Genomic DNA, 72,089 nt, shown 5'->3' on the forward strand with positions numbered 1-72,089 from the left:
GAATTTTGATTACTATTAATTTCTCATTGTATTTTTCTTTTTTACTGTTTTTAATGGTTAATTACAAAAAAAAAGTATAACTCATTTATCTTTGGTCTATAGTGGGAAGAATATATTTATACTGGTTTATTTTTTTTAAATAGTAAAACAATAATTTTAGTTTCTTTTCCAATTGACTGTTGATGCTTCCTTTTGTTGTCAGTAAATTCTTATATGTACTAGGTCTAATTTATTGTTTCATTTTTCTAGAGTACCATAGTAAGTAAAATATTTCTAGATTTATAAGAGATTTAACAGACTAGATCTTTTTTCCACTTAAGAGTTTACATTAAAAATTTGAAAGCTTTTGCCAATGCTTAGACTGCCAGGATCATCTTAAATTCTTTTGTCAATTTCAAAAAAAAAAAAAAAAAATCAAGATCTTATGAAATATGAAAATTAATTTATAAAAACTAACATCTTGAAAATATTTTTCTTTATTTATCAGTTAGATGCATCTCTTCCATTACTTAAATTTTCTTTTACATCTGTCTCTGAAGGGTGTTATTTATATGTCTCAACATTTTACACTTTTTATACTATATTTGAAATTTTGCGTGGCATTTTTTTTCCTGGAGTATAGTTTCTAATTAACTGTTTCTAGTACGTAGGAAACCAGCTGATTTCTGTTATTTTGCTTTGGATTCACTTTACTATTTTATTGTTAGTTATAATAATTTTTCAGTTCATTTTTCCCTTCTGAGTTAGAGTTCTCTTTCCCAAATATTATACCTCTTATTTATGCTTTTATGTTTTATGAACAATAGTGATAGTAACCAACCTTTTTTTCCCTTGGATGATTTAATAAAAGTCTATTAAATTTTACATGGAGAATAATGTTGGCTTTTGTGTTTTACAAATAAAACAAATTAACAATGTATTTTATATGCTATACGAGTTCCAAATTATGAAAGAATTGAGCCTCATGATTCATAAAATCCTTATACTTTGGGAATCTATGCTTTATAATTTATTATTTAAGAATCACTTAGTTGGATCATTTACTCACCAATAATTTATTATTTAAGAATCTCTTAGTTGGATCATTTACTCACCGTGAGCCTCCTTTGTGGCTGACACTGTGAGAACCAAGAGACTTTCTTTGCATACTCCTCTGGATGGAGAACCCTACCTTCTCTAACACGGCCATATCAGAGCTCAGCCTCAACTCTTTGGCCTCGTTCCCAGATACTGCTCTTAACCCCTGCATAGGTGAAGAGCCTGATGGAAGGTGAAAAAAGGCAAGTTGAGAAATTCAAGGAGATAGCAAGCCAGATTCATGGACCTGGATAGAGAGTCCCAGGGCGCCAGACTGCCTCCCTTAATTCTCCTGAGTGTCCATGACATTGGCTAGTTTATTTACTACTGCAGGAGGGGCCACGAGGATGGCCTCAGACTTGTGCTTCTTTCTGCGCTGCTTCCCCTTTCCTGACCGTTGCCTGTGCTTCACCTTTGGTTGCTCAGAAAAGATCTATTCCTCTCCCTACGTCTCCTGGGGTTTTGGTTATAAATCACAGGCATGAAATGACCTGGTTAAAGTTTTACTCTCCCTGGGCCCATCCCATGGCACTCCTTGTCTCATCCAATTACTTCTGGAGAAGGTTGTTGCCTCATTCCAGGAAAGGCCCCCAGTGACATTGGAAGGTTGTCTTGGCCACTTCTTGGAACAGTCCTATTCAAACATAGTACCAGGGGGCAGGCCCACCAGGTGGACAGCTTTGGCAGGTTGAAATGTTTGAAGAAGGTGTGTTTTCACTTCTCTCTGGGCTTGGTTTCCTCCCCACTCACTCTAGCAAGTACAGTCAGTTCTGCTATAACATGACACATGAGTTTTAAAAAATCACTGTGCTACACAAAATCTCATATGAAAAACCTCAAAATTTATGGAAAAATGGAGTTAGGAGCACAGCATTCAAGAACTTTGTCAGGAACACATTAAAAAGACAGAAAATTAATATTACAGTAGCAGAGTTTTACAATGTTAAATGGTTAAGAAAAGCATAAGTACTACAATTAATATAACACTTTATTTTGAAGAAGATATGAACTTTGCTCGAGGAAACAGAAAGGTTGCAGCTTGTGAAGTGGTAGAAGCTTTACTGAAATCAGGAGAAAGTTGTGAAGTGAATGAAGGTAATTAATAGATATTTGAAGTGTGCGTGTGCATGTGTGTGTGTGTGTGTGTGTGTGAGAGAGACAGAGACAGAGAGACAGAGAGAGAGAAAATAGAGACAGAAATGTGTGTGTGTGTGTTTTGTGTATTCCTATGCTGCTTGTTTTGAGCTGATGCAGTTTTCTGCATTCAATCAGTATTTCTACTGGACAAAATTGCATAATGGCAAATGTGAAATTCGGTTGTGCTCAAACTGTTTCATAATATATCATTGGAACATTTGTATGTTCAAACCAAGTGATATAGCAGAACTGACTATATCCCCTTTTTCCTATGTCAATAGTCTTCCTCTCTTGTGTTGTGCACCTCAATATGTGAAGATTCCAAGGACTGCTGACTTTAAAAATATCTGTACTCTACACACTTCTGCTGAGGTCTTTCCATGGCACTCTCCTGTCTCACTCCTGTATCCTCAGGATCTGCCTTTCACTGACCTATCCTCCTGTAAGCGTTGTTTTTCAATATTACCTTTCCTTCCTCACCTTTTAAATCTATGGCCATCTGAACTCTATCCTATCATGACATTGAAACTGCTCCTGCTAATGACTTCCATACTGCTTAATTGAATGAGCATGGTAGTAGATAGAGCACCAATAGGGAACAGATGGCCCACTCAAATTAGAATAATTAAAAAATTATTTTATTGAGGTATAATTGACATGAAACATTAAATTAGTTTCAGGCATACAACATAATGATTTGATATTTGTACATATTGCAAAATGATCACTACTATAAGTCTAGTTAACATCCATCACCATACAGAGTCATAAAACATTTTTTTTTTTCCTTAGGATGACAACTTTAAGAGTTTCTCTCTCAGCAACTTTCAAATATGCAATACAGTATATCTGACCCTTGAACAATGTGGCGGGTAGGGACACTAATCCCTGTGAAGTTGAAAATCTGCATATAACTTTAAAAAAATTTTATTTTATTATTGTTTTCAAGAATACAGTACATTGGTTTGACATTTATATAGTTCATAAAAGGATCCCCCTACTTGCTCTTTCTCTCCTCAGGCTCTCCACCTAGCCATTACGTTAATGCTGACTGCATTCCCTATGCCGTGCTCCCCATCTCTGTGACCATCTATCAACTACTAATTTGTATTTCTTTAACTCTCACCCCTTTCTCCCATCCCCTTAAACCGCCTCCCATCTGGCTATCACCAGATTGTCCTCTATATTTGTGAGTCAGTTTTTGATTAGTTTGTTCTTTTTGTTGCTTGGATTCTGCCTATAAGTGAAATCATATGGTATTTATCCTTCTCTGTCTGACTTATTTCACTCAGCAGAATAACCTCTAGGTCCATCCATATCATTGCAAACGGTAGGATTTCGTTCCTTTTAATGGCTGAGTAATATTCCATTATATATATGAACCATAACTTCTTTATCTAATCATCCATTGATGGGCATTTAGGTTGCTTCCATATTTTGGCTATTGTAAATTGTGCTGCCATGAACATAGGGTGCATAGATCTTTATGAATCATTGTTTTGGTTTTCTTTGGATAAATACCCAGAAATGCAATTGCTGGGTCAAAAGGTATATTCATTTTTAATTTTCTAAGAAATCTCCAGACTGTTTTTCATAGTGGCTGTACCGATTTGCAATCCCACCAACAGTGTATGAGAGTTCTCTTTTCTCCACATCCTCGCCAACACTTGTTCTTTGATTTATCGATGACAGCCATTCTGACAGGTGTGAGGTGATATCTCATTGTGGTTTTAATTTGTATTTTTCTGATGATTAGTGACCTTGAGCATCTTTTCATATGTCTATTAGCCATCTGTATTTCCTCTTTGGAGAAATATCTGTTCAGGTCTTCTGCCCATTTTGAAATTAGTCTTTTTTGTTGTTGTTGTTGAGTTGTATGCGCATAACTTTTGACTCCCCTGAAACTTAACTACAGTTATCCCTCAGTATCTGTGGGGTATTGATTTCAGGACACCCTCCATTATAAAATCTGTGGATGCTCAAATCCCTTATATAAAATGAAATAAAACAATGCATACAGTCAGCCCTCTGCATTCATGGATTCCCAACTACAGATCAAAAATACTGTTTTTAATCTGCAGTTGGTTGAATATTGTGGATGGGAAACCCAAGGATATGGAGGGCAGACTGTATATTTATTGAAAAAAATTCATATATAAGTGGACCCACATAGTTTAAACCCTATGTTGTTCAAAGGTCAACTGTATTGTTAACTATATTCACTGTGCTATACATTTCATCCTAGGACTTTCTTTTATAGCTGGAAGTTTGTATTTTTTGACTACCTTCACTTATTCCCACCCCTGTCCCTGCCTCTGGCAACCACCAATCTCTTCTCTGTATCTATAGACTTTTTTACAAAAAAAAATTCCACATATAGCAGCATTATTCACAGTGGCCAATATGTGAAACAACCACAGTGTCCATCAATAGATGATTGGATAAAGAAGAGATGGTACATATATACAACAGACTATTAGTCAGCCATATGAAAAGATGAAATACTGCATTTGCAACAACATGAATGAATCTTGAGATTATCACGCTAAACAAAATAAGTCAGAGAAAAAAGTTGAGAACCACATGATTTCACTTATACGTGGGCTTTAAACCTCAAAGCAACAAACAAACAAGGCAAAAAGAGACTCATGGACACAGATGACAGTTTAATGGTTACCAGACTGAAGGGGGAGTTGAGGAGGTTGGTAAGGGTAAAAGGGATCAAATATATGGTGATAGAAGGAAATTCATCTTTGGGTGTGAACACGCAATGCAATATGATGTATTATAGAATTGTACACTTGAAACTTTTATAATTTTATTAACCAATGTCTCCCCAATAAATTTAATAAAAAAAAGTATAGAAATCTGAACAATTAAAAATATATATCTGTGTGTGATATCTTCTTTATCTATCCCTCTATCATTGGACACTTCGGTTTTTTTTTCCATACCTTGACCATAGTAAATACTTCAATGAACATAAGGCTGCATATATCTTTTTGAATTAGAGTTTTCGTTCCTTTGCATAAATACCCAGAAGTGGAATTGCTGGGCCAAATGGTAGTTCTATTTTTAATTTTTGCACCAATTTACTTTCTCATCAACAGTGCACAAGAGTTCCCTTTCCTTTGCCAACATTTGTTATTTCTCACATTAGAATAGAGAAGGGATTACTTATAAAAAGTAAGAATGTGATCAGTAAGAAATTCTAAGCGATAGTGCAGTTACCTAGGGCTAATAATAGCTTTTGTCACCACCTCTAGACCTGAAAGTATAAGTAGCTGGAATCTTGAAACAGATTGCTAGCATAGAGGTTATCTTGAGAGGACCTTTGTTTTTGGTTGATGTTGAATTTATTCCATCTCTTCAGGTGTGAGTTATGTTTGTTAACTTTAATGCCAATCTTCATGTTGGTTTTGCTTAAATAGATGGTTGTATTTGATGTTAAAGAAAAAAACTGTTCTAGACAGGATGAGCAAAAGGAAGTTGATTTTTTTTCTGATACTATTGCCAGCAATGGGGAAGAGAGCACAGACCAAGTCTGGATATCTAGTTCTGCTAAAATAAAAGGCAATTTTGGGCTAAAACAAGGTGTCTGGTGGAATGGGTTTAAACCCTAGGGTGAGCTAGTGGGAAAGTACTGAAGGATTTTAGTGGGAGGTTGATCAATGGGATGTGTCAAGCACATTGAGTTATTCCTGAGATTGCAAATGTTTTTGTCTGTGTTTAGGCCATCTGTGTTTGTTAATTGGTGCCCTTGGAAGTTAGGCTCCTATTCTCCTCAGTGATTGAGAGATGGGTTGCTATCTCCTTCAATGTTTACATTTCAAGAGATAGTTCCCAGGTTCTTGAGAAAGACATTTCCTGGGTTCTATAATTGACAAGAGCTTAGGAGATGATTTATATACACTGCAAAGGGACAGAGAAAGAATTATACAATTACAAGTTTTCTGAAACAAATGCTATAAGACAAGAGGGCCTATAGTCAGAAAGAAACCTGTCTAAAATTTACACCAAGCCACGTTGGTCATTGGTTGGTTGTATTTGCTGTTGCATTTGTTTGATGTAACCTGTTGTAGGAGAGATGGGAAGCTTGATTTATGATTGAGCTTGTTCACCATACCTCATGGGGCATGGTTGTTTATAGCCATGTAGGTCACTGCCCTGTTTTCTGACCCAAACTCCAATATTCTGGGAATACTTACCACTACTACTTGACTTTTAACCCACTCCTTGGTCCGAGAGTGTATGGGCAGAAGAACAGACATACTTGGGTACCCCTAGTGCCCTACCCATTAATCATCAGTTTGGTGATTTTCTCCTGATCCTCTGATTCTCTCAGTATCAGGCATTTCTTAGTCTGAATCTACAGTATTTTTATAGCAGTCCTTTTCCCTGAACCTTTAGGATTCTATTTTTCCATACTTCCATCACAATTGCCTTTTATCTTTGGTGTTTCGCCATGTTTTTTTTGTTCTATCAATGCTTCCCCATTTGTTTTGCATCATGTTATTGATTGATTTATTAGTGAATTTGTTGTTAGTGATTGCTAGATTTTGCAATGAGACGAGGAAGCTGCAGTGAGTGCTGAGTTTGTCATGTTGATTCAGAGATCTTTGGAACTTATTTACTCTTTGGAATATCCTCTCCCATTCAGTTGATTGCCTTTTTGTTTTTTTGATGGTTTCTTTTTCTATGCAGAATTTTTTTTAGTTTGATATAGTCCTATTTATTTATTTTTGCTTTTAATTTCCTGACCTTTGGAGTCAACTTCAAAAAAATTTCTTTGCGATCAAGGTCTAGTTTCATTCTTTTCCATGGGGATTTCCAATTTTCCCAGCACCATTTATTGAAGAGTTTTCTTTTCTCCATTGTATGTTTATAGCTTCTCTGTCAAAAATTATTTGCCCATATATGTGTGTTATTTCTGGGTTCTCAATTCAGAAATAGAGTATCTTAATTTCAGCGGTTAATGTTTTAAAAAATAAAGGCAGTTCCTTTCTCTTTTCTCGACTCTGGAGTGTGTGTCTCTAAGGCTCTCGGCCACGTGGTAACTCCAGTTGTAAAATCCTGTGTCTTCAGGGGAATCTGCAGTTTGGAAAGTCAGCTGGATTTAAGAAATTGTTAACATTTGAATAATTGACAGGGCATATTGAGAGAGATGGTCTAAAAATCTAATCTGGGCATTCAAAACACATGTTTTGATGGCTTTCCCTGCCCGCCCCCACTTCCTTTTCCTACTTGTAGCCAAGGCAGGCTTTTAGAAAGAAGTCACTATGCACTTAAGAAGTGAGGAATTATGCTTCACCTACTTGAAGATGGTTTATCTACACAAATTGTTAAGAATTTTTCTGCATGGGTGGTTTGGCTATTCCCCCCTATGTATTTATTTATTGGATCATTTATTTATGTCGGTATGGATTCATGGATATTTGTTCAACATTTTAGTTATGATCCAAGACTAGAACTTTTGACACATAAAGAACTTTAAGTTATCATTCCTTTTTTAAAAATTTTATTTTATTATTAGTTTCAAGTATACAGTACATTGGTTAGACATTTATATAGTTTACAAAATGATCCCCTTGATTGCTCTTTCATTCCTTTGGCTCTACACCTAAACATTACATTAATGCTAACTGCATTCCATATGCCGTGCTCCCCATCCCTGTGACCATCTATCAACTAGTAATTTGTATTTCTTTAACCCTTCACCCCTTTCTCATTGTTCCTGTTCTTAAAACAAAAAGTTGAACAAAAGAAAATTCAATGACTTTTCTTGGACTCCCCAGAAAATTGACATTGCAGAACAACTACAACCACACATTTGGAAAGACTGGTGATTACAGAGAATCTGGCTAATAGGAGCAGAAGCTGCTGGAGCCACAAACTGGTAGGAAGACTTCAAACATAAATTTGACAAATCCTGGAGGATGGGTGTGGACTAGAATGAGAATACTTTAAGCTGCAGTCTCAGGGAGGCCCCACACTTTATATTCAGAAATCTCAGAGGATTCTCAGAGTAAAGATCCAAGAATGGTCTGCTGGCTCTGGCCAAGAGTTGGAAGAGTTAACACTGTGTAACAAGTCCAGAGCCTTCGCATAATAGAGACCCCTTCTCCAGGAGGAAAGGCATTATTAGAGCCATATCCCACCTAAGGGAAGGGCATTTCTCTGACTCCAGGATGTCAATTAGTCCTGTGACCTCAGTTCTTTGATGGATTGAAAACAAGCAGTTGATTTTCAGTCTTTCCAACTTTTTCTAGATGTAAGTGATAACTTCTAAGCTCTCTTTACATCTTGGAGCTGAAAGAAAGTCTCTCTGAGTTTTCTTTTACACTCAGATTTTAGCCACATGATTTTTTTTTAAACTAATTTGTTACTTTTTCAATCTCTCTGTACCCAATTAAAGATGCTTTATCCATCACTTCTCACTGGCAGGCTTTGTCTGAGTTACCCTATCAGCCCCAAGTAGAAGTGAAAATCCAATTGCTTCCCTGGCCAGATTAGAAGAAATTGCAGTATCTTTCTTTTGAGACTTATTTTTTCTCCTTGAAATGTCAAAGAATCTCAGGGACTTAGTTAAAACACACCATGTGGAAAGAGAAACAAGCCATTTGAACTATCTGTTAGTGCGCTACTGCTTACCGGTTGTCAATATTTCTGTTCTTGTTATATGGGATTACTGTTAAAACAGGTGAAAGCATATGGTCCAATTCTGCTTTATTGATAGATATAATAAAGCCCTTGCTATCTAATGTACTCTGTCAGAGGAAAGATAATTCAATTTCTTGAATTTTAATAGCCTAATGTTCTCACTGTTGGGCTTCCAAGTTTATTGGCACGGTTAGGCTTTTCTTCTCAAAGTTTGCCATAATGTCATGTGATTGGGTCAGGAGAGTCTTCTAAACTTATACACATGTCTTCCTGGGGCCATCATTTCACCCTTGATGATCTATATTCTAGCACCGAAATAAATAAAAAAACGTTACCAACTTTTCTTCTTTCTTTCCACAAACTTATATCATTTCTCTTATAGGTTAAGTTCCACTTTAGATAATTTTGGTGTCTTTTATACTGCTAATGAACCATAGGACCTCACTGGAATTAAGTCATTAGAGAAGTTTAAGTAATGTTGAATGTTAAAAAAGTGGTTGAAATAGTCCTCTTAGTGTTTAATGCAAATTGACTCATAAGTTGGCAAAGAGTTTGTAAACCGACAAAATAATTTATGCCCCATTCTTGAATTATATAATTAAGAGGGTCCTCTAGAGTGACTCCTTCTAGAGGATTTCAAATCTGCTGTATTTAGCATTGGTCAGGAAAATTGCTGCCAATTTTAAATGGATTTTTTTTATTAATAGAGAAGTGATATATAATTTCACTTAGTTAAATATCATTCTTTTTTATTGCTATCTTAATTTACATTTTTAAAAATTAGTAGTGAGTTTGAGTAGAGAGAAAGAGCAGACACTCTGAAACCTGACTGCTGGCTTCTAATCTCGCTCTGCAACTTCTTTCTCATTTGGCTTTGGGCAAGTTTCTCAACTTTATTGCCTCATGTGCAAAATGTATAAATAACAATTATACTTGCTTCATAGGGCTGTTATGGCAATTAAATGAGTTAATATTTGTTAAATGTTTAGAACAGTGCCTTGCACATAGTATGTGCTATACAACATAGATGAATTAACTTGATTTGATGTTCCTAGTAATTGAGAGACATGCAATTTTAACCCAGAACAGTTGTGCTCCAAATCCTGTATAATTGGCTTTTTCTGTAATGCCAATTATAAAATTCTGTCATTTAAAGCTGGTCACTTTCTGCATACATTCTCACCCAAACCAAGCACCCTCTGGAAGCCCACTCTCAGCTCCTGGGTTCTAAGGGCATACACTACAGGGTTAAGGGCTGGAGAGATGACACTGTGCAGCACGTTGAAGAGAGCAGAGGTAAAGGGAAATCTTCTTCCAGCCAGATGGGTGACAGATACTGCAACAATATCTGTGTGGAAAAAGAGAATGAGGATGAGATGGGAGCTGTGGGTATTTAAGGCCTTCGTTGTTGCTTCAGCAGAATTTAGCCTCAGCACTGAGCTAATTTAAATCAAAGCATAGGAAGCAAAGACCAAATCCATTTCACTCCCAATCATAAGTCAGGCCAAGGCCAACTTGTAAAACCTATTAGTAAAGATTACTAGTAAAGATTTTCACAGAATAAAAACGAAAGTTTACTTGCTTTCTTTTTTGATATTCTGGGTAGATTTTTTTTTATAAATGTAGGGAATAGGAACACAAAGCAGAAAACATGTACCTTATAAAGAATCCAAATTTTCGGGAGGTAAATTAGAAGGCAAAGAAGTTTTCTTCATTCTTGGGAATCTTTTGGAAGAAAATAAGTAGCTACAATGAAAGCCCTGAGTATATTTTGCTTTTAAACAGTGCCTGTGATTGGCAAATTGTTTCTGACAAAACCTAACTCATTTAATTTTCACCAAACAGGTATTATTATTCACATATGAAGATACAGAGGTCGAATGGTTTGTCTAGATAAGAATAATATATCGAAAACACTGACAAATGAGAAAGCGTCAGAAAAATTTTAATCTTTTGCATTTGATTCCAGCACTCTTTTCGTCAAATAGCCAAAAGGTCCGTTCCCTTTAGAAATATCATTTGTTTCCTCTTCTGATTATGAAAATAATGATAAAGACATACTTAATGCTAAAATTTTAAATTATAAGTTTTATTAATTAAAGGTATAAAGAGAGAAAACTACTAACAAACTTTCAACCACTTCCAGGTAACAAACTTTCAACCACTTTTTGTGTGGTAAAGGTTGGAAATATAGCAGGCATTTGTCATGCACATTTAAATCTTTTAATTTAAGTAATTTCATGGCTCATTCTTAGCCCTGTAATACTTGGTCCTTCTCATTCTTACATTTTTGATTTTGTTCATTCTTGAATTTTAGAACGTTTTCAAATATTTTTCTCAAAAATTGTATATGAGCATTTTACTTTTGGAATCCTTCAATATCTGAGAGTTCTTTTTGTTACCTTTATTTGTGAATAATACCTTACTCTGTCAAATATTTAGGAATCAGTATTTCCTTTCCCAAAACTCTGCCTTTGTTTTTTTTTGATGGCATTAAGTGTAAGATTGAAGTTCCGAACCCTCACTGCCTCTGTGAAGAATGAATAACCATGGCATTTATAGATTATAATAAACATATATTACCCATGAAATTGGTGAAGAAAAATAAGGAAAATAAAACAACTGCACTTTTAGAGACCAAAAAATATATTAGGAAAAATAATATAAATCAAAATTTCAGTATCTGAAAGTAATGATTTTAACATTATAGAATATTTAATTTTCAGCATTTTTTTGCAGCCTTTTTATACAGTTGAAGTTTCATGTACGTAGAATTCTTCATTCTCTGCTTTTGCTAACACAGTTCAATTTATTGGGAAACTCTTTATAAACATTTAAATTTTTTATAAACTTGATTTTCAATGGCCACTAATGCTATCATATGGTTTTATAACATTTTCCCCAAGTTTTTTTTGGTTTTACATGCTACTTATATATAATTTTGGATATATGTATATTTTACTTTTAAAATTCATACTATTTTCCTTTTATGTATTTTCTATGTTCTTTTAAGCTTGAATAGAACTCTAATCAAGAATTTATAGGTGGTCTTTGTGGGACTCTGTAAACTTTCTCAATATGGAAAATTTTTGTCTATATTTGCATTATTCTGGGGAGATGATCTGTTTAGCTATTATCAAATTCTTAAAATATTCATTATTGAGACAAGAGATAATACAGAAAATCATTCTTCATTCAAAATTTTGACCAATATTCACTTTTTTATGACTTTTAATTTTTAATGGTTGACATTTTGATTTTGTGACACAATTTATTTATGTCAATTTTGCTGTTAATGAGAGGTATGTACATAAATTTATTTTAAATAATTAAACAATGGCTTCCACATCTTTCACCAAGTGATTATTATGCCAACCTTGTCACACAGTCAATTTATATATATATATGTGTGTGTGTGTGTGTGTATATGTAATTATACTTTATATATTTGTAATGGTAACCACACACCAAAGATTCAGAACGGAAGTATATAACATAAAACTAGAAGAAGCAGAGGTAAAACCCACAAAAGTCATCCAAATTAAAGAAAAGATTTTATCAAACTGCATTAAAAGTTTTAGTTTTATAAGAAATTTAATACATAACAGGACTATATTCCTCATATTACTTATTATTTTTAATTTTAAAGTTCCTTTTATGTGTTTATTTTCCAGATTAACCTTAGAATTTCTATGCTGAGTTCTAAAATAACATTTTGATTGGGATTTTGTTAAACCTATAGATTTATTTTGAAAAAAAGTTGACATCTTTATGCTATTAAGTCTTCTTATTTATAAATATAGATCCTCTATGCCTTTGTTTAAATCTTAAATAAAAGTTCATTAAAATTTTGTTCCTCTGAACTGTTCCTATAATGATTATTAGTATTTTGGGATGTTTTGAGTGAATTTGATTTTTTCTTGCATTATATATTGCAATGTATATTTATGACATATGGAAATCCATTGAATTTATCTTTTTAAAATATTGCTATTTTGGTTTTGTTATTTCCTTTTACAATCATCCACTAAATTTGTGCCACTTTTAAATATTTTGTGAGTTTTTTCTGTTACATCAACCAATTAATGGTTGATGGTAAAATAAATATTTTGCATTTATTATTTTATATATTTCAATTGTATTTGCTTTATTCTGTTTGTGTTTTATTTGTTTTGCTAAACTATTGTCAGTTCTTAAAATTTTCCCATTGATATTTTTAATTTTTGAGGTAGACCAAAAATTTGCTTGCAAACATTATATTTTCTCTCTTTACAAATATTAATATGTCCTAGTTTTATTTCACATATCAATGAAATGGTTGGAAATTCATGACAAATATAAAATGGTTATGATTGCAAACTTCTTCAATTTTAGGGGTTGAATTTAATGAGAATTCAGGTACAATTTACATTAAATGTAGTCTTTTTTTTTTTAGTTATATCTTAAAAAAATGTAACAAAATGTTTTTTATTTGTAGTTTTTTTTTTGTTCTGGGAATCTTGGATATAGAACTTATTATTCTAGGCCTGTTGGCTTATCATTTATTTACTGACAATCTTAGAACTCAGCCTCATTTCTTTCCTTTTTCTTAATCACAGATTTTAGTCTCTAAAAAAGTGAAGAGTTCAAGAGAAGAGACGTACTACTAAAGGTCAAACAAGGAATGTGAACTACCAAAGCCAAAGATAAGGCATATAATAAAATTCAGAGATCAGGACAGAATTATGTGAACACAGGACACATTCATCCGCTCACCTCTCAGGATGTAGATTATAGGCTGGTTTACTTACTACTTCAGGAGGGGTTTTGAAGGGGCTCTCCTGGCTTCAGCTGCCTGTGTTCAGCTTTTTGCTGTTCAGAACAGATTTCTGTCCTTGTTTGCCACCCCTGAAGCCTGGGGTTTTGTATAAATGAGACCCTTGAGATGCCTGAGGTGCTGCTCTTTAGGTTTTCCTTACTCTGTCCCAAGCATCCTCCAGGTTCTTCTTCACATTGCAATGAGAATAAGACCCAAAGTGCTCTTAGGGGTTGGTGAGGTAATTTCTGGGACTAGATCCATTTAACTCTAGTCCCAGGGAAGCCCCTCAGATGGACAGCTTTTCACTCCAAGATCCTCAGGGATGAATTAATTCTTGTCTGATGAATAATGTCCCTCCTTACAGGAAGGTTTTGAAATCTCTCTCTCTCTCAAAATGTATCTGTACTTCATATCCTTTCCAGAGATTGCTCCTATCTATTTTCTGCTTCACAAAGGTTGTTAGCAACCCGTATATGTTGCTTCCTCATCCTCATCTTCTACATACTTATCTCACCAAATTTAATTTTTGTCTCAACATCACATCGAAATTGCTCTTTCTAATGACCTCAAATTGACAAAAATAATGGATATTTTTTAGAACTTAATCTTACCTGAGCCCTCTTCGATATTTATACGTTTTTTTGTTCCTTCTAGGACTACTTGCCTTTCTTGCCTTCTATTACATTGTATTTTTAGTGTTAATTTAACTGAAATAAAAAAGTAATATTGAATTTGTATTCAGATCAAATGCTCCTTAATGAGAGATGCATTCTTTGATCATTCAATCTAAAACAGCAATCCCTGACTCTGTCATTCTTTGCTTTATCTCCATGGCATATATCATGCCATGCCATATTATAAAGTCATTTTCTTTTCTTTTCTTTCTCTCACACTAAAATGTAAGCTCCCTGAGATCATGCTTTTTGTTATACTTGTTCACTGCTGTATCCCCAGAACCTAGACTAATTCCTGGCGTACAGCAGGTGTTTAATGAATATTTGTCAAATAGATGAATGAATATTGAGGAGAGTGAGTTGGGGAGCAGCCTAGAGGAATTTCAATGTTATTGTGTTTCTAGTAATTTTTGACTTAGAATTTCTGGCAGCATTCTTTAAGCAACAAAAAAAGTAAATGAAATATTTTTAAAAACTTATTTCAGAAAATTAAAATAAAAATCAAAGTCCTGTTAATAGTTTATGGAGATAGAATACATTATAAATTTTAGTCAATATATGGAATTCACTTTTTGTCACACCAAATAAACACAACGTGTAAAAGAACATGGTCAGGAAAGCAGTTCTAGTTGAATAGTAATGATTTATATTCTTAAGTTTGTTAATAAATTTACATATTGATAAAAATGTAAAGTCACAACAAAGAAGGATTTGGAAATAACGATGTGTTGTTTAGGAGACTAAAACATTCTGTGGAGAGAAATGATTTAGATTTCCAAAGGAAGAACATTGGCAAGCATGTCTCAGGTAGGCTTATTCTCTACAGCTGAAATCACAAGGTATCTAAGGAAGTTTATAAATGTCTAAAATTGCCTTCCCTGACAGAATGTCAGTCTGCTCTAGGAAAAATTGTTCTCTCTGATAGTTTTCACCAATCAACTTGCCCAAAGGAAAGGTAAAATCTGCTCAATAGGTTTCTTCATGGCATCAGAGGAACCAAATGAAATGATAATGACAGTATAATGGGATGGAATTAACCCCATTTTTTGACCACAGATGATGAATTGGTGATATGTCCTAAACTGTACCTTAGATGACTGAATAATAAAAAGAAGCTCAATATGGCAAGATTATGGAATACTATGAACTTGGAAAAGGAGAATTTAAAGAGGAGCATATGGATGATCATCAGAAAAGTCCTCTTCTGAATTCAGAAGTGGACTAGAATCAACAAGTGGATGCTCTAGATAAGTGGTCATGAGGTTATTTTAGTTATGCTATAATGGGCAATCAATCAATAAATCAGTTTAATCCACTGACTCCCTCTGAAGCTCAAAATTATTCTGTTTGTCAACAGTGACAACCAGAGACTTAAGATCATTATAGGCCACTATCCAGAATTACATGTAGTCACCGAATGGATTTCACTGGCTCCAGGAGGATATTGATGATTCCTGACAGGGATAGGCACATATTCTGGATTTCGATTTGCATTTCTGGTAATGGAAACAAATGTTTCAAATATCATCATAAGATTAGAACAAAAAACATTTTAATTTGGACTCTCCAGTTACATATCCTCATATGAAGGGACCCATTTACTGCCTTATATCATAGAACCAAAGGAAAAAGAGAAAAATTAACCTGTTATCTGGAGTGATTAATCACAATTATTGAGAGAAAATTAGTTTGCTTCTATACAATGGCAACAAGTAGACTATGCTGGGAACTCAGGGCATTCTCCGAAGTATCTTTTAGTATTTCTATGTCCAAGAGTAAAGATTAATGGAAAAATATACCAACGAAAAAAAGTGCTAAATCCTTAGCAGGATGCTAAATCTTTAGCAAAATGATGGAGAATTCAGACCCTTTATGAATGACGGTTTTTCTGTAGTTTTTTATAGTTTTGATGTGGTTGTGAGAGGAGGTGAGCACAGTGTCTACCTACTACACCATCTTGAATGGAAGTCAAAACCCCTACAATTTAGTCTTTAGGTAACAGAATATTCATTGGGACTCTGATTGAATTTGAGAAATAGATTATATATCCAGCAATGCATACAATGACTCTTGGGACTGTGCATCTTGTTATTTTGGGGAAAGGGTGAGAATTCTTTCCTTTATACGAGAATAACTGTATCTTTTAAAATAGATGTATCGAGTTGTTTTATTGTTGTATGGGAGTTCAAATGTGCATAAAAGGGTGCATATGGAAGCTGAGCAGTCAAGAGTGTGAACTATGCTTGTAATCAACTTACCGTGACTAAGTTACAAACATATATTTTGGCCTGCTCTGCGAAAGTGGATCTGGGCTCTTTAAATAATAAACCTTGTCAGCTGGAATGATGATGAATTTTGTCAGCAGAGGCAGTGGAGAGACATCGTAAGGAGAAAGTTTTATTAAAAAATGTTTTTTAATTGAGATGAAATTCACAACATATTAACCATTTTAAGGTATTTAATTCAGCGGCTTCCATTACATTCACAATGTTGTGCAACTATCAGTTCTAATTATAGAAATTTTTATCACTCTCAAAAGAAATCCTATATCCATTAAACAGTTACCCATTTTTCCTTTCCCTTAACCAATGGCAGTCACTTGTCTGCTTTCTATGCTTACAGAGGTGCCTATTTTGAACAATTCATATAAATGGAATCAGAATATGTGTCTTTTTCTGTCTGGCTTCTTTCAGTTAACGTAAAAATTTCAAGGTTCATCTATGTTGTAGCATGTATTAGTATTTCTTTACTTTTCCTGGTTAGATAATATTCCATTGTATGGATATATCACATTCTGTTTATCTAGTCATCAGTTGCACATTTGGGCTGTTTTCATCTTTTGGCTATTATGATGTTGTATGAACATTCATATACAAATCTTTACATGGACATGTGTTTTCAATTCTTTTGGGTATGCACCTAAGAGTAGAATTCCTGGGTCATATAGTAACTCTTGTTGAATCACTTAAGAAGCTGCCAGACTGCTTTGTAAAACAGCTGCATCAGTTTACATTCTCACCAACAGTGTATGAGCTCATGGTTTCTGATGTTATTTCAGCCCCAGTGCTGCTGCTAAGAGGTGAAATCATATGCAAACTTCCTGAAGTCATTCTTTAGACCATAGTCTAAGATATTTTCTTTGCTACATAGGATTTAGTGACCATGTTATGTCTCAGGATTGACTGTATCATGAGTAAAATATTTATTAAGCATCTATTCTACACAGAGTTGTATACTAGGCTCAGAGAAGGTACAAAATGAACATGAATTAGGGTCCTTGTACTCAAAAGTGTGCATTTTTGTTAGACATGAAAATGATAAAGATTAATTAAGATTTAATTAATTGGTTATCTGGAACCACGTTTGTAGGGAATTTTCTAGAATTGTTTTCTTCTTTTCCTAGGTAGAACACTTTATCACAGAATTAGAATTTTTCCATGTGTATATCTCAAAGCATGGTAGCTGTGTATAAGGTTGTCAATCTCTGGGAGGCAACAATGTCAAGGATATTTTATTTTTCTACTCTTACTTATTTCTAGTAATAGGAAATTTCATGGTAATTTCCATATGCCTCTTTCAATTCGTGAGGCTGACAGTTTTATGATGTTATTGGCCATTTTTTTCCCTAGTGAGAGTTGAAGGGAGATTACAAACCAGGTCTATTCAGAGTTAAAACCTCTTCCTTTCCTTATACCTTAATGGCTTTCTAAAGCTGGAATTACTTGTAGACACTTCTTAACCCAGCCTAAGCAGCCTCTGGAAGCCTTGTCTGAGCTTGTGTGTTCTGAGGGCATATACCATAGGGTTGAGTGCAGGAGGAATGACATTGTGCAGCACATTAAGGAGCGCAGGGATAAGGGGAATCTTTTTTTCTGCATGGTGTGTGACAGATAGAACAGCGATACCTGTGTAGAAGAAGAGGATGAGGATGAGGTGGGAACTACAGGTGCTCAGAGCCTTGGACATTGCTTCTGCTGAGTTCAGCCTCAGTACAGTGTGAAGGATTAGAGCATAGGAAGAAAAAACCAAAGCCATATCACTGCCAACCAGGGTCCATGCTAAGATCAGTTGGTAAAATTTGTTTACAGTGCTGTCATCACAAGCCAGGCTGGTAACCCCCAAGTTAGAGCACAGGCAGTGGTCAATTTCATTCTTGGAGCAGTAGAATCTTTGGGCAGCTAGCACAGGCACTGGGATGGTCAATAGGCCATTTCTAAGCACCATGAATCCTGTGACTTTGACCATAAAAGCTTCAGTGACTATGGAGGGGTAGCGAAGGGGGTGACAGATGGCTATGTATCTGTCCATTGCCATGCAGAGGAAGATACTAGACTCCATGCAGAAAAAGCAGTGGATGGCATAGATCTGAGCAAAACACTCAGGGAGGCTGATGACCTTGGCATCAAACCAGAAGATAGCTAGAATCTTGGGCATGATGGTGGTGGCCAGGCCAATGTCCACCACTGTCAATATGCCCAGGAAATGGTACATGGGCTCATGCAGACAGGGCTCATGTTGGATGGTGATCAAGATAAGGAGATTGGCACCAAGAGCTAAGATGTAGAGCAGAGCCAGGGGCAGGGAGAGCCAGTGCTGCCACTCATGAATGCCTGGGAGCCCCATCAAGATGAACTGGGAAATCTGGAAGCTGGAATTGTTGATAACACTGGTGGAGGTATCCATGGCACAGGTGTCCCGTTCTCAGGGTCTGTACACAGAACTAAAATAGAAAGGAAGTTGCATTTGTAAGTTCAACTGAGGGTCCTGATTAGAGACCCTCTAATCAGGAATCAACCCAGTTTCTTTTATTCATTTATGAATGACCCTCAATTTCTTTTGGCTCCTGGAACTGTTCCAGAGAAGAGAAATAAAGTAAGCCCAAATTGGTTCTAAACAGGAAGGTTAAAACAGCTATTTGTCAGCACAACTTGTATGTCTAATAAGCATGTCCAAATATATCAACAATCTTCTCACTGACAGATAATAATTATTAATATTTGATTTACTTCCAGTTTTATGTTTTATGTTTTAAGCAGTTGACATTATATATTAAGATAACTTTGTAGCTTGCCTTTGTCTCATAGCAGTACATTATAAGACATAAAATAGGTACTCAGTAAAAATACATTGCATGGATGAATAAATGGACCATGGCTTTCCAATATCATTAAAAACAATGTGTTATCTTAATTCTAATGACTGCTTTATATTCCTATATTTGGCTATTTCATAAATTATTCACCAATATTTTACTTTTCAGATTATTTCTTTTGAGTAGAATTTCAAAAATGATACGTACAAAGGGCATCAACACTTTAAAAATGTACTTTTAACAGTATTTTGATATTATTTTTAATGTCATGCATGCACATGGTAAAAAATCAAATCAAATAAAAAATATAAAATATAAAAAGTAAGACTCCCATGCTTGGGCTTCCCAAATCCCCTCCTTTTCACCACAGACAGCCAGTAATACTGGTTTCTTGGGAATCCTTCCAGAAATATATATATTTTTTTCATGGACAAGAATATATGTATATGTATTTCTCATAAAAGACAAAAATAAATGTTGGCATACTAATCATACTTTTTTTATCCTTTGTTTCCGTTCCTTTTCTTTTTTAGCCTAATTATCTTGAAGACTGTTCCATATCACCATATAGATATGTCTCATCATTGTTAAGTTGCTTGATTTTCTACCACATGGATGCCTGATATTTTTATGAGCACTTTTGATGAACATTCGATGTTTCCAGTACTTGCTACTGTAAAAATGATTAGAAAAATGGAAATTGTTCATATATCTTTAAACATTATGTGTAAGTTTATCCATAGGATAATTTCCAACAAGAGAATTGTTGGGCAAAATGGGAAAAAATGGTTTTGAGAGATATTGCCAAATTGTCTTTTCTAGAGATTTTTCTGGTCCTGTATGATAATAGGGCATTTTAAATACTCTTGACATACACTGAAACATTGCTTCATAGGTATACCGTAGTACTTTACGTACTCAAAATTTGTTCATGAGTATGTCTATTTAATCACATCCATGCCATAATTGGAAATTTTAATTTTAAATCTTTATTAATTGAATAAGTAAAAATTGATATTTCAATTTTGGTTCACCTTTACTTCACTGTTTTGTGAACTTTGCCATTTTCAAAGGTTTTTTTTTTTTCCATTTATACGTTTAGTCGATTTTCTTTTTTAGCTTTATGTTCAAGTGCTTAACATGGAGTCTGGCAGCATAACTTCATGAATTTGTATGAGTTTCATAATATCTTAACAATAGTACCTCTATCTGTTGAATTTTCTGGAAATATTTATTACTATTCATTTCTTAACATAATTCTATCCTTTTTAAAAACAAATTATACATGTGCATACACTTAAACTTTTATGTATTCATAAGAATTGCATTTTTAAAAATAATTATTTCATGATTTTAAGCTTTAAATAATGTAAAATCCAGTATTTTAAAGTATTTACTTGCATTTTCTTTACAAAATTTATTTTAAAATTAATTTGGTAAACAATTTGAAATTGTACATGGAGTGAGAAACTCTCTAAAGTAATTTTACCCACAAAGCGCTAACTCATTATTCCAGCACCATTCAGTAAGTAAGCTTTCTCCTACCCATTAATTTGCAATGTGCTTTTTTGTCAAATATTGAATTTGAACATATAATCAAGGATCTTTGCCTGACTGAACAGTCTTCTCCCTTTTTAGTGCCAGTAGTAATTGAATTAGTGTTTTTACTATATGGTAAGAAACATTTTTACTAGTAATTTCAAATAATTTTTTAAATTAAAAAAACTAGTTGTAGTTTTTTTGAACATTAAAGTAAAACATAAATTAATTGTGGAAGAACTGATGTCTTTACCTGATTGATTCTTTCCATTCAGAAATCTAATATGTCTTTCCTTTCTGTCGCTGGTATTTTTGGAATTTTTTCCCATTATTATAACTTTTTTATTTTATTATACTTCCTAATTGGCCATTATTACTTTAAAAATCTTCTGATGATTATTGCTTTTTAAAACATTTCACAAAATACAACTATTTTACATTATTGCTTTACAAAACTAATATCTTGTTTGTAAATTCTCAGAATTTTTTTTGTAGAAAAATGAATTACCTATTATGAGAATTTTGAATAGTGTAAGTTCTCATTTTTATTTTACATCTTATTAAAATGTTTATAAATTTCTGAACAATATAAAGAAGCGTCGATAGTCAAGATCTTTGTGTGGGTCTGGACTTTCTGAGGAATGCCTCTAGAGATCCCTTCAGTGGGGTTGTGGCTAATGCTTTTTGGATAAATGGTCTTTATTAGTTTTGGTGATTTGATGTCTATTCATAGTTCTTGATTTTATTTTTGGATCAGAAATGGGTGAATTCAATTGCTCTCTTTTTTCAGGATCATGCATCTGTAATTTAAATGGGAAGACCTCCTGCTTTCACCATTCTGTCAGCACTGGCAGCTCGCCTCTCCTGCATTAGGCTCTGTGATGGTCACCCTTTCCTCAAGTTTCTACTCTTTCTATCCTGTCTAGAGGAGAGCTCCATCTCATTTTGTTTCCCAGACCTGAGGTCTTTGTCTCTTTGTATAGGTGAAGATTTTGAGAGAAAAGAGGGTCAGAGTCAGAACAATTAAACTAAGAAAGCAAACTGAGAAAACCCAAGTGGGAGGAGAAAGAGAGCAGGGGATACAGAGCAAGAAAACGGCCTCCTCTCACCCTGTCCAATGGTTGCTCCCTGGTAGGAAGTCCTAGAGAGATCTTCTCCAAATAGTACTGTCTTCTGTAACTGCTTCTACTCTCTTGGCTACACCTCTCTTTTATGCCTTTATTATGGAGAGTCCATTGTCCCCTCTCCCCTGGGGCATGGGCTATTGCAGAAATGGAAGACTGAAGATGCCCTGGGCCTTTGTTGCCACTCCCTAGGACCTCCAGGAGGCTCTCTCTATTTTTTCTTTTCCTGTGTGCATCAAGGCTCATTGTTTTTTCATCACAGCTCCAAACGTCTCCCAGTGATCTCAGAGATATATCAAGCTCAGCTCAGGGAACAGAAGTACTCAGTCCCAAATCCCATGGGAAGCACTATTAGATGGTCATCTCTGTTGTAATGAAGGTTTAGGAAGAGGTGTTCCTCCTTCTGTGTAAATCCCCGAACCCCTGCAACCACCTCCATATGTACCTCCCTTCAGTTTCTTCTGGGAGCATTTTCCAGCAGATTTATTCTGTATACTTTATTTTTTACCACATCTATATGTAAACATAAAAATGTAGATGACTCTTGCTTAAAACCTCCTATTTCCCCCTCCAGATCTGCTTTGCCCCTTGCTCTACTCATAGATGTTAAAGTCTATGGCCTCTGTTTATGTTTGGATTTGGCCAATGTTAGTCACTGGCCAGAGATCAGAGGGCAGCAAGAAAGATAAGTTGAGAGATTTATTCTTCTGAATCTTTCTCTGCTGGTCTCCCTATTGGGCAGTGTCTGTGTTCCTCTTCTGCCCCTGTCAGGTTGTTCCCCCATGGCTCTTGTCAATACTAGTGGCTGTTTCCTCCTATTGCTCCTCAGGCATGTGGGATGATAATGGCTTTTCAGGTTGACATCCAAGGTATATTTCACCATCTTTTCAATTTTATTTTATTTTATTATTTTAATTTTGAAAACTTTCCCCATGTTTTTGGAATATATTTTTCATTACACTCTACTCTATCTCCCTCTTCATATGTGCCATCTGCTTCCTGCTGGAACTTCAACCAACATGCCTCCTTATTTCAACTATCTCTCTCCCTGACCCCCACTCCAGAATCTGCACCCATCTCTTCCTTTTCTTTCATGAATTTCCTGAAACATTTCTTTCAATTCACAGCTCCCAATTCCTTACCTCTTCTAAACCTATTTGAGACTTATATTCTCCCACTAAACCAAATTGTTCCCTCTTCTCCTATTTTCTGCAAGTTTGCATAAGGTTGTTGTTGTTCCTTTCTTAAATGTTTGATATTTAATTTACCAGTAAATACTTGATTCATTTTCTTCCTTTTACCCCATTGCCACTGATCACTTCCAGGATTTCACCAAGTCTTACCTCCTCTAATACCATACCTTCTTTCTATGCCCAGAATACTATGCAATAAATCTATTAAAGCACTGTCTATCATTGTTACTTCCCTTGCTTAAACAATTTCCTCATCTGCTATATTGTCATCCTTGACCTCCTATTAACGTGCAATGCTGTTTGGAAGAGTACTTAATGCTTGTCACAGTCTAGGTCCAAATCCCTCTCTTACACCTCATCCTTCTCCACTGCTCTCTTACCATTGATCTCTTAGCTTTTCCTCAATAATTCCATACTTTTGGAGTTTTGGTACCCTCTTTAATGCTAGTGAGTCATTCTGGAATTTTCTATTCCCTCTCTTCAATTCTCGCTAATGTTGCCTCATTTATGAAGCCTTTCCTGATTCCCATAGGCATAATTACATGTTCTCCCTCCAAGGCGTTTTCATCTCTTCAAGGTGTGGTCAAAGGTCTTTGCATGTACCTCTGCTTTGCCTTTGCTGATGCTTTGCCTCAGTTTCAAGTGTATTTTCTACCTGACCCTGTTTTAAACTTCTGTATTTCTTTCCACAATCTTAAGAGAAACTCTGGAATTTTTAAAAAATCTAAATCATTGTTCTAAGAACTCTTGACTGTTTTTGGAGCTTCAGCCTTGTCCCAATCTTTTAATGTTTTGCATAATTTCTGACTTTAAGTGAGGCTCTCAGAGTTTCAGTCAGGTGGTTTATATTCACACTTATCTAATATCCCAGGTCCAAGACTTTACTTTCTGGGCTTAGGTTCCTGTTTCAGTTACCAGCCCACACCTTCAGTTCCTCTTGGATTAACCTTTGTATTGCTCTTGCTACTTGTCCAACTTACTCCTTCTTATCCACTGGGGTTCTGAGCTGGTATTTTCTACTGTATAATGCCTGTTTCCTGCAATTTTAGAGATGTCATAGCATCATCTGTCCTAAGCTCACTGTTACCAAGCTTAACTTCACTGTTAGAAAACTGCATGCTTCATGTTTGGGTTTATAATCTTGGCTCTACCTGAAATCACACCTGCTATGTCTTCTTTCCTCTGGTGCTGGGTCAGCACTCTTAAAACATGGTTTTCCTAAAAGGATGACCCAATTCTGGGTGCTGACCATTCCCAATCAATCTATAGTGTCTTCCAATATAGCCTGTGTTGGCCTCTTTATGTCTGTAAGGAATTATCGTTCTGAAAATACACAAGTCTTGATGAGCCCTAAACTATAAATTTCCATGTTTTTGTACTTGTTTTTGGCTTTACAAAACAAATTATTTTTCCTTGCTGGGAGTTTCTTCCTGGATTTTAAGAATCCATAAAGAATCATGCATGCCACTAGAGGCGTTCTCATTTTCTCCGATGTTTTATAGTCTTGAATACCGTCCCATAGATTAATTTGACACCATTTTCAGGATCGATTTTGGTGGCTGAGATCAGATTCAAATGTAGAGATATTAATTAAAAAGAGGAGGAGTTGTGAGTTATTTCACTAAGGTGAGATAACAAACATAGATGACAATACTTACAGGACTTGGCCTACCCATGTCCTGCCATTTTGAATGTCAGGAGACATTTACAATTTTCTCCAGCCTTATTTCCTAGCCAGGTTCTCCCTTATAAAGACTCCTGCCTATTAATCCAGTTTCTCTCGTGGTTCTACCTATATCATTAGGGTCACATAGATAGTGTTGTATGCTGGTTCTGGTGTTGCACATTCTCATCTCCCTGCCTTTTTCCTCACTCTCCCTGGGTCAGATCTTGGTTGGCTATCAAACCAGGTGGTCTCATTTTTCATGGCAGGAAGCCTCTCCTTGCTTCTCACTTTCAGAGCCTTGGCCCTCTCTTGACATGGCACCCTGGAGTATGCTGTTCAAAATATTCCCTGCTGGGATTGTTCCCTGGGGCCCAATAAGAGGAAGAGAACTTGTTAGATCTTTGTTTGAAGAGGAGGCAGAAATGCTAATTAGTCTATGGATGATAGGAGCTTCACTTTGGATCCCTACAGGCAATGCCTGAAAATGTGCCCATTATATGCCCTGTTCTCAGGACCTGACTGGTAGCTTAACTTCTCATCCCTCTGTAGGTCAGCCAGTGAAGCTCTTTGGTGAGTAGGCCCCAAAAAGAGAGATATATACAACTCCATCACAAATTAGCTTTCTCTCAACCTTTCTGGATCTGGATAATCTGACAGCCTCTTTGGAGTGAAAATGCATGGTCTCGATATCATTAGGAAAAATGGGAAATACTGACAATACCTTGTACATGGTGAGTCCAGGAAGAGGTCTGTCTGGACATTTCATGTTATATGGACACTGGCAAGGGAGGGATCAGGTGTGTGAGAATTCCTTCCTCCAAAGCAGGCAAATGTCCTTCCAGTCCCAGCTCAATAGTAAGCTATTTGTAGGTCTGCTTCTCTTTGAAGCCCACAGGGTGAGTTGTGGGGCAACATTAATGGAGGCACCTAACTCTGTGTCTCAGATCCCTCTGGTTCTAGGACTCCTGCCTCCCTGTAACTACTTCCCTGATAGAGGCAGAGGAACTGAACTTCCTGCGTCAGACTTTTCTTTAAGGCACAAGATTATAATGAGGAATATTTGCTGGGTCCTAAGGGGATAGTTTGGGCATCAAATGTAATTATTTCTTACATAGTTCTGAAGACACTGTTATGTTTCACAAGGTAGGCTGAGGCTTAAGTTTGGTCAGCTTTGAAGATAATTTGGAGCAGATGTTCAGGTGATAGGAGCCACATTTCTTGATACCTTCTACCTCCTCACCCAATACCATACCCTGAGGGTGTTGAGGAGAACAACGTGTAATTGGGAGAGAAGAAGGGAACAGTGTCAGGGAGGATATAGTATTCTTGACTGGGTTGTTCCAGTTTTTTACTATACAACACTCACCAATGAGATGAATTTATCATGTTTTGTTAAATCAAATGCATTGCCTCTGAATCTCTAAATTTTCTTTTGTTCTTAAACAAATTCCTCATAATTCATAATTTATTTCTTTTAATTCAGTGAATTACTACTTTTAGCATTTGACAAAGAATTGTCACAATCATATCTTGTTGGATTCTCACAATGATCCTGCGAGGTAGGTTTTGGTATATACCCATCTCACACATGAGGAAACTAAGGCTTGAAAATGGTTAGATGCTTTGCTTAAAGTCACACAGCTGACACATGGCAGACAATAGTCTTCAAACCAGGATCTTAATTCCTGGTCCAGAGTCTGTTCTATGACAGCAGAACTCTAGGTCCACCCAACTCTCTCATCTTCCCAGTTCTCATGACTTCTGCTGCCATCATCTAATCTCCTTAGCAACTGTGGTTGAAAGTATGGGCATTAATCATGTGGTTTCTCTTGGAGAGAAAGCAAAAGGTTCTTGGCTATTTCAAAGCTGTGCTGTTTCTTTTTTCTTGGGCTATGCGCCTGGACCAGCTTCTGATGCTTTCCCTTACATTTAGAGACCTCTTCATACTGTCATTGAAACTGTGAGATCAACCTGGCTGCACCTTTTCTGCCTTGAGTGTGAATTACTTAGGCAATGGTCCAAAGCCCTCTCAGACTCTACCCAGGTCTGTGTGTGTGTGTGTGTGTGTGTGTGTGTGTGTGTGTGTGTGTGTTTCACACGAGAGGACTATGGTCCTGGAGATAGTAGGGGGTAGTAGGAGACATGTAATCCTTAAATCATTTCTTAGCTATTTGATTTCTCTACTGCCCACCCTTGGTCACAGGCCCTGAATGTTCTTCCTTGGCCCTACAGCAGTCACTGCTAACGTGGAGACAGAATGATGACTTCCTAGCTCATGGATCAATGGATATAGTTCTTGTTTGATTCTATCACTAAAGATATCTGGGACCCTGGGCCATTCACTTCTTTCTAGACTTCAATTTTCTAACCTACAAAATGATGGTTTGTGCATAATACATGATGGAGATCTGAATAATTTTATATGTTTTGTATAATTACATGAAAAATGGAACTGGACAAATATTTGTCCATTTTCTTCTCTGTTTTCAATAATGTGGCTCTGATATAGAATTCTTTGGCTTTCACATGGTTGTTATTACCAAGAGCTTCTGTTTATTTCAGGTTACCACAACTCCGAACTAAATGTCTACCCCTATATAACAGTACCTTGAAGGAGAGGGAGATACAAATGTGGTGAAATAGCCATTGAGATATTGGGGAGAGAAACAAGATATGCGTTTACAAAATGACTGGGGAATAATCGAAGGAAGAATCTGATCAATGCTGGAGTCATCAGGGACCATGTATTCTGTAACCTGGCTGTCAAGTGAAATTTAGAAGAATGAGATGTCTCCAAATTAAGAGATTTTCCAAATGCTAGGATTTTAGACATTTTCGGATGATGATTAGTGATATAAGATTTGGGGACCACGTGAGACCAATGTTGATTAAACCTAGCACCAGCATTCAGAACTTCGGAATATGAGCACGATGGGAAGAATTTTGATTTAACATCAGTTCCTGAGTATCTCTTTACTTAAATCAGTTTATGTGAATTGCTCCAGGTCACTGATACGGTAGGATATCTAATTCTGGAACTGGTTTCTGAACTTCTTGTCCAGTACCTTTCCCATTGGACAAAGCTGACTTGCCTCTTTTCATGTCTGAAGAACTTGCAGAAATGTTGACTAAATTAAAAGGTAATTTTTTACTGTTTTCTGAGAACTGTGGTGGAAGAGTGATGGTGATGGTGGTGTTAGTGAGACCATATATCCTGAGCTCCCAAACACCACATCATTGAATTTAACTTGCTCTTTTTTTTTTTTTTTGTAGTGACCCTTTGTTCTTCTAAGTGAGATGCTCACCACAATTCTATCCAATACTTCTCATCTCTTCCCACATATTTTCTTGTTGGCTGGCATCCCAGGACTGACTTCCTCCTACGTTTGGATCTCACTCCCCTTTTGCTTCATGTTCTTTCTGGCAGTGACTGGAAACGGTGTCCTGCTTTTTCTCATCTGGACAGAATGCAGCCTTCACCAGCCCATGTTTTTCTTTCTTGCCATGCTCTCTTTTGTGGACCTGGTTCTCTCCCTCTCTGCTCTGCCCAAGATGCTGGCCATTTTCTGGTTTGGTGCTACGGTCATCAGCTCCTACTCCTGTCTTTCCCAGATGTTCTTTATTCATGCATTTTCTGCCATGGAGTCAGGAGTGCTGGTGGCCATGGCCTTGGATCGCTTTGTGGCCATCTGTAACCCACTGCGTTATGCAACCATCCTTACTCCAGTTGTTATTGCCAAGATTGGAGGCCTGGTGGTGCTGCGAGGTGTGGGGTTGACCATCTCCTTTCCAAGCTTGGCCCATAAGCTGCCCTACTGTGGCTCCCACATCATTGCCTACACCTACTGTGAGCATATGGCAGTGGTGAAGCTGGCCTGTGGAGCCACCACTGTGGATAACTTCTATGCCTTTGCCGTGGCAATCTTTCTTGGTGTGGGGGATGTGGCCTTTATCGCCTACTCCTATGGGAAGATCGTGAGGACCATAATTCATCTTCCTTCACCTGAGGCACGTTCTAAAGCAGGCAGCACATGTATGGCTCATGTCTGTGTCATTCTCTTCTTCTATGTACCAGGCTTTCTTTCTGTGGTCATGCAGAGCTTTGGCCCACCCACAGCCTCTGCTGCCAAGGTCATCCTTGCCAATCTCTACTTGCTTTTCCCCCCTGCCCTGGACCCTATTGTCTATGGGGTGAAGACCAAGCAGATTCGGAAGCAGCTGTTTAAAATTTTAAGCCCCAAGAGAATTGATTCCACCTGAGTATAGTTCTCATCAGCTGAACCTCAGGGGACAGTGTGACCATCCCCTAGGGGTGGGAGCTCCACAGCCCAGGTTATTTACCTGGTGAGGACAGTGAAGAGAAAGCAAATAAAATTATCATGAGTGTTTAGAAGTTGGGAAATCTCTTCGGAGACCTATGGTGTTTAGATATTGGGATGAAAAACTGAGAAGAGCTGGGATATCTCAATTGATCAATCAGCAAATCATTTTTTGATACTTTTTTCTTCTAATTATTTATGATTTTCTTGTATTAACAAGATAAATGCATCATGAAATTAAGAAATAATTAAGACCTTGACTGACCTGGACTAAGTGACTTAGGAGTTCAGGGAGAGATAAACCAGGTGCCTATTTTAAACATATGAAAGCATGGGTCACTTCTTACCACCATGACACTGACACATAGCCAGTATGTGAGAGCAGATAGGCCCTCTCTATCAGAAAAATTTTGGCATCATGGAAACAAGAGTGGAAAGCTGTGGAGATACTTCAGAGTGTCCAGTTTATGAGAGAAACTCTTCAAATATTCATGTTCCATCTCACTCCAGAATTGCAGATAAAGCTTCATTTCTTTATCTCATGTACTTTTTCAGCCTGTTTTTGAGATGGATGACTATGACTCCTGTAGTATTATGTAGTTTTATCCTCTGAGAGTGATGATAATTCCTCTATTTCTTCATTTTTAGTCTAGTTGCAGAGACTTGAGTTAAAATTTATTGCATGCAGAAATTATTGTTCTAATTCTTGTTTGTTTATTTTCTGTCTTCATTATTAACTCCCATGCCCATTTTCTTCTGGTTCCTAACACTGGCCTCACTTTAATGTGTTTGTTGTAAGTTCTTAAGTATTTACGTATTCTTACAACATACGTAGTGTTGATCGTTAGGTATTCCTACTATACATAAACACCCTTCTTTAGTTCCTTAAGTGTTCTTGCTTTCTCCAGCCATGGGTAGTCTGGGCTCTTCCTAATGGGAATGCATATCCCTATCCTTATCTTCACCATTTCTTTTCATTTTGAATTTCAGTTCAAACTTCACCTCCTCAAAGATTTTTATAACTAGATCAGGTCACTTGTTTTCTGAATGCAGAGCTCTATGTATATTTATTTTATTATCCATTGTAATTTATAATTATGTAATAATTTGTTGAATGATCTCTGTCTCCATCCCTGCTAAATGGTGAATTGTATCATATTTTTAGCATAGTACCTGGGACATGATATGCTGATACACTCTCAATAAATGTTCAATAAACGAAACTCATTATTTTAATGGACTGTGTCATTACTAGCACGTTTCCTTATCAGTCACATTGAAATATGTGTGTTTTTGAATTAATGAATACATAAATCTCCAAAATGTAACACAGTAGGCACTCAATAAATTTATATTGAAGAAATGAAGTTGTCACAAAATTATCATTGCAATCATAATCACTGTGATTAACTTAGTCTTTTCAAATATTGTGATTTGAACTGGTGGTAATGTGGACACTGTTCAGACATGCTAGAGGAATGATTACTCTTATAAAGCAGACTCACTCCTGTGTGTAAGCATAGAACAAACAGAAAACTAATATTTGTCTTCCTTTTTAAATTAATTTGCTCTTCTTTTCTCATTATTTTCTTTGTCTTTCTGAATATTTACCAAGCTCTCAGTGATGATGAAATAAACTTGAAAATATAGAAATTGTAATAAAATTTGATAGTGCTGTAGTAGAGATTGGTTCCAAGTTAGAGAGGAATATTTCTCTATGGGAGGAAATGAGACATGGGTTGGATCAAGTTGAAGTTATACTGTGAATGACCAGCGTTTAGAAGACAATGTGCCTGGGTTGCTTTTAATACACTATAATTTTAACTTATAACATTTACAACTATTATTAGGTATCTGTGATCACATAGTTAACATATATCATCCCATGAGCTATGATGACAGGGATCATTTATCATATTAATTATTTTTTCCAAGATATAGCAGAGGACATGGATTCAATAGATATTTAATATTCATAGAATGAATGAATGAAGAATGAGGCTTTCATGATCTGTGAATGAAATACTTGTTAAGTGGATTAATTAATAGACTGTAATCAGAACATTATTCTAAAAGAGAATGTGAACATTAGAGTGGACTGGTAGCTGCTTTATCAGAGATGGGACCAAGGAAAGGATCTGCTTGGTGGAATGGATAGTCTGAGAATCTATACTTATTCCATACTGACCATGATATAGAACTTGATGTCCATGGACCTGTCATAATGGCCCAGAAAAGAAGCAGAACACTCAGTTAATCCAAGATAGTGAAATTTGTCTAAGATTGGGTTCTCTAGAAATAGACTCTGAGGCAGAGATATGCATACAGGAAGTTTATTGTGAAGTAGACTTGGGAGCAACACCTGAGCATGAGGGAAACAAGATGGAGCATGGAAAGAAGTTAAACTATGATCAAATTTCCCCAGATGCCTGAGATTATTCTAGGGGAGGCTCTTGAGAGGAATGACACTTCAATGTTATTTTGTATTGAATAAAGAGGGTCAAGTCTTTATATTCCTATATAAACCAGTCATTGAGTGAGAGCTGAACTCAGATAAGAAAATAAATTTTGGGTGAGTCAGTTCTTTTTGCTCAAGTGAGAGTAACTCAATTATGAGCTTTTAGCAGCCAACACTCAGAGCGGATGGAGGAGTGAACACATTTAACTACAGAGACCGCTAAAGAAATAATTTGACCTGTGAGAATGAGAAGTATGAGCTTAAAGTGCTCATATGTAAAGTTTCTTAGTTCATTGAGCATGAGGTTTCCTATCACAGCCATCAGTATGTACAGATTTAGGGATGATGACCAACACTAGACTGATGTGGGCCATTTGGCCAGGTGCAGGTGCCACTCCCTGCTCAGTCTATCTGCCCAATCAGCTATCCCTGGGGCAGTAGACTTAATTCTGTGTGCTTCCAACCAAGCTGGAGGCTAACTTTGGCTCTGTCTAGGTGTGTCTGTGTGTCCTCTGGGACCCGCCAATTATTAATAACATCTCGCCTGCCCAGTGCTTTATTCACAGTTACCTGTTTTGCATTGGGGAAGAATCAAGAATAGACTCACCTTTCAGAGTGAAGATGGCAGAACCAGCTAAAAGTTTGTTATGGGATTTCCAGTATGGAAAATGAGGTCAAGTTTGAGGCTTATGGATTTGAGGAAGACTACTGACAGCTCATTTCTTCTGCCTTTCCTATAGCCCTTGTGATAGCAGTTATTGCTTGGTTGGCTGTTGTGGTTCTGAGTCTTTTAATACCTCTGGTCTGACAACTCTTAGTAGTCTTAAATTTATGTCCTCTTGTCTCAGAGTAGCTGTTCTCCCCAGATCTGACTCCTCAAAACTAACCCTCTCTTTTCAATTTCCTTTAGGTTCTGTCCTACAGATCACACATTGCTGCAAGCTAACTTTTGTGTTCCTGCATCTCCCTTTTACCACTATCATAAAGTTTATGACACTTTTAAGAAGAAGATAAAGGAGACGGGGATAGGCCACAGCCCATAGAAGAGACTCCTTGCCTGCAGCAATAGAGATAGTGACAGAAGTGACCAGTAGTGACCACAGGAGTACTAATTTCTGACATACACCTAGGATTCTGTCACAGCCTCTATGGCAGAGAGATTCAGTGGGGCTCCTTCTGCCATGAAGCACCCAGAATATTGCTACAGGTGAGGATCATTGCAGACTCAGTCTATTTCATGGACATTCCACTGTCTACTACCTCCTTCTCATCCCTTAAGTTCAGTGTTTTGTTAAGTTCCTGCGATTCTTGGTTGTTTTATATACTCATCTATTTATTTTAAAAATTTAGTCATATTTATTTATGCAGCAAACAGCACTGAGTACCAATTAAATTCCAGCACTTCTGGAAATTGCCCTGAGACTGCTGCCATAAGCAAAGCACATCCTTACTCTTCAAGGACGAACACACTGACAGGTTTTCAGGGCAAGGTAATCAGTGCAATGACTGGGCAGGTCAAGTGATTTCATAGGAAAGAAAAGGACACATGCTATACTGAATTATAGAATTTGGAGACAGCTTTACAGAAGACAGGCCATTTGGACTGAATTTACATGAATAATTAAAAAGGCACAACATCAGTTCTTGCTAATTGTCTGTTGCTTCCTGGTCAGAGAGCTAAATATATCTTCACTTTTAGATTCCTGGAAATAAAGTTTCTTCTGCTTTTCCTCTAAGAATCACTGAGATCACTGAGATACCTCTTAATTACTTTAGGAATTACATTTAATAAGCAGTTCTAGGCTTTTCCTCTAGACCCACAAGCAGCACAAAGCAGTGGCAGTTTATATTCAGGCATGTGCATCTCTGCTTCTCTCTTTTGCCCACTGTAGCTTGGCTTCATTCCTCACTGCTCCACTGGCATGGCTTCTGTCAAAGAAATGGGTGGCCTTCTACAAATGTACAGCTGTTCTCTGACTCCTCAGCTAAAAAATCTCAAGTGGGCTGAAATTTGGAGTAGAAGGAGAGTAATTAAGGAAAAAAAATAATTTTCTCACTATATAGAATGTTAAGCACTGAAACATGAATTTTTGTAAGATTGTGAGATTCTTTTGGTGGGGGAGATCTCAATAAAAATATGTCACTGTAACTCGAAGTTAACAGTGGAATTAAATCTGGAAGGGAAAAAAAGCTGGAAGATATATGCCCGCCAGCCATTTCAGATTATGTAGCTGCCATGTTCAGAGGTATTGGGCAATATTGTAGTCATCATTGACTTATAAAAATACTTAAAGTGATCTATAGATGCATAATTCACAAGAACTGAGTCATTCCTAATTATTTTTATATAAACATATACACTTGCATCCTTCTCTTAGATAAAAATATAATTATTTCAAACTGTGTCTATCTTTTAAGACAAGCATTCAAACACAAACAGATCCAGTTTCACATTTTTTTTTGTTTTAATGTCCAAGAGGTTACTCACATGGACAAGGTTAAACAGAATACCTATTTAATTGGTACTTCTTGTTAACATAAGAGTGTCAGAAACACTGAATCATTATCACATCATGATGAGAGACAGACATAGTAAAAGTTTGAAATGGAGCAGACTCATGGAGACAAGGAGAAAAGAGGCCAGTGATCTCACTCAATGATCTTTTATTATTGTTAATATTAATGCTAACTATACTAATGTAAGATGACTAATATAAGATAACCTTTGAAAACCTTGTATGCCAGTCTTAAATGTGTGATATTTTCCCATGGATTAAATCCACTAAATATTTTAACCTCAGAGGTGATATGATGACATCTGCATTTCAGGAAAAACCCAATGACTTCAGTGTGGAGAGTGATTGGAAAGGGTATAATAGCAAAGGCAGAGAGATTAAGGAAATAATCCAGGTGAGAGATGTCAAGAGTGTGAACTAGGCAGTGACACTGGGGGTTGAGAAAAAAGAGTGTATATAAGAGAGGTTAAAAATAAAGTCAATGGTAACTGGTAAATAGGTAAAAGAGATGAGAGATAAGAATGAATGAGGATAGTTTCAAGTTTTTACATTGGAATGGATAGGTAGATAGTGATGTAATTCAAAAAAATTTGGACAAAAAAGAGCAGATTTAGGAAGAATAAGTGAGTTAATTCTGTCTTGAATGTATTGTGTAGTATAGATAGATATTTAGGAAGCAAATGAAAAAATGGATTTGTGTTTCAGCTATTTGACTTAGAAACATAGATTTAAAAGAAATTAAAGTATGTAAATAGTTAAAACCATGAAAAAGGATGAACTCAGTCAGAAATAATGTACAGAATAGGGGAGCAAGGAGAAGATAGAACTCTGGAATCAACAACATATAATGGATCAGTAGATGAAGAAAGTGGTGGGACTACATATACAGGAGAAACGACTGTAGAGTGCTATGTTATGGAAACTGAGGGAGACTAATTTAAAGAATAAGAGATTGATTTACAGTGTTCAGTAATACCAAGAGGTAACAAAGAGAATCCTCTCAAGTAGACAGTTCCAAATTATAAGTAACTGAATGGTAGACTTTAAACATGTCTCTAAAAGCAGTATGTGCTTTCTCTTATCTCTGAATGAAACTAGACCTATCCTAATTTAGACATGTGGATGTCTCAGCTTTAAAAAAAAGTATCTCAAGAAAAGGAAATTTTCTTTCTTGTCTCTTTATTCCCTTTATTCCCTTGTATTTCAGCTTAAGCCTCTTTCTTCTCATGAAGATGGTAGCCAGATCTGGAAAATGTGAAAACTCATCAGAAATGGAGAAATCATGATTTTATTTTCTTCTCTCTTCTCTCTCTGTGTCATTCATGATGGCCCTTAGTAATTCCAGCTGGAGGCTACACCAGCCTTCTTTTTTCCTGATTGGCATCCCAGGTTTAGAGGAAAGCCAGCATTGGATAGCATTGCCACTGTGTGTCCTTTACCTCTTTGCTCTAGTGGGAAATGTCACCATCCTCTTCATCATCTGGACTGACCCGTCCTTGCACCAGCCTATGTGCCTTTTTCTGGCCATGTTATCTGGCACTGACCTGATCCTGGCCTCTTCCATGGCACCCAAAGCCCTTGCAGTGCTCCTGGTTCATGCCCATGAGATTGGGTACACTGTCTGCCTGATCCAGATGTTCTTCATCCATGCATTCTCTTCTATGGAGTCAGGTATACTGGTGGCCATGGCTCTGGATCGCTACGTAGCCATATGTTACCCTCTGCACCATTCCAGCATCCTGCATCCAGGGACCATAGGGCGCATTGGAGTAGTGGTGCTGGTGCGAGGATTGCTTCTCCTCCTCCCATTCCCTATCCTATTGTGGAGACTTGTGTTCTGTCAGGCCACCGTCATAGGCCATGCATATTGTGAACATATGGCTGTGGTAAAACTTGCTTGTTCAGAAACCACAGTGAACCGAGCTTATGGGTTGGCAGTGGCACTGCTTGTGATTGGCATAGATGTCCTGGCCATTAGTATTTCCTATGCCTTCATCCTCCAGGCAGTACTGAAGGTACCAGGCACTGAGGCCCGAATTAAGGCCTTTTACACATGCGGGTCTCATATTTGTGTTGCCCTGGTCTTCTATGTTCCTGGCATAGTTTCTTTCCTCAATCATCGTTTTGGCCACCATGTTCCCCATCACATTCATGTTCTTCTGGCCATACTTTACCTCCTTCTGCCCCCTGCACTCAATCCTCTTGTCTATGGGGTGAAGACTCGGCAGATCCGCCAGCGGGTACTCAGGGTGTTTTACATAAAAGGGTAAGTATAAACACATCCCAATTATTTTCTTCCCATGCCTGATCTAGGCTATATGAATAGAGGGCATTCCACATTGAGATGTCCTTCTAGCCCTACCAGTCTCATGGCAAAGTACTCAAGGACATTTAGTTCCATAGCCAATTGGGATGAACCTGGATAGCTAGATTAATGAATATTTTCCACGTTCATTTTTTTGCTCCTGATCCCAACATTTTCTTACTCCTTGTGATGGAGAAACTTAGGGATAGGGTAAATTGACGATTGCTCTGGATATGCCTTTTTTTTTTTCCTACCTTTAACCAAAGACTGTAACATCATCTGGAATGAGAATGAAATGTCCCAAACTTTGCTTGGTTTTAGTTTTGGAGTCTCCTTGAACCTTCTAAGTGCTGTGAGCTCTAGGACACTGGGCTCCCGTGTAGCAAAACTGTCTCTCTGAAAGCATTTGAGATATCCACAATGTGAGAAAACAACTTTTATTGCAATATGGTTGTTACTCGTTTAGTTAAAAAAAACTTAAGTGGAGCAAGTACTGTAATAGGTTCTAGAAATAATGTTATGATCCTTATTTTTTAAAAATATATTTGTACAGTGGATTTCTTATTTAAAATAATTTTTTATTTTTTAATTACAGTCAATATACAATATTATGTTAGTTTCAGATGTATGACATAGTGATTAGACATTTATATATCTTACAAGTGATCACTCCAATAAATCTAGTAGCCATCTGACACCATACATAGTTATTAAGATATTATTGACTATATTCACTATGCTATACTTTACATCTGCATGACCAATTTGTACCTCTTAATCCTTTCCCTCCCTTCACCGATCCCCCAAACCCCCTTTAATCTGGCAATGCTCAAAATGTTCTCTGTCTCTATGAGTTTGTTTCTGTTTTGTTTGTTCATTTATTTTCTTTTTTAGATTTTACATATAAGTGAAATCACATGATATTTTTCTTTCTCTGTCTAACTTATTTCACTCAGCATAGTACACTCTATGTCCATCCATGTTGTTTTTTACGGCAAGATTTCAGTCTTTTTATGGCTAAGTAATGTTCATTGTTTATATGTACCACTTTTTTGTCCATTCATCTATTGTTGGACATTTAGGTTGCTTCCGTATCTTGGTTATTGTAAATAATTCTGCAATAAACATATAGACACATATGTCTTCTTAAATTAATGTTTTGGGTTTCTTTGCATGAATACTCAAAATAGAATTACTGGGTCCTTATTTATCTCTTGTTATAGGCTTTGTTTTAATGTCTCTTTTGTCTGGTATAAAATTGCTACCCCAGATTTTGTTTTTCATTTTCATTTTCATAAAATGTCTCTCTCCATCCCTTTATTTCAATCTGTGTGCATCCTTTGATTTAAAGTGAGTCTTTTAGGGCGGCTCCATAGTGTAGTGGTTAGCACGTCTGCTTTGCACGCAGAAGGTCCTGGGTTTGCACCCCAGGTCCTGGGTTCATGCCCCAGGTAGAGCCATGGGCCATACCCTCGGTGCACCAAGCCCCATGTGCACCAGGCCCCCCAGTTGTGCCAGGCCCCCTGAGTGCACTGGCAGTGCCAGGCCCTGGGTGCGCCAGGCCCCAGGTGCTTGCTGTGAGCATATGGGAGGGGACACCCTGCCTTTAGAGATCCAGTTCTCAAGGGGAAATGGCAACAACCATGGGTCAGGGGTGGAAGTGGGAGGGGGGAATTAAAGAGGGGGAAAAAAATAAAGTGAATCTCTTGTAGGCAGCACATGTAAGGGCCTTGTTTTCTTATCCATTCAAATATTCTATGTCTTTTGCTTGAAGCATTTAATCCATTTATCCATTTACATTGAAAGTAATTGTTAATAGGTATATAGTTATTGCCATTTTATTATTCATATTTTTTAAATCTTTTTTTCCTTCTTCTTAAAGAAGTTCCTTTAACAGGTCTTGTAATACTGATTTGATAGTAATCAACTCCTTTAACTTTTTCTTGTCTGGGAAGCACTTTATTTGGCCTTAGATTATAAACGATAGCTTTGCTGGATAAAGTAATCCTAGTTGTAGGTCCTTGCTTTTCATCACTTTGAATATTTTGTTCCAGTTTCTTCTGGTCTGCAAAGATTCTGTTGAGAAATCAGTTGACAGTCTTATGGGAGCTCCCTTGTAGGTAACTAACTACTTTTCTCCTGCTGCTTTTAAAATTCTTTCTTTGTCTTTAACCTTTGACATTTTAATTATGATGTATCTTGGTGTGGGCTTCTTTGGGTTCATCTTGTTTAGGCCTTCTGCACTTCCTGGGCTTGTAGATCTATTTCTTTTGCAAAGTTAGGGAAGTTTTCTTCAAATAAATTTTCAATTCCTTGCACTCTATCTTCTTCTGGTACCCCAATGATGCAAATGTTATGCTTGATGTTATCCCTGAGGCCTCTTAAATTATCCACATTATTTGGATTTTTGTTTTTGTTGCTGTTCTGGTTGGGTGTTTTCTGCTACCTTATCTTCTAAACTGCTGATTCAATTTTCTGCTTCATCTTATCTATTGTTAATTCCCTCTAATGCATTCTTCATTTCAGTTATTGTATTCATTTCTGACTGGTTCTTTTTTGTATTTTCTAGCTCCATTTTTACATTTCCTATCTCTTTGTTAAAGATCTCACTAAATTCAAGCTCCATTTTCTAGCTCCATTTTTATGTTTCCTATCTCTTTGTTAAAGATCTCACTAAATTCATCTACTCTTCTCCTAAGTTCACTGAGCATTCTTATTAAAGTGTTTTGAACTCTATATCTGGTAGAATGCTTGTCTCCATTTAGTTTAGTTTTTTTTTTTTTTTTTTGCCCCCAGAAGTTTGTTCTGTTCTTTCATTTGTGACATGTTTCCTTGTCTCCCTATTTTGGCTGTCTCCTTGTGTTTGTTTCTATTTATTAGGTAGAGCTGCTATGTCTCCCAGTCTTGGTAGAGTGGCCTTCTATAGTAATACCCTGTGGGGCCCAGTGGCACAGTTTCCCTTGGTCACCTGAGCTGGATGCTCCAGGTGTGTCCCTTGCATGGGTTGTGTGTACCCTCTCGTAGTTGAGCCTTGGTTGCTATTGGCACATCAATGAAAGGGATTAATTCTCAGGCTGATTGGTTGTGAGGACTGGCTATGACCACAGTGGAAGAACTGTTTTGCAAGGGCTGACCCTAAGGAGCAGGATTTGCTTAAGTGGGGCTCTGTTGCCTGCCAAGTCTGACTTTTGGGTGTGTCATCTGTGGAGGTGATTGGGTGATACTCTGGTGTGGTCTGAAGCTGGCCATCAGGTGTGTTGGTTCTGGGATCTCTTGGGAGGAGTTCTGATGCAGGCCAAGGTCAACGTCTGCTGTGCCCAGACTGGGACCACCTGATATGAGCTACAAAGTGATCTGTAGATGGTTGCTGCATGTGTTGGACTTGGAGGCACCTGGGAGAAGTTAAGCTGAGAACTGAGGCTGGCTTCCACTAGTCCCAGGCTTGAAGCTGCTTAGCAAGAAGTATGGGGTATGCTGAAGTTAGTCGCTGCTTGTTTGAGGTTTGTGAACCTTTGAGAGATATTAGGAAAGTCTACAGCCTAAGCTGAGACAGGCTGTCTATATGGAAAAGCTGCTGGAAGTGGCTTGGGTGGGCCTCAAAGTTGGGTGGAGCATGGTCTCAGGGAATCAGCAGGGCCAGGCTAATGGTGTTAGCCAGGCTGATGGAGACTTAGACTCTATGCCTGTCTATACCTACACATGCAGATTTGATGGTGGAAAGGCTCAACAAAGGAACAATGGTATCTGCCAGAACTTCTGTCTGGGAGAAAGCTGTCCTTCTGGCTTTTGCCCCAAAACAGACAATTTAGTTTTCCCCCATATGTCCCTGATGACTTTTGAGCTACTGCCCCAGAGCTGGAGCTCTGAGTGAGTGAGTTAGTCAGCAAGTAAGCCCGTGTGTGAGTCCTTTAAGAGAAATGCTTGAGACTCCAGCAGCCCCCCGCTCAATCAGGCACCATCTCCAATGGTTTTTACAGCCAAAAGTTATGAGGACTTCTCTTTCTGGCACTGGAATCCTGGGATGGGGAGCTTGGTGCAGTGCTTGGACCCCTTGCTCCTCAGGGGGGACCTCTGCAGTCGAGAGATCCTTCTTGATTTTTAACTGCCACAAGTGGGTGTGAGACCAGCTTGATTTTTGTCTCTGTCTCTCCTACCAGTCTTGAGGTGGCTTCTTCTGTATATCCTTAGTTATAGGACTTCTGTTCAGCTAGACTTTAGGTGATTCTCAATGATGATTGTTCTGTAGTTTAGTTTTAATTTTGAGGTGGTAGTGGGTGGAGGCCCACACAATGTATATCTACGCTGCCATCTTGACTAGAAGGCTCATGGTGGATTTCTTTTTTAAAAAGTCTGTATTCTTAATTTATTGCATTTTAATTAATTTTTCTTAGGATAAAGAGAAAATAAGACAAAGTATTGAATATAAATGTGTTTTATAAGGATTAATTTAACAAAGCAAAAGTAGCCATGTAATTATTATTCAATAACTACAAAATGTTCTAGAGTTTGGGGCTGGTAAACGTAGCTTTATTCATAAATGTAGAAGTATTTATACTACTTGAAAATGAATTTCTTTTTCTGAAATGTGGATATGGAGTGAGGTAAATTAATTCTCCCATTTCTGCTAACAGGAACTGGGTAAAAACTCACAAGAGAATTGTCACAATTGGTGTATTACATCCTTTTTGTTGAATGTTGCCCTAAGATTTGGCTTAACTTTTTTGTGTGCCTAAAATATAACACATTTTGTTTAGTCCTGGAAGAAGTCAAGTCACTGCTACCTTCAGTAGGATGTTCAGGTGAGGGGAGGATCCTATCTTGGATTTGATAGTGGTAGGAGGGTGGAGTGGATAGTTATTATTTTCACTTTCTTCTTTGTAAATTTTACTCTTTATAGTTTTCTGTTACAGAGTTTGAGTGTTAAGTCTTTAATTTGGTTGGCATATGAGAATGAATTAAGAAGGAGTGGTATGAGTTGTTCTTACTGCAGGAGGAATTACACTGTCATCACCTTGTTTCTAGGTCTAGGACTAAACTCTGGTAAGTTGTCCTGGAAAAGCCCAGGCTATGGCATATTACATCCATTGGAAAACAACTTTCTTGATCCTAGAGGTACTTAGTTTTGGTAAGTTATACAAAGAGGCAGTTTGTTCTCTCTTTCCATTTACACCACTTGCTGAAACTTGGAATGTGAATATGATAGTGTGATCTGAAGCAGCTTCCTTCAATCATAACATGGAAATGTGTGCTGAAGATGGCAAAGCAACACCATAGAAGAATGTGTGTTCCTGTGTTATGGATGCTGTCTTGGCCATCAACCCTAACTTAAACTTGAGGCAGAAATAAACTTGTATCTAGTTTAAGGTACTATAGTTTTGAGAATCTTTGTTGTAGGTGACTAACCGATAGTCTAACGAGTATATGTTTTTCATTTCAGATCTTCCAAGTGGGATATGTGTGCTTCCTGAAATATATATTTTAAAATTTCCTTTTGAAAAGTTTTTTGGTTTTTGTCTAAAAATTTCTACTTTACACTCATTCAAATTTACTATCAGAAGATTGTTTGTATTATTTTCTTATTGTTTTATTTGTTACTGTGCTTGCAGTATATCTCCTATTTCATTATATTTCTATTTCTTCGTGACTTCTCTGTTTTCCTTGATCGCCTATGATAAACACTTAGCAACATTATATAAGTACCGTGCACTAACCTATTGCACCACTAGAACTCCAGATTTAACAATATTTTAAAAATATTTAAATTTTAAACTGTATAGCTATTCAGCTAAATGCTAGCACTGGCTCTTTGGGTTAAACTTTTTAAATATTTTCTGCTGATTTAGATTTATTTTTCTACCACCTCAAAAATGCATTGAGTTCATTTAAAAAAAAGTATTACATATTTTATAAATGTCTTTTTTTCTACATGAACTCTTTTCTCTAATGGATTAGCTTTTCTGCTAGTTTAGCTTAATCTTTCATTTTTATTCTAATTTTCCTTAAATATTTATAGATTCTTATTCTTATCCATTAATACTATGAGAATTGGCTTGGGTAGTTGGTGTGCATTTTCTCTAGGGCTGTGAATTTTATAGCGTTTGTGCCTTGGTTATAGGACTCTGTCGGTAATTGTGCAAGAATTTTCTGACAAGCAGAATTTCCTGAAGACTGTTAAAAAAAAAATGAAGTGGTGAAATGGGTTCCATCTCTTTTGCTAGAACAGATAAGTTTTTATGGTTGAAACCAGAGATGCAGATTTGTGGAGATTCCTTTTCATGCTTTTTCTCTATTTCTAACCTGGAGAACCCACCCTACCTTGGAACTGACTCTGATTCTGTCTATCCGGCCCCACTTCAATGACAGGGTTGAAGATACAGAGGCATCTCCTTCATTTTATATAGGGAGCTGATTTTCTTATCACTGTGTACAAAACTGACCCAGCTGTTCTGGCAATACAAGAGCAATTACTGCTTCAATTTGCTAATGTATTACTCTCTATTTCTGTTATCATTTCTATTGATTGATTCTAACCTTGTTATATTCCCTGGACTTCTTAATAAGAACATTTCCCATCTTTGTATTAAGCTTTAACTTCTCCAGTTCTTCTTTCTCTAACTCATAATTCTACTCTCTACACACACATATATATATTAGTTTGCCAGTTTCTTCATTTTGATTTTTCTATAAATTCAATCCGATCTTACTTATGAATTCCAGAGATATCCGAAAGTATCCAATCCTAGTATACATCTCCATATTCTAGTACTGTTATTGAATTATTCTCATTTTAAGTTTTATTTAGTCATTAGATTTCAAACTATATTACAAAGCTATAGTAATCAAAATAGTATGGTATTGGCATAGACACAGACACATAGATCAATGGAACAGAATAGAGACCCCAGAAATAAACCTATGCGTATATGGATAATTAATTTATGTCAAAGCAGCCAAAAATATGCAATGGAGGAAGGCTAGTCTCTTCAATCTTGGTGTTGGAATAACTGGATATCCACCTGCAAAAGAATAGCAATGGATCCTTATTTTATATCATGAATAATATTCAACTCAAAATGAGTTAAAGACTTAAATATAAGACCTTAAATAATAAAACTCTTAGATAAAAAAATAGGAAGTAAACTTGACATTGGTCTTGGCAATGGTTTTTTGGATTTGATACTAAAAACAAAAGCAGCAAAGGCCAAAATAAACAAGTGAAACTACATCAAACTAAAAAGCTCTGCACAGCAAAGGAAATCATCAACAAAATGAAAAGGTAACCTATAGAATCAGATAAAATATTTGCAAATAACATCTGATAAGGGTTTAATATCCAAATTATATAAAGAACTCATACAACTCAATAGCAAACAAACAAACACAAAGAAACAAACAAATGAAAAAACAAAACCAACCAAATAAACCATCTATTAAAAAATGAGCAGAGGACTGAATACATGTTTTTTCAAAAAAGACATACAAATGGCCAACAAGTACATGAAAAGATGCTCAATATCACTAATTATCAGAGAAATGCAAATTGGAACCACAATGGAATGTCACCCCACACCTGTTAGAATGTTTGTCATCAAGAAGACAAAAGATAATAAGTGTTGGCAAGGATGTTGAGGAAAGGGAATGTTTGTGCACTTGTAATGGAAATGTGAATTGGTACAGTCACGATGAAAAACAATTTGAATGTTCCTCAAAACATTAAAAATAGAACTACCATATGAAAAAAAAAATAAAGGGGGTAAAAAACAAAATCACTGTCTAGGAGAGCCGTCTGCACCACCATGTTCATTGCAGCATGATTTACAATAGCCACGACATGGAAACAACCTAAGTGTTTGGTCATGGATGAATGGATAAAGAAAATATGACATTTATGAAAATATTATTCAGCAATACAAAAGAAGGAAATCCTGCCACTTACATGGATGAATCTTAAGAGTATTTTGCTAAGTGAAATAGGTCAGGTAGAGAAAGACAGATATTGCATGTTATTACTTATATGACTAATCTTAAAAAACTGAACTTGTAGAAACAGAGAATAAATTGGTAGTTGCCAGAATCAGGGTGTGGTATGTGTGAGAAATGTGTGAGATGGTCAAAAGGTACAAACTTCTAGTTATAAGATAAATAAAGAAAATGCTGACTCTGGGAAAGAAAGGAAGTAAATCATGTTATCAGTTCAACACCTTGAATCAGAATTATAGTTAAACTTTGTGATATTACTTACATTGTATATATCTCCCATGCTAGACTGTAGGCTCCAGGAAGGTAAGAATCTTATATGTTTCATTTACTTCTCAATCTAAGTGTCTGACTTACTCCCCAACACAACAAACACCCTCAATAATTATTTGCAATACTGAATTCAATTATTGCACAAACTTGATACCTTTGCAGTGAGTGCTCCTTTTTTCCTTTTATTAATTTTTAGTGTGATTTTCTGTTGTGGATTAGGAGGACAGATCTTCGATCTTAGAATTTGATACTCTTCACCTGACAGAGAGAGGGTATTACTTTGAGAGAAAGCAGCTGAGGAGTGCTATCGGAGATTAAAAGCACAGATTTCTCAGTCTTTACCCATTCTGCATTCCTAGCAGTAGAGAATGATTACAAGGAATTAAAGAGAGATCAAAAAAATAATGGTTAAAAACGAATAAATTTCGTATGCATGGCTCTCTGATAAGTCATGATTGGAAAATATAGGTGGGACCAAAAGAGACAGAAGAGACCTTCAATTTCACCACTAAATTTTAAGTCTTAAGATCTCTTCCTAACCCCTACCCCCATCCAGATATGGTGAGATTTGATTTGAAAACTTGACTCCAAGTACAAATACTCAGTCATCGAGAATGGTTGCAAGATCCCCATAAATGGAGTCCTAGCAGAATGCATAATGCAAAAGAGAGTGGCAGCCTCCAGGCTTTTCTCTGGGAAAAAGATTATGGGCAGGCAAGTTTATAATATTCAGATATGAAGCAAAAGAAAGTCCACTGGTATCCCTACAGATTCTCCAGGCAGGCAGTAAAATAGAGGTCGGAACATTTTTTTCTACTCTTGATATGCAGTAACTCCATCCACTACTCACAGCAACCTCTGTCAATTGTATTTGTCATCCTTCTTCCCATATGAAAAAGCAAGCAAGGGAGAGGAAAAGGGAAAAGAGCAGAATTTTCACCCCTATTATTTCCTCCTTATGGTGAGAGGAAGAAAAGACTTTCTTTGTGGAAGCTTAAGAAATCAGATTCTTCTCTAATAGGCCACATGAGGCCCCTTCCACATCCTTTGGATGGGATTGATGTTACATGAGAGCTAAAAAAAGTGGAGAGGGGCAGGGCATTTTTTGTTCTGGGTAATAAGTTATGTGTCAATAAATTAAAAACTGAAACCTTATAGGATGTGTTCTCTTACCAACAAAAAATTAAATTGGAAAACAATAACAATAAGATGCCATGATAAGTGCCAAACACTTGGAAATTAAACAACATACATCTAATAATCCATGACTCAAATAAGAAGTCACAGAAAATGTTAGAAAATATTTTAAACTAATTGATAAGTACATATACTAAAAGTTGTGGCATTCAGCTAAAGAGAAGTTAGAAGAAAAATTATACTTTTAAGTGCTTATATTAGAAAACAATAAAGATTTAAAATCAATTATCTAAATTGATAACTTAAGAATTATAAAAAGAAGAATAAATTAAGCCCAAATTAAACAAGAGTAAGGAATTAATAAAGATAAAAGTAGAACCAATAAAATAGAAAACAGAAACAACAGAGAAAATCAACAAATTTTAAAGTTGATTATTTGGAAATATCGATAAAATCAATACAGCCATAATAAAACTTATCAAAGAAAAAAGAGAGGGAGGTGATGTCATTAAGATGGCAATATAGATTGTCTGACTTCAGTCTCCCTCACAAGAAGACCAACCAGCAACTATCCAGAGATAAGACACCATTGTGAAAATCCCAGAACCTGGGGCTGAGGCTGTAGTCCCCCTTCCAAGACCACAGAGACTGAGAAAAACTGCATTAGAAGGTAACAGGAGCAGTTTCACTTTGACTGCATAGTTCCTCTTTCAGGATGACACAGTATTGCACTCATCAAGGGGGCCTACCTGGATTTCTCATTTCTCCAGTGAGAAGTGCCCAGTGTAGACCCCAGCTCTGCCGACATTGAGTGGGATGCTTTCTGGGAGGCCCACTCAGATCTCATTCATAGGGATCATGAGGTCTGCTGTAGGGCTTGACCACCAGGGAACAGATAACTATGAAAAGGGGGCGGGGCTAACAACAACTAGTCCTCAGATCTTGAAGGGCTGCATTTCTGCTGCTCTGGAACTTGAGCAGAATTCTCAGCGAGCAGTTTTGGCCATCTGCTGAGTTGAGCCAGTGGCCTTGTCTGGCCAAGTGGTTCAGTTGGCAGTTCTGCTTAATTCGGGTCCCCAACCAATGGGCCTGACTTGCCATGGAGCCCATTATACGACCCCAACCAGGCAAATTCACAGAACTCCTTCCCCAAATCCCTCACAACTGTTAAGCATACGTTCCAGTTTTGTTTGCCCAGGAAGCTATGTCCTGCTCAGGCAGGGAGCGAAGCCATGTCTTGCTCAGGCAGTGAGCCAAGCCAGTACCCTTGCCCAACTATTGAGCATTGCCTCTGGCCCCTTATAATCAGATTGTCTAACAGTGACCCTAAGCAGTCTTCGAGCCCAGAGCACAATCCTGCCCAGCCTACAGCCCTGCCTGATTTTTGAACACAGCCTGTGGCCTTGCCCAGGCAGGAAGCCCAGCCAGTAACACTGCCCAGTCCACCAGTATAGACCGTGGCCCCATTCAACCGAGAAGCTTGGGCAGCAGCTACACTGGATCATGGAGCAGTCTCAAGTTTCATTCGACTAGAGGACATAGCTGAGGCCTCATCTCACCAGAGAGCATGGCCAATGACCTTGTCCAGTAGTGGAGCACAGCCAGTGTCCTACATGATTGTAAAGCACAACCTGTGGGAGGCCTCATCTCACCAGAGAGCGTGGCCAATGACCTTGTCCAGTGTCCTACATGATTGTAAAGCACAACCTGTGGCCTTGCCCAAATTCAGGGTACAGACTGTGACTCCACCTGATTGCAGAGCATAATTTGAGGCCCTGTCTGACTGTGAAGTCTTGCCTGTGGCTTTATCTGAAGACAGTGTCCAGCCAGCAACACCATCTAGTTGAGGAGCATGCCTGAGGTCCCATTTGACCAGGAGTGATTTTAGAGCCTAGCCTATAGCCATATATGCAGTTGTAGAGTCCAACCTGTGGCATTACTCTGCCAGGAAAAACAGCTCGCAATCTTGCCCAACCAGAGATGATTGCAGAGCCTAGCTAGTGGGCTCACCTGACCTGATGGAATGCAGTAGCAGCTCCGCCTGACCAGGGAGCCCACCCAGCAGCCCTACTTAAATGCAGAGCCCAGGCCATAGGACCACCCAACTGCAGAGCCTAGCCAGCATGACTCCCCTTCCCCTTCAGCCTCAGAGCGTGGGTAGTGGCCTTCCCCAACTAGAAACCATGAAGGTAAGCCCTATGTGCTCAAGGATGCTACTAATTGACCCATTCAGTATCCCAAGCTGAGCTGACCGAGGTGAAGGTCTTTTTCTACCAAAGTAAACCTATAAAGTAGGAAAATAGAGACTGCTTATCCCAATGTGCAGATACAAGTGCAGAGATACAAGGATTCCAAAGAATCAGGTAAATACATGACCACCAGAGTAATCTAATAAAGCTCCAATAACTAATACCTAAAAAAATGATGATCTATGAACTGTCTGACAAAGAATTCAGAATAATCCTTTTAAAGAAGTTCAGTGAATTATAAGAAAACACAGACGACCAAACAAAAATAAGTTACAATACATGAACAAAATGAGAATTTGAACAAAGAAATAGAAATGACAAAAAAAAAGAGAAAGAAAAAGAAAGAAAGAAAGAAAGAAAGAAAGGAAGAAAGAAAGAAAGAAAGAAAGAAAAAGACCATCTGTCTCACCGTCATCCCCAAGAAAAATTTTTTTCCTGTTTGATGGAGAGAAAAAATCTCACAATGAATCTGACTGACTTTATTTTAACTTCATCATCACAAACTCCCATGAGACATTCAACAATGTCTGTGACTGGAATAATCACTTACTTAGAACAGTGGTTCTAAATAAACTGGAGAGGCAGGAAAGTCAGATTACGTATGACCTTGAATTAATCAATTGGGTAAAAATGTGTTGATCCTACTACACTCTAAACACTGTAAGATATCACATTAATGAGAAATAAAACCAATGTGGATCTAAATGCCCATGAAGCTAACAGTCTAGTTTATGTGTAGTATTGAGTAATCCATATTAAGAAAGCTAGTTTTATTTTATGAACAATGAAAGCTACTGATATTATAATATAATGTAATTACTCTAACAGAATCTCAATTGAAGGTAGGGACCTTAATTACTTTATTCACCTTTTTATCCCTGTGACTATTCCAGTGATGGATATATGATTGATAATAATAAATATTTATTGAATTATTGAGGTTTATATAGGGTTAATTAGCTGCCCAAATTCATGCAGATATCAAATAGTTGAGTTGAATTCAGAATAATATAAAAAACAGGAAATAGTATAGCTTTGTTAAGAAATTCTAGAAAGAAAGATTCAACATACCATTTCAGAATGTTGAAAGTGGTATAATGTTTAACAGGATGGTTTGTGGAGTCAAGGAGATAAACGTAGATTTGAATTTCAAGTTAGTTTCAAATCTTGTTCCCCACTTCTCAACTACTAGCACCCAGTAGCACTGTAACATAAGGTAAGCTGAAGGTTCCCATGAGATCCAGCTCATCAGCTGATGGGGTCCCAGTATCCCAAACTACTATTGTTCCCAGCTGGCTTGGAGAAGAGGTGGGGCAGTGTGAGGAATTGACAGCAGACCATAAAACCCTCTAGATTTTTTCATCAGAGCCAAGGAAACAGTTCAAGTTGTAGTTTCTGGATGCAAGCAGCTGACAAGTTGGGCAAGCATCTAATCTATTGCATCCTCGGTGAGTTCCAGGGCTAAGGGATGGAAGCAATATTGTGCTGGGCCACAGCAACTGGGTTTCCAGGACACTCAGAGCAGAAGACCCTCTCCTCATTCTTATGTTGGCTCTCGTGATAAAAGAAGAAAAAGGCTGTGAGTGGTGGTACTGGATGCAGAACATTCAGAAATCCTAGGTTTCTCCTAGAAGAGAATGTGCTTCTATAGTCTCTATATATAGCAATTCCATATATTTGAATACAAGGGGTCCCATGTTTTCTATGGCTGGGGACTTCATACAAGTATGTGACCAAAATCTATCCGACCTGTCTAAAAAAGTTGTGTAGGAATTTCAGAGAGAGGAAGGATGGTTCTAGGACAGGAACAGTGTTTGGAGTTTAATATGACACCAGACACCAGGCCCATGAGACTCGGAGAACAAGCTGATGAAGAAATTTGGTCATTGCCTTCCCCCAATGTGTTCCACCAAAATAATGTTAACAAGAGAGAAAGTCTCCTCTGATTATTGTACAGGACTCTTATTCAACAGAAAAAGAGTTCTCTGTGGTTTTCTCCCAATGGTCCTGGTTTTGATTTCTTCTTGAAAGTCAGTGATACACGTGGAAGGCATCACTTAGATAAAATATCTTCACTTTCCCCAATTATTTCTCCTTATGAGTTTTAAAGCCCTCTTTGTCTTGGCTGCCTTATTCAATGAGGTATAGTTTTTAAAATATTCCTTAAATCAAGGTGCACTGAAGTAGACACAATATTCTAAGCATGGTTGAATGTGAGAAAAGCAGAATAGAAGATCCATCACTTTCTCTCTAATCACTGTCATGTCTTTTAGTAGAGATTAAGTTTCTAATAGTTCTTATTAACTGAATATATAAAAATTTCAACTCATATTCATGTCTGTAATTCTATATGACATTATATCCATGCATCTGAACTTCTTTTTCTCTGCATCCATTTCTTATCATCCCCCCTTTTCTTAGCCTATATTATATACACACTTCTTAGAGAAATCCAGGAGCAGAAGGATGAGATTAACTAGAATAGTTCTCTGCAATGAAGGGAGGAATTAGGACAGGGAGGTGGATGGATAAGAGACTGTGATTTGTAATGCATGATCATGGATAGGCACTACTTAAGGGACAGGAAAAAGAACACAGAGCTAAAGAGGGGATCTTTCAGGGATGGCAGAATAAGACAAAAAAAAAAAGAGTGAGTGAAGGGCGAGAAATAAGATTAACTACGGTTTGAATTTACCTTATGTGTTGATAGTTTCAATTCTCTACCTTTAATTCCAAGCATTCAAGCGAATTCCCACACTTCATGGTCATGTTTATTTTGATAGCTTACAGACACTATAAACTCAACATATCAAAACTAGATCCATCATCTTTGCTTCTATAACATACACTAAGTCTTTTCAAAGCCTGTTGTGTCTTGTAAAATTTACTTAGTCATTTAATATAGAAGAGACAATACAATTTTAAAGTTTCTATCCTCTCTTCCTCTATACAACTACTCAGTCTAATCTCTGTTTATGTCAATATATTTATGCCCCTAAAAATGAGCCTTTCTACACCCTCAGAGACATTCCAGACCATCTATTTGCACACTGATCACTTCTCAACTGGACTATTGAAGCTAACAGTTGCTTGTCTCCTTTTGGATAACCTTTGCCTCTTCTGGTTCTTTAAGTTTTGGTATTAAGAAAAAAAAAAAAGGAAATATGAGGTAGAGATTTAATGTCTTTGTTCAAGAACCGAAATTATGGTTTTACACTAAATGGGGATGTGGGATAGATGTAGGAATTAATTAAGATCTGAGAGACTTGAGTGTTTTGAATGTCCAAGGGAAGGAGATCCAAGAAGGGGGAGCTTGAATACATAGGACATTGACTAGATAATTAACAGGCTAAAGTTCCTGAGAAGATCAGGGTAGATAGGCTCCAAATCAGAGGTGGAGAGATTGGAATTCAGAGGGGTAGATCTTTGAGTCAACTAGATACAAAGAGACAGTAAGTGTATAGGTATCAATGAGTTTATGAATATATTATGGGAAATTGAGGAAATTGGACAGCCTATTGCTGTCTTTGTGGAACAGCTGGAGAGGTCATCTGCTGAGAGAGGAGAGGATTTAGCATTTGAAAAAAGTTTAGAACATTAAAAAAATCGATTGCAATGAATGAAGACATGAACTAACCAGAGACTGTTATATTGAACATTCCTATTAAAGGCTCATTTGAGGTTGGTGGTCATAAATATTAATAAAAATAGCCTGCCTTTGAGCATAAATTTCTATAAGAATATTGAACTGTACTTGCACAGGCTTGCCTTAAGTATGTCCAAGACGGTTTGTGGTAGAGATATAATAAGTGAGAATGATGGAGGGATTTGGGGAACCCTCTTTAATCAATGTTTACTTTTATTTTCTTTTATCATAGGATTAAAAGTATCATTTAAATCATAAATTTTCCATCTCAAATTTACTTTGGTGTGTGATAAAAAGTGAGGAAACATTAATTTTTTGTCACTTTCTAACAAATTATGTCTATAATAATTAAAAGACCTATAGTTAAATAGAATTTTTATGATCTTTGTTAATTCTGGGTTATTCTGTAAACTAGTGAGTACTTCTGGCCTCTGGGATCTATAACTGATCAATTTGTGTTATCTGTATCATATGTTAGTATCACTTATAAAAAATTTTGTAGTTTTACAATATGTTTTAATGAGGTAATTCTCATTATTTTCCTTCTAAACTTTGTGACTAGTCTTTTTTGTTTTTCTAAATTAACTTTAAAATAATTTGCCAGCTCTTCCCCTGACTCATATTAGTCTTCACTGAACTTGGCTTTCATTTGGGATAGCTTTCTATATCTCATCAGTTTTCTGGATGAGTAGTGTTAGCAAATATTTTGACAACTTCATTTTCTATTGACCTAATTTGTGTGTCTTATCGTACATAAACCTAGGTGAAATATCCTCATCTTAGGATTTATCTCATGACATTATCCAGCAACTACTCCACTGCTCCAGTCTCTGAATTCTTCCTCATCTGCTTCCCTAACTACAAGAGTTGGCAGCACTGGCTGTCACTGCCCCTCAGCCTCCTCTTCCTTCTGGCCATGGGAGCCAACGCCACCCTCCTGATCACCATCCGGCTGGAGGCCTCTCTGCACGAGCCCATGTACTATCTGCTCAGCTTCCTCTCTCTGCTGGACATGGTGCTCTGTCTCACCGTCATCCCCAAGGTCCTGGCCATTTTCTGGTTTGACCTCAGGGCCATCAGCTTCTCTGCCTGCTTCCTCCAGATGTTCATTATGAATTGCTTTCTTGCCATGGAGTCCTGCACTTTCATGATCATGGCCTATGACCGCTATGTGGCCATCTGTCACCCACTACGATACCCATCCATCATCACTAACCAATTTGTGGCCAAAGCTAGTGTTTTCATCATGGCTCGGAATGGTTTGCTGCTCTCACCGGTCCCCATTCTCTCTGCTCGGCTTCATTACTGTGGAAAAAATGTCATTGAGAACTGCATCTGTGCCAACTTGTCTGTGTCTAGGCTCTCCTGTGACGACGTCACTCTTAACAGAATCTACCAGTTTGTGGCTGGTTGGACCTTACTGGGCTTGGATTTCATCCTTATCTTCCTCTCCTATGCCTTCATTCTAAGAGCTGTGCTTAGATTCAAGGCTGAGGGGGCTGCGGTCAAAGCTTTAAGCACATGTGGCTCCCACTTCATTCTCATTCTCTTCTTCAGCACCATCCTGCTGGTTGTGGTGTTAACAAATGTGTCCAGAAAGAGAGTCCCCATGGACATCCTAATCCTGCTCAATGTCCTTCATCACCTCATACCTCCTGCCTTGAACCCTATTGTTTATGGGTTTCGAACCAAAGAGTTAAAGCAGGGGTTTCAGAAGTTGCTACAGAGGAGGCTTTAAATACACAGAAGGGACTCTCTATAGAAACATCTATTCCTATTTCCTCTGTCTTATTTCAGAATTTGTGATTCTAGTCAGTAAAATAATGCTCAGAAAGTGAATATTTCCTGCCTACTTTTTGTCCCTTCCATATCAGGGATTACTGTGGATTTCTTAGTACCTGATCAATATTCATTTGCCTAGCTTAGGTAACTAACAGTCTTAGGTACCTAACTTTGTGTCTATACATTTATAAATTTAAATCATCTGACTTTCATAACAATTCTGCAGGGCAGGGATTATTATTCCACTTTATACATTAGAAAACAAAAATTAATGGAGAAATACTGACAAAGATTCCATCTGGTATCAATTCAAGTGCAGGTGTAACAGACTGCAGAGACTTTCTATGACACAAGACTCCTTCCTCAGGTACAATTGAAGCTCTAGCTCTGCTCTTCAGGCCATGATCTCTGTGTCATTTTTATGAACCTGTTGCTGACAATATGCATCTTCTTTCTAGAATCCCCTCCACCCCAGCCCCAGCTTCAGAGTCGAGAAGAATTAAGGAGAGACATGGAATTCAGAGAGATCACCGTCTTTTCTGATTATGACTGTTTAAGTTTTGGTTACAAAAGATAATACTCATACTAGTACAGTCTGTGCCCAGCAGAAGACAGACACATTCAAAGTCTTTATGGAAAGACTAGGACACCGAGGACCCAAGTGGAAGTGAAGGTGGGAAATTAGAAGACTTGCCATGTAGCCCCATAAACTTGTCAGGTTTATTACATAGCCCTTTTTTTTGTTCACAAGTAGTGGGGAATTTGGGGCTCAGGCTCATCCAATAACCTAACTCAAAGCTTAGACATAATTTTTATTTGCAGAATTTCATAGGGTGAAAGCAAAGCCTGCTCTATTAAGAGGTCCTTAGATGCAGGTTCTGGTGAATAGATGTACAGAGCATAAAGAAACAAGGACTTTTTAGACTTTTCAAAATGAATTCCATGGGAACCATTACAGTGATGTCAACTTGCACATAAGAAGAATACACTTAGGGTATAACTGGCCCACCCAAAACCACAGATGTCAGCTGCTACATGCAGGAGTTGAAGCATGAGGATCTCATCTTGTAAGGTCCGTATAAGCTGAACACCTGAGACAGACGATAACCTGATAGCATCAAGGACACTTGCACTAGAGCTGAAGACTGACTTTTTGACCCGTCATAACCACTGGCTTGGAACCGACGTACAGTTCTCTGCGCTGCCAGTCAACAGGGCTGGCTTTGGAGATGTTAAAGGCTTTCATCCCTTTGCTCTCTTGTGGAAGACTTTGTACTTCCCTTCGCTGTGTGTTGTATGTTAACCTGTATGGGTACCTGATCCGTTTATCTGAGGTTCCACTCAATAAACCTGGCATTGTGGAAAGATACAAATGTGTTCAAGAGTGTACTTCAGTAGCTGCTTTTCCTGTCTGCAAAAGTAGATTCCAAAATTTTTAAAGGCATTTTAAATGTAAGAGTACTAATCCCTTGTTTGTAACAAATATGATCTTCTCTGTTTTTGAAATGTCTCTTGACTGGTAAATTGTAAATATTGGATAAAAAGGTCTATGTTTTATGCATTAGAGCATAACAAAAACTTGGTGAAATGTGGAGAGCTGGGAACTGTTTAATTCCTTTAATTGCAATTCCTCTAATCACAAAAAGGTGATTAGGAAGCATTTTAAAGGAATTTCTTTAAAGAATGAGTGGAACTTGATTATCATTTGGATGTGTGAAAAGAAAAAGATGACTATATTTTCATGCTGACACTTCTGTGGGTTTTGCCATCTCTAGTCTTTGATTATTTGATAAATTCTGGCATAAGGTTCTCTTATGGGTGAAGACAGAGATTGGGTTGTCCAGATCCAAACATAGTTAACCCGGAGGCATGGTCATGCAGCTATCCTTGTTTTCCCCTGTGAAAAAAATGCACCGTCACATGGTCTTCCCAGAGACACTCATATTCTGAGTACACATCCTAATGTCTCCACACACAAGGGAGAGAATTTTGACAGACTCCTCACTTAAAAATAAACCTAAGTAACTTTCTTAACCTTGAAGTCCAGAACTGGTCACATCTCACTTCCATTTCTGTATACCACTGGCCTTCCCACAGTCCTAAAATCTATTTTCTTCAAATTTCTTAGATATATTTTGGAATCCCCGAATCACTCTGACCTGATTCCCCCAGAGGTGTATTCTCTTTTACTGTGGTACATAGTCCTTCCAAGACACTAAAGCTTAAGCTGTAAAATAGATCTCTCCTGACTATGGGGAGGGTGGGGGACTTCTTCAGTCATAAGTCCAACTCCAAGTCCAGGGAGGAGTCAGAAATTGGATAATGCTTTCCTCTGTTTGTCCAGCATGATTTTACATACTCAAGAAGGACCTAAGCTTGTCAAGATGGAGCAGCAAACCAGATTTATCCTCTCACTTGAAACAACAACAAAATACTGGACAAAATTTGTGAAACAATGGTTCTGAAAACACTGGACATCAGGCAATGAGGCAGTAGAGGACAATGATGCCTGAGTGATACGAAACAAATGTGGTAAATCCTGTTTACTGGAAAGAAATCTTTGCAGCTTATTGGAGAGGGATTCCAGGCCATGTCAAAAGGAGAGCAAACCCAGGTGTAGTCTGACAGTCTCCCTGTGTTGAGGACAACGGAATGGAAATCCTGGGGAGGTCGGGGGTAGGCCAAGGCAGCTAGAAAGGACAATGATGCCTGAGTGATAAGAAACAAATGAGGTAAATCCTGTTTACTGGAAAGAAATCTTTGCAGCTTATTGGAGAGGGATTCCAGGCCATGTCAAAAGGAGGGCAAACCCAGGTGTAGTCTGACAGTCTCCCTGTGTTGAGGACAAGGGAATGGAAATCCTGGGGAGGTTGGGGGTAGGCCAAGGCAGCTAGAATTCAGTGGGTAGAGTATTGAAGAAGCGAGAACTGCATAAAAAGAGAATTCTAAAGATCTACGAAGGGGTCTCATTAAGTATTCAGCACAGTATTGATCAGTGCATGCATGTGTGAAACTATTCAAAAGCATTTGAGGAAACAAAATCCAAAACAAGAACTCACATAATTACAGAGGGAGCTCTAGGATGGCCCTTTTCAGAGTTGTCTAAATTGAGGTGCAGGGGACCAGGCCCTTTTTCCTCTCTTATCAGCTAGTCTCTAGATGGGGGTTGCCCCAGACAGGAAGCATAACTTTGGAGGAGGCAGCTCTTTTGCAAAGGGCAATGAACCAAGAGGAACACTTATCATTGTAACTATTTAATGCAAAAGAGTCCTGACCAGCACAGTAAGTCAATGAAGAAAGAAGAGTTTTAAAGATCAGATTAAAAATGGTTAAACTATTGTTGTTTTCATATGATCTAATCATTAAAAATAATAATCAGATTTTTAGAATAGTTATGTGTTCAGTAAGATGTTCAGTTATAAGAAGAACTTAAATCAATAGTTTTTTTTATATCAGCAAAAATTATCTAAAATTAACATACCATTTACGGTAGGAAAAGCATATTAATATGTAGAAATTGGCATTGTTAGAAACACAAGACCTTTAAGGATACTATTTTAAAATTATGCTTAAAGCATTTAAGTGTAGATCCTGTTAAACGTAGAGATAAACCATGTCCATGAAAAGGACACATGAACATTGTAAGAATGTCAGTTCTCCCCAAATTAATTGATAAATTCAAAGCAATTTCAAGAAAAATTCCAACATGAGGAATGTTTGTTACAGTTATTCTAAAGCGTATAGGGAAGGTGAAACTTTCACTAAATGGAAGAGAGTTTTTAAAATGATTCGAGTCATATCTTATCAGATAATAAAACATACTAAAAACTCATATAAAATAGTGTGCCTAGTTTAAAGGCCTAGATATAATAAAGAGTTTATAACAGGCAAATGTATATAAGTTAAATTGATATGGGATAATATCATTTACATATATACATATATATAATCTTGATAGACATATAGAAAAACATAGATGGAAAATATACAACAGATTGTTTATACTAGTTCTTTCTGATGGGTGTAATATTGCTGGACTTTAAATGATAAACAATATCATATAATTTGAATGTTAGCATGTCTATTTTTTATTTCATAATCAGAGGAAATTTAAAAACTTCTCTGAATTGGGCTGTATTGTTCAGAGTGAGACTTCCAAGGATGAGTATTGGATTGGTGAGAAAAATCTATGTTTATGAGTAGAAAACAAATGTAACAAGTCAACGAATTCAAGGACACACGTAAAGGTCACCAGTTAGGAACTCACAGAGAAACAAAAAATAAGGATGGGAGCTGTGGGGACTACAAAGCAGTCTTTTCACTTTTTATTGGCTTGATTGTAGCATCTCTTTTGAAATTTCACTTGTGGTTATCAGTCTGTTCCGGGGCTACCTTTGCATAGTACTATTGTTTTCCAGGTGTATTACTCTCAGCACAAGTGAATAGAGAGCTGTGCTACCAAGTTCCCGGCAGAAAAGGCTCCTGCCCTATTTGCCCATGGAGTTGTCATCTCTTTTTTCTCCTCATTGTATTGGTTACGGGTGGGCCCAATTTTCCTGTGCAGTATAAAGGCACAGGAAGCTCCATGAGGCAGCAGACGACTACAATTACACCAGTCCCAAACAGATTTATAAAAGGACACCAGAAGAATAAGTTTCTGCTCATTTTCTAATGTAAGGTAGCTTTCAGGCGATGATGTCTGCAGGTGGATCAGATGAGACAAAAAGGAAATTAAATAGAATATTTTATTACCTAACTAAATTGTCTAAAATCAGTGGGAGATACTACAGGGTAAAAATTTGTATCTCAAATGATTTCTCTGTTGAACATATTTTTTGCCTGAGATCTAAACCTCTTCCAGACTTTTCTCAGATTTATTCTAGTCTTCACTGAGAAAAAAAAAACATATAAAGAACTTGAATAGTTTAGGTCACTTAGAAAGCACTCAAACATTGGAGTTCTTATAAAGAAGGAGGTTGCTTTTTAGTCTCTTTTTCTACATTTTCACTGATGTTTGTGTGTCAGGCTTATATATCAGATCCCCAGCTTCTGGTTTCTAGACAAGTTCTTACCTCAGTTGCAAATCACTTCATCCTTTATATTCCAACTTCTTACTTGCAGGAGCACCATAAGACAGAGTCTGCAAAGGTCTCAGCCCCTCATCCCTCAAGTATGTTTCTTGAGCCACTTTTTCCCTTCTGGGTCTAGGAAGGGGGGCAGGAAAGGAACAAGGAGCTCATAAAACTCTCAAGATTTATTCATTAAAGTCCCAGGATAGCAACCGCTATGGCTGATACATTGTCAAGGACTCATCTTTTTACGTCTTCTGTAAGTTTCAAGGTAAAATTTCAGGTAGGATAGCACAGGCTGTACTGGATCTAGATAGAAAGAGTGGCAAGGCAGGCAGTCGTCCTTTTCTAATAGGCAATCTCCAATAAACAGGGAGAAAAAGGAAATGAGGAGGTGAGAGGTATGGTGACTTTGGATGTATTAGCATCTAGAAATCTGAGCACCTCTGTAAGGAGCCTCCTACTTTCTCCTTCTTCTCTCTCCTTTCTACAACATGGTCCCATTTCATTGTTTGGTCAGGAGACTTGGTGAAGATAGAGAATTGGGCTTCATCTTCCCTGACCAGGAAAGAAAGGAGGTTTTTAAATCCTACAACAGGATAAAGGGTGCTGAGTTTAGTATTTCACTGGACACCAAGGATATAGATACAGAAAAAATATTGATGAAGAAGCTTCCCCCTAACTCTGTCCCAGTTTAAACTGGAGAGAGAAAACTTTCTTAAACTTATAGAAAGCTCTCATGTTTAGCCAAACTCAGCTTCTCTGTGATCTCTTTCTGATGGTTCTAGTTTTTCCCTTTCTCCCAAGATAGCCATTCATATATTTTGAAGTTATCACTGATGTCCTTATTTTATGCAGGCTACACATCTATAATTTGTAACAATGAACCCCTTAAAGGAATCAATAACTTTTTAGGATGCTCCAGGTGGACTAACCAAAGAGTTGAGAAAAGAAGTGGAAGAATGAGCAGAACAGAATAGCAGAGAGGAGAAAAGAAAATCAAAGAGAACCCAGGACTGAATTTTGGAAACCGATGCCAAGATAGTGGATGAAAAACATGTCAGGAAATGAGAAGGAGGTCAGGAGGTATGAGATAAATCAAAAGACTGTGATACAAATTAAACCAAAGAGCATGTTTCAATGAAGAAGATTTGATCAATTGTTTTAGCAAGTTTCAACAATCTGATTTTTTGAGAGCCATTTTGATGAAACTGATGGGGATGGAAGCCACATTGAAGTGAGTTATGAAATGGATACCAGGTGAGGAAATGGAGACAATACGTATAACAGTCCTTGAGAAAATTTTGGGTGTGAAGGGAAGGCGAGAGAAAAATAGCTGCAAGGCTAGAAAGAGGCTTTTTAATCTTTATTTTCAAAGATGAAAGATACTGGAGAATGTTTGAAAGACAGGGCAGATCCAGTAAATAAGGAACTATGACTCAAAATTGAAAAACTAGAATGCACAATTGATAGTATAAATATAGGCTAGGAAGGCTAGGATTCGATGTAGAAGTGGAAAGTTTAACATTTTGTCATTTTAATGGGAGGAATCAAGGAAAGAATGGGAGAATGCAAGTAGATTTGTAAGCTTTATTTTGGGGAAGTTGAAAATTTCACTGGGAACCTTCTCTTTGTGAGATAGTAGTTGATGTCACCTTCCGAGAGAAGAAGAGTTCAGGATTGAAAAAGAATGAAGAAGGTTTGAAAAATGTCTTGGCAAGAGGGGATGGTTGATCAGGAAAACTCTGTAGGATAGACAGGCAATACTGAGGGCCCACTTAAAGTTGGTAACTATAAATTTAAAGTAAAAACAACCTTTCTCATTGTTTTAGGCTTATTCCAGGAGCACTGAGATGGTCAGGTGCACACTTTGGAAAATGAATGGTTATATTCAAATTGGACTGGGGTTTTAGCAAAGGACCGGTTTAATCAATTTTACATTCTATTTTCTTCTAGTATACCATGAGCATGAGGAAATGATACAACAAAATTATCCATCTCAATTTATATTGATATATGGTAGGAGGTGAGGACTGAATTAAAGGTTTCCCATCCCCCAATTGTCAACAATTATCTCCAATTATCTCAAAAATACCTATTAAAGAAAACTTTTTATCTGTCATAGATTTGATGCATTCTAAATTATAGAGTAGATTATTGTAAAAACTAGGTGAGTTTTGGCAGATCTCCTTTATACTACTAACATTTTACTTTTCTTACACTGGTACCATGATGACCTAATTTGTTGCACATTTTTAATATTGTGAGGTTACTCCCTATTATTCTTTTTTCAAATCTAGTTTTTACAGATTCATTTTTCTTCAAAGACAAAAGCATTATTTGTTAAGTCTCACCACTCTACCTTTAAAAAATTGACTTCGGTTTGCCTTATTTGGGAAGAATTTCTTATATGTAATCAGCTTCCCAAAGAGTAAGTGAGAGGGCTATTTTTGAAGTTAATTAAAAAAATTACTTTTTGTATCTGCTCTTACAAATAGTCAAGAGAAGCCTTCTCAGCTCGATTAATTCCATGGCCTCACCCAGCAATGACTCTACTGCTCCAGTCTCCGAATTCTTCCTCATATGCCTTCCTAACTACCAGAGGTAGCAGCACTGGCTGTCTCTGCCCCTCAGCCTCTTTTTCTTCCTGGCCATTCCTCCTGGTCACTATCTGTCTGAGGACTCTCTGCATGAGCCCATGTGCTACCTGCCTCCTCTCTCTGCTGGACACGGTGCTCTTCCTCACCATCATCCCCAAGGTCCTGGCCGTCTTATAGTTTGACCTCAGGGCTATCAGCTTCTCTGCCTGCTTCCTCCAGATGTTCATCATGAACAGTTTCCTTCCCATGGAGTCCTGCACATTCATAATCATGGCCTATGACCACTATGTGGCCATCTGTCACTCACTACTATACCTATTCATCATCACTGACTAATTTGTGGCCAGGGCTAGTGTCTTCATTATTACACAAAACGCCCTTTTCACTGCATCCATTTCTATCCTCACTGCCCGGCTCTGTTATTCTGGAAAAAATGTCATTGAGAATTGCATCTGTGACAACCTGTCTGTGTCCAAGCTTTCCTGTGAAATTTTACCCTTAACAGAATCTACTAGTTAGTAGCTGGTCGGACCTTACTGGGCTCAGATTTCATCCTTATATTTCTTTCCTACACATTTATTCTAAGAACTGTTTTTAAATTAAAGGCCGAGGGGACTGCATTCAAGGCCCTGAGCACGTGTGGCTCTCACTTCATTCTCATTCTGTTCTTCAGCACCATCTCGCTGGTTGCAGTGTCAACAAATGTGTCCAAGAAGAGGATCCCCATGGACATCCTGACCCTACTCTATGTCCTTCATCACCTCATACCTCCTGTCTTGAACTCTATTGTATATGAGGTTCAGACCAAAGAGATAAAACAAGGAATTCAGAAATTGCTGCATAGAGGCATGTGAATATGAAGAAAAGATTTATAACTCATTTTTCCCTTCCTCCTCCGTGATTTTACCTAGGCAACGAGTTAGAGAAATGCCTGTGAGTATTTGTAATAAGTAAACACTGAGGCTCACTTCATAACTGATACAGATACCTTTCTTTGTTCTCCTTTCCTAGTTTAGGTGGAGGTAGACAAGTGTGAGAAACTCATATTTCTTGAGTAACAGCTTTGAGCCAGGCAATTGTATTTAAGTAATTTAATCTTCACAACATTCCTGAAGATATCATTGCTTCTGTTTTACATAGTAAAAAAAAAATGATACTTTTAAAAGAGGTAACTGACAAAGATCACATATCTGGGAAGCGATGGAGATTGAAATCTAGTCTCTTTCTGCAGAATGGCCCTTCTGTACAATTGAAGCTGGAGACCAGGCTTCCACCATACTCTTCTTTGGCTTTAGTTTTGTCTTTTTGGTCATCCATAGGTATATTCTGCCTGTACCTACTTCCTTGAGAGCCAGAGTGTTCTCAGAGAAGGCAGGGCTGCAGGAAAAGAGTATTCATAATAATATAAAGCAATGCCATGTTTCTATTCTATCCTACATAATCTCATTACCTTCAAGGAGTCTTGCATATGAGGATACAGGTTGTAAGAGGGCATGCCAATGGAGTAGGAAACAGAGAAACTGACTAGAACAGTGGGTTGGCCACCTCCCTAAATGTTCGAGCTACACATGCAGTGAACTGGAAATCAAGTCTCATTTGATCTGTTGACTGCCCAAGAGCTCTAGTTAAAGGTTGGAAGACACGACATAGTATCAGGTTACTGAATAATAGTGGGTCAGGTCAGGAGAAAAGACATTGCACCCATTAATTTTAGAAAATGTAATGTAAGCAGTTGGTAAGTGGGTATTGAAGACTTGAAACCAAAAAAGAGGATGAAGTAACACAGAGTTGGTACCTGAAGAAAGAATCTTACAACTGAGAAAAGGTTAGGTCATTAGAACATAGAATGTTGGGGATGGGCCCTTTAACTGGGTTTCATAACTCTGAGGATGGATTCTGACTCTAATTGGTACTAGTGTCATGGGAGTTCAGAGGAGGTGCCCTTTGAGCTGGCTCTTAGATGTCTGAGGACTGGACTCTATCCTGCTGCTGTTGATACCACTGATGAAGTTCAGTGACACTGATTTGATCCAGGCAACTCTAAAATTTGAACCCAAACCCAAACCAAACCCAAAACTCATTCAACTAACCAGTCAACCAACCAACCAAACAACCAACCAACCATTCCTGGAGACAAGAATCAACTCCACTGCCAGCATGATGAGTCATTGCTAAGAAATACTGATGAGAGAGAAACAGACACAGAGACAGAAACAGAAACAGAGGAAGAAGCAAGTGTCCCTTCCACCGCTTTAACTTTCCAGTCTTTTTCTGTTGCTCTCTGTGGGTGCAAACTAAGAGGACCCAGCTGACAAAGAAGAGCCCCAGAGTCTGAAGGCCAGCATCACAAAGCAGAGTTTGGCTGAGAGGGTTTGGGGCTGAGAGAAAAGAGTTAATGACTGCACAGCTCCTCTTTGTTCTGAGTGTGAAACCTATGACAACAGGAGGGACATCTGTAACAGCATCTTGAAGTGCACAATGCCTCCTAGGGAACTGGAAACAGAATCTAGTCTTCTGGTGCAGGCAGGCAAAGAGACATGATAGGGGCAGCTTTCATAACCAGGAAAGAATTTGGTATTAAGCTGGCAGCAAGAATAGAGATTGACTGCCCCACACTGGCAATTAGATAGAGTAACTACAACTCATTGCTGGTGTGAGCCCCAGGGGCAGAGTCTCCAAAGCCATTAAAATGATGCACATTTGCCTACAAGAAGAGGCTCTTAATATCCTCAGGCTTGGCTCTCATTTCCTCAAGCCAGAGCCACAGCTGTGACTCGGTATTTGTCATTTTTTTTTTTTTAAAAGCAAATTTTCTAATAGAGCTTCTCTCCATCTCTTGGCTTCTAGAAGAGTTTTATTCACCACCATCTTCCTACTGTCCCTCAAAGGACAGAATTGCCAACTTCAACACTGATTGCCTAAAACGATACTAATAATCTTGTCATCTTTATGTATTACTAATAATGATAGCAATAATAATAAAATGAAAAGCTCAAATGTTTTGAGCACTTGTGAAATAATAGTTTGTGCATGATAATCTTTAATTTTTATAAGAGCTTTCTGTGAGTGATTATAAAATGAGTTTTACAAAAATCTAGCAGAAAGGATATAATTCATATAAATTATCTATAATATATATATAATTATATATAATTTCTATATATATATTATAGAAATACTGATAATTGTATTATAGAAATATAATTATATAGAAATTATATATAATTATATATATATAATTCATATGGTCTGGTGATATTTTCAAACATTTGGTCCATTCTTTTGGTCTCTCTAGGAGTGCTTTCTCTACCTCATCTATGCCTTTACCCAGGGTGCAAACCCAGAAGGAACTCAAAAAGGAGTATTTTTAGCTGGTCAAAATTAAGATTTAATTCCTGGACCAGGCTTCTCTAGGTTAACGTAAATAGCCAACATAATTATGAGAAGCTTGGCTCAAACTGGGTGTACTCAGGAAAAGAAACTACCAACTTGTAGTAGAGATTTGTCAAGAATGTAGGGACCAACACCTCCGTTGTCATTCTTCATAGTGACTAGCACAATTATGGCATGTTGTGAGGCTCAGTAAACATTCTCTTACTTATGATACCGGAGTGGCTAAGTAAAGAGTTAACAGATAGTATCTACAATGGCTCTCTAGTTCCATAGTATTAGAGCCCTAAATAAAAGGAAAGGACAAACCATATACTTGAGGTTAGACCTCAGCTCTGATTCTGACAAGAGAGGGTAAGAGGACCATAGTTTCTCAGACGATTGTCAAGCCCAGTGTAGGTGGTTCAAGAAACTAAACACAATGGTCCTAAGACAGGTTTTGTGGTAATGCCACATCCAGTTAAAGGTAATGGGGGAGCAGCGTTACTCAAGGAGCCAGATCTTAAAGGGCAAATACAATTCTGCTATAAAGTTCCCATAACATTAAAAAATGTGCTTAGTAGAAATCTTTGAACCTTGTCTTGAGTGGATAGAATGAATGATCGTAAAGTAAAGGCATTTTAAATTGGTTGGATATGAAAGGCACAAATGTACAGTTATAAGATAAATAAGTCCTGAAGAATGTAATGTAAAATGTCATGACTACAGCTGACACTGCTGTATGGTCTATTTGAAAGTTCAGTAAATTTTGAAAGTTCTTATCACAAGGAAAAAAAAAAATATATATATATTTGTATTTGTATGAGATGTTAGATATTAACTAATTGTGGTAATCATTTCACAATAAGTATAAGTCAAGTCATTATGCTGTATACTTTAAATGTATACAGTACTGTATCTCAATTACATCTCAAAACTGAGAGAAAAGAAATGATGGGGTACAGATGTTTTGTCAGTTCAACTAAGAAACTGTGGAATCACTTTGCTGATATAGACTGACTATGATCCAATTTTAATGGAAGAAGGGTGTAGTAAGAACATGAGAAAGAGGAAGGGAGTGGCTTACCAATAGTCACTCACCTCATTAGCTGGTTTGCAGGTTAGTTCCATTTGCATGAGTAATGTGTAATAAACACAGAGCCTTTTGAAAGAATGTCTGAAACCATTGTACACTGTTATTCAGGAACAGAGCAGATTTTAATCAAGACCCATTGGCAAGAAAGAGCAACAAGTCACCTGGAATTAAATATCTGGAGGATAAAGGGAGTCTATGGCGACCATTGCTCAAAACAAAGACCTAAGTACTCCTAAGTGAATGAAACTGCGTTTTCCACATATAAAATAGAATTTGGGAGCCTCTCAGTATGCACTTAGGGAATCTCCAGTGGTACTTCTGAATCTAGCTCTTGTATAAGCAAAGGGAGAGAAGTGTAGGAGGTTTTAGGGGCTCAATCTGGGAGAGATTCACATCATTTTCTCTATTATTCCACTGGCCAGACTCCTCACACAGATCCAGATGCCTGTAAGAGAGGCTGGGTCACTGAATATTCATTTCTTAAGACAAACGATCTGAGAGACTCTTGCATGTAAAATATATGTAACTGCTTCTCAAATTAGACTACCCAAATTTTCATCTATTTCCTGTATGTAGCACAAAGTTCAAGATCTCCAGGAGTATATGGTCTTCTCCATCAAGTTCCAGATGTAATTCTTCTTGGGCCAGTCATTTCCTCCTCCCACTACTTATTGAATGGTAGAGCAGAAACTGGGGACCAGCCATAAAGATTCCCAGGTAGAAGTGAAGCATGAATTCATTTAGGAGTAATTTGTCAATGGTAATGCTAAAATACTTTGGGGGCAGGCATGGCAACATTTTCACCTTCTGTCAGTTCAGTAAGCTCTCTGACTACATACAGACAATGTTCTCTGGGAGAAATTGTCCTGGCCATTGTTTTCTATGTCTCCTTGTTCTGCCTTTTGGAGGTTGTACCTTCTTAAGTCTCCAAACTGACATTAAGTGAATGAGGCTTTGGAGCACATGACTTCTTTTGCAGATACTGCATTTGATGTCTGCCTCCTGTTGATAATATTAGGATCAATAATTATCTTAAGTCTTAATCAAAAACTTTCTTTAAAAGCCAAGCTCATGTTTTGATTGTTGAGGCATCACTTCAAAGACAAAAGACATCTATCTCAAATAAATATATTGCCAGCTATACTACTAGGTAAAGAGCCAGTCTACACTACCTATTAAGTTAGTCATTTCAGAAAGCTTTGGTTAACTTAGTTGACTGACCTTTTGAATGACCCTGCTTTTCTCTTCCTGCTTAATTCTTGTTCCTATGTTTTAAATCCACCAATAAAGAGTAAACCCATAAAACCCTTGGCATCTCACTCTTGACTTCAATAAAGGCAGAACCTTAAGTTTGTTCTCTCTCTCTTTCTCTCTCTCTCTCTCTCTACTCTTGACTTTGCTATGTGGCCCCAGGCATACTGCATACCTTGCAAGACTTGTGAGTAATAAATCTTAGTTTTTCTAAGCTTCCTGATGATTGTTGCTGAGGTGAATTTTCTAACCATTATAAGAACTAAAGGGCTAATGTAGTCTCAACAGTGGCTCTAATTGGAGGAAATGTCTGTGGGCTTTCTGCCCAGGTGAGTGCCTCCAGGCATTTCTAGCCAATAACATCACTATCCATAGGCTGAGAACTACACAAAGCACATCACACACCCAAAGAGTTTTCTTATGCATGATCAAAATATATATATTTTTAATTGTCTTTTCTCTCGCCCCATGCCACTTCTTTTCTACTTAATTGTTTCTTTTCAAGGCTGTCAGATTTGAGTAGGATAGCTAAACATAAAATCTAGTCTCTTCTCAGGGCTGGTTTCTATGAGGCTTTGTTACTCAAAAGTATTCTAAATGATCCTCTTAATCTTTGATCTCTCAAGCAGTAGGACAATTCTTTGACTCCATTCTTATGAACTTTGTCTATTATCATTGAATTTATACTTGAAAATCGGCCAACTTTTTGCTAAGCTCATCTATTTCTCACAATAACTTTTCAAATGGAATCAATAATTGCAAATACACATGATTATTTTGAATTGTTCCAATCATTTCTCCTAGAGTTACCATTTAGTAGGCATGTCAGCTTTTCTTGTTATGAGATCTTTATTGCATTTGATGTCAACTTTCTCACTGTCTACAGACTTTATCAGGATAACTTACCAGCTGTTGAAACAAACAATTCCAATTTGTTGGTAGTTTAACACAATACAATTTTATTTTTTGAAGTATTCAGTCCAATGTACATGGAAGGGGGAATCTCTTGTCCATTCAATCATTCAGGGATCTAGAGTTCTCTGCTGTGTGGTTCCACTATTTTCTAAGGCTTTATGTCTTCCAGCAGATTGTCTGCAACTGGCCAAAAGTGGAGAAAGAAAGATACTGTAGAGACATGAAGGAGGTTGTTAAGATTATGCCTGGAAGAGGTGAATGCCATTTCCTTGGCCAGATTTAGTCTTATAACCCACATAATTTCAGGTGAGCCTGGAAAATTTAAATTTGTCTGTGTGTCTAGGAGGAAGAAGAATTCTGTTTGCTAAACTTAGCCTTGTCTCTGTCACTTACATACATTGATTGTCAACTGAAATCTAAGTTGGGGAATGAGAAGGATAAGAAGTGAAAGGATAACTATGGAAGATTTTGTGGCTTTCCTGATCTTTCTGACACACAGTCAGCCTTTGAGCCTGGTCTGCTTTTCATTTGCTTCTTCCAGATACCTTATTACCTCATAGGTTTTATTTTAGACTCATAAGAGAGAGGCAGAGGGGCCTTTTTATATCCCTTCCATCTTTCCCAGGCCCCCACCCCATCATCTGTGGTAGAAAAAAAAGAGAGGGTCACTGTGTGGAGCATTGGTAACCTGCATCTCAGGAGTAGAAATTCAATGGATGGGGTGCAGGGATTTGAATCCCTCCCCAGAACCAGTCCCTAGCTCAAGACTGTCCAAACATATTCCTGAAACTTGCCTTGACTTTCTGCTGTGATGTTGTCAGAGCCCAGTATTTGATTCAAATAAGCAATACATACTGTCTCAGATTTGAGTGTATGCAGAATTTGTGAACTGTCAGGAGATACTGTTGTTAGGACATGTTTTGGAGAGGGGAATAGATGAGTGATATTCTAGGGAAGAACAAACTTTGGTAGATTTTCTCAACAGACTCACTGAATTTATTGCATTCACTTGAATGTTTATAATAAAATTAAGAACTGTGTTCTGTTCAATAAAAGGGCTGAGAGTTTCCTTAGACTTATGCTTGCTTACTCCTGTGCAAGTAAATATGCTTTGTCTGTAGACTGAGCCAAAAGAGAGATATTAATGGGTCCAGGTGTTCTGCCTTCTCACAGCTGAAGTGAGAGCAGTTTCTTTGACTTCCAAGGTATGCTGTTGACCTAAGTCTGAGTAACTCTGTACACTGCATTTATCTAGCCAATTAACATGTCAGCAAGAACTTATTTCTGAGATTATAACATTTCCTTTCTCCGTTGTGGGGTAAATTTGGCTTTGCTTAATATCATAACTTCATTTTCTTTTTGCACCATCATCTTTTTATCTTAACCAAATGGATTGCATATTTCACCAAAATAATAAAAATGTTGTAATGACCACTACGTCTCATTCTTCCTGGTCTCCACAGAATGACAAACGGATCAATATATCTAAATGCTCTTGAGAAAGAGCCTCCTGATATTCATTTTTAGCATAAAGAGACTTGAATTTTAAGTTTAGAAGTCAGATTTCATATCCTGGCTGTGCTATTGCCTGCTGTATGAATTGGGAAGATAATTTAAACTCTCTATATTTCAGTTTAATTGCCTCACAAACAATGATAAGAACAATTATTTCAGTTTGATTTTTTTATTCTATTATGTATATAATATCATTAAGTACAATCACTCAATATCTTTGTTATTTTTACTTCCTTATCCACTGTCTTTTTTTTCTCTCCCACCCTTCTTTCTTACCACCTTCCTTTTTAACCTTTTTTTACCACTACTTTTTTCTCTATCCCACCTATGTTCTTCCTCTTTCATTCTCTCTTTCTATTCTTTTTAAAAGAAGCTATAGTAAGTTATTCTGTTCTAGACTGTGACACCAGAACTTTATCTTTTTAGAATCTCTTTCTTCGAAATGGGTCACCATTAACTCATACCTTCAGGATCAATTGATTGCTTTAGATAAATCTCAATATATCTGTCAGGTAGAGAAAATACAGGTAACCAGCTTAAGTACCTGTCCAGCTGGATAGAGAGAGAGAGAGAGAGAGAGAGAGAGAGTAAAATACAGCTAACCAGCTTAAGTACCTGTCCAGCTGGATTCAGAGAGAGAGAGAGAGAATAATTATGTGAACAGAGCTAACAGGGTTTTAGAGTACAAACATTTGTTATTTAGGGACATTTTCTTATGCTTCACACTGAAAGTTTATTCCAAACCACTGCATGGGTAAATGAGTCCTGTCCTCCCTGTAAAAAGCAGTTCTGACTTCCATTTCATGGCAGAACATAACACGAAAAATCTTTTTGCTGTTAATAACAAAGTAAAATATTATAAACGTCATTTCAAATGCATATGTTTAAAAGGAATGAGAGATGAAAACAACATTGAACTATGGCTGTAATGGGAACATTTATCAGTTTCTACAACAAAAAGTTTGCATTTTAAGTAATCATGCAAATAGAGAACTCAAGAACCTGGATACCCACAAGAGGAGGAAATAGAATTTAGAAACACACATCCCCATAGTGCCATGAATATGTGAAAGGTTATAACTTCTGTGAAGGGACAAACAAAGCACACACACACACACACCACACACATGCATGCATATGCACATGTGTACATGCACACACACATTTTGTCTTGAACTAGATTTTAGAGAGAATAAAACAAATTTCACTTAAGTAGGTTTGATTTGGAATTTATACCATGCAGCTTGGGATATCCCAAGTGGAGCAATTAATATAAAGTGTCCTTAGGGTAAACTTAAGAGATCTCACAGAAATAGCTTTATTGATTATAATCTCACAGTCCAAAATGACAAAAGATGAACAGAATCAGCAGAAGTAGATATAAGAACTTTGAATAATAAAATTATTGGACACGTTATAACAACTGTGTTTAAAATGGTTAAAGAAACAAAAGATGAATCCAAAAACATGACAAAAGAGCATTAACCTATCAGAAAACCAATAACTTCAGAAAAATATAAGAAGTTTAGCGTCTGATGAAAGATTAACATATTTCAAAAGATTGGCAAAGCTGAGTTGAGAATTGGTAAAATGGAGCTAAAGTTGAAAAGTTTAATCTGAAAGCAGTACAATTTGAAAGAGACCCGAATGTGAAATAGAGGTGAAAAGACAAAAAGAATTGAGAAGAAAGCCCAGTATATACCAGATTGGATTTATACAAAACAATATAGAAAATAATGGGGAGGAGCAATATTCAAAGAGATAGTGCCTGAATTATATTCAGACTCAAGAAGCTTAATTAATCATAAGTAGAATAATTTTAAAAAATGTATACATATTTGCTAACATTCTAAAACCCCAAAGACAAAAAGTTCCGGTAGAACCAGAGAGGTGATACATTGCCTACAAAGAAACAGCCATTCTATTGACAGTGTATTCTGAACAGCAATGATAAACATCAGGAAGACATAGAAATACACATATGTGACATTGAATTATACACATAACATGTATACATAATGTATAACATTATACATTATTCAATTTGTATATGTAATGTATAAAAATACATGTCAATACTAAAACATTTGCCCAGGTTAAATGTCACTAAAAAAGCTGCTTAAATTAATAAAATAGAAATATACTTTAAAAAGCACTGAAGAGTTAAGAATAAAAAGTCAAAACTAGGATAAGATAAAAACTGAGATAAACCTGGGATTTAATGCTACTTCTGCTCTGAGGACTTTTGCTAATCTTGAATAAATGAATAAATAATGGAGCAAAAATTTGGCAATTTCAGGCACTAGGAGACAAAAATCAAGCCTAGAACCCACCAAGAATAGAGTCTGATAATCATCCTCTCACACATACATTTTAAACTGGAACCTTGGGATATGTATTCAGGGTGTGGTTAAAATGAAGTTCTTCAATCTTTTTGTTAACAGGTAGCTCTCACCTTGATGACATCCACAAAGACACAATTTCTGAATAAAGTTGCCTTCAGAGGTACCTGGAGCTTAGAATTTCAATATATCTTCTGGGACACTATAAAAATACAGGGTAACAATATTGTGTCAACTATAATTAAAAATTAACTTTAAAAAACTGGTTGTCTATGTCCCTCAGTCTTTTTCTATCTATACTCAGGAAAAC

At 37.2% G+C, this 72,089-nt stretch overlaps 4 protein-coding genes and 1 pseudogene across 4 annotated transcripts; 4 read left to right on the forward strand and 1 right to left on the reverse strand.

The window, feature by feature from the left end:
• Window positions 1-18,081: 18,081 nt before the first annotated feature.
• On the reverse strand, window positions 18,082-19,029 carry LOC102881983 (olfactory receptor 56B4-like). The gene has a single exon (XM_015592352.1). It carries the CDS (start codon window positions 19,027-19,029, stop codon window positions 18,082-18,084), a length of 948 nt encoding a protein of 315 aa, XP_015447838.1.
• Window positions 19,030-28,257: 9,228 nt separating this feature from the next.
• On the forward strand, window positions 28,258-29,220 carry LOC102882228 (olfactory receptor 52K1). Its single transcript, XM_006915714.1, has one exon. The coding sequence runs from the start codon at window positions 28,258-28,260 to the stop codon at window positions 29,218-29,220; it is 963 nt and encodes a 320-aa protein (XP_006915776.1).
• Window positions 29,221-35,575: 6,355 nt separating this feature from the next.
• LOC102882480 (olfactory receptor 52L1-like) lies at window positions 35,576-36,523 on the forward strand. The gene has a single exon (XM_006915715.1). The coding sequence runs from the start codon at window positions 35,576-35,578 to the stop codon at window positions 36,521-36,523; it is 948 nt and encodes a 315-aa protein (XP_006915777.1).
• A 16,075-nt stretch (window positions 36,524-52,598) lies between these two features.
• Window positions 52,599-53,578, forward strand: LOC102882727 (olfactory receptor 56A1). The gene has a single exon (XM_006915716.1). The coding sequence runs from the start codon at window positions 52,634-52,636 to the stop codon at window positions 53,576-53,578; it is 945 nt and encodes a 314-aa protein (XP_006915778.1). The 5' UTR covers window positions 52,599-52,633.
• A 6,170-nt stretch (window positions 53,579-59,748) lies between these two features.
• Window positions 59,749-62,145, forward strand: LOC102882978 (annotated as a pseudogene).
• Window positions 62,146-72,089: the final 9,944 nt, after the last annotated feature.

The sequence above is a fragment of the Pteropus alecto genome, unplaced genomic scaffold (genome assembly GCF_000325575.1).
Source record: "Pteropus alecto unplaced genomic scaffold, ASM32557v1 scaffold395, whole genome shotgun sequence".
In the NCBI taxonomy this organism is placed as follows: Eukaryota; Metazoa; Chordata; class Mammalia; order Chiroptera; family Pteropodidae; genus Pteropus; species Pteropus alecto.

Coding starts and splice junctions, on each gene's coding strand:
- LOC102881983 (XM_015592352.1), bottom strand. CDS start 19,029: ATGGATACCTCCACCAGTGTTATCAACAATTCCAGCTTCCAGATTTCC.
- LOC102882228 (XM_006915714.1), top strand. CDS start 28,258: ATGCTCACCACAATTCTATCCAATACTTCTCATCTCTTCCCACATATT.
- LOC102882480 (XM_006915715.1), top strand. CDS start 35,576: ATGATGGCCCTTAGTAATTCCAGCTGGAGGCTACACCAGCCTTCTTTT.
- LOC102882727 (XM_006915716.1), top strand. CDS start 52,634: ATGACATTATCCAGCAACTACTCCACTGCTCCAGTCTCTGAATTCTTC.